This window comes from Sturnira hondurensis, unplaced genomic scaffold (genome assembly GCF_014824575.4).
Source record: "Sturnira hondurensis isolate 20B ecotype Veracruz unplaced genomic scaffold, ASM1482457v3 Scaffold0019910, whole genome shotgun sequence".
Classification (NCBI taxonomy): Eukaryota; Metazoa; Chordata; class Mammalia; order Chiroptera; family Phyllostomidae; genus Sturnira; species Sturnira hondurensis.
In genome coordinates, this window is record NW_028092541.1 from 1,224,718 (window position 1) to 1,296,806 (window position 72,089).

Genomic DNA, 72,089 nt, shown 5'->3' on the forward strand with positions numbered 1-72,089 from the left:
AAATTCTGCAATAGAATCTTTCTTATTTACTTTGGGTACTGAACAAACATCTCCAAATCGTCATACTGTCATTTGAGATAATTGAAATTATAACTAATTGAACTAAATGTGAAAAACTAAGCCAACTACACCCTTGTGAATTTAAAGGGTGCAGAGACAAATTAGGTGTCTCTGCAACAAGTGGCAAAAACCTATTCAAGCTACCTGAAGTAAATATGTCTGCAAACTTTCTGACCTGGGACTTGTTGTATCTGTTCATCAGCTNCAAACATCTCCAAATCGTCATACTGTCATTTGGGATAATTAAAATTATAACTAATTGAACTAAATGTGAAAAACTAAGCCAACTACACCCTTGTGAATTTAAAGGGTGCAGAGACAAATTAGGTGTCTCTGCAACAAGTGGCAAAAACCTATTCAAGCTACCTGAAGTAAATATGTCTGCAAACTTTCTGACCTGGAACTTGTTGTATATTATGTTCATCAGCTATCCCTACATGAACTGGAGAACACTTTTCAAACTTTGCAAACTTTTGTGGGAAAGCTAAAGAATACCAGAAGTCAAATCAGTGTACTTTGCCACATGGTATAGTGAGCATCTCTTTGTTTGGACTGCCCCTGACACTTCTTTCATTGGGGAACATTTAAATTCCTGTTTTTTATTGAAATAGTGCAGCTGTCAGTCATGTCATCCCAAAATTCCCAGATGCAGGCCCTCACACTGATTCACTATCGTGTTCACAGTGATTGATTTCAGAGATGAACATATCATTTAAATGAAGCTGAAACATTCTTTCTTATTTGAAGGGTTAAAAATTGGTTTTTTGCTTCTGAATACCCAGTGCAAGAAGACTGTTAACCAAACACTATCATTGTCCATATTACCCAACACCAGGAGGAAGCTGGTCTGTATTCAGAGATCATGCGGCCAAATAGAAACCCAGGTTGTGAAGGTAAGAAAAGTTCCCGTGATAATATGTGAGCTCTTGATCCACTCCTAATGCCTCATGTCCAGACCTGTTCTTCTCAGTTATTGTGTAATCAGCCTTTTTTATTCCTCTACTTGGAATTAGGTTTCTGTCAAATGATTATTTAGTGCCATGCGGTTGGGTGGGTTTAATCTGCCACTACTAGTTCAATAAATAGTTCAGTTAATAACTCTTTAGAAGGACATCTGACAAAAGTAATACTGATAACAACACACACAAAAACGGGCTTTTGTGGCATGTATAAGTGAAAGTGGATGGATGCATGTGCTTAAACAGATTTATATAAAAACCAGAATCAAAATATGATTATTTAATGTGCATGCATATACTGCTAATAGATTCTTATGACTACTTCATGTGTTCATAAAATATTTATTTCAGTCTTTCTCTTAGTTTTAAATTACTGACTAATATTTCAATTTATCCATTTGGATACCTGAGGAATAACCTTTAATGATTGATAAACATTGAATTAGGTTGGAAGAGATGGTGATAATATTTTCAATGTTTCTTGGCATGTCTGTCTTTCTAAAGCTCATATCCTTAGTTCAGACTTTTTGTTCAAGTTTGGTGTATCATACTTATGTAGACTGACTTGTAAGATACAAACTTTTAACCAGAGTTCATGTTTTACAGGTCATTTATCAATCACCTATGGACTATTACCTTTGAAGTGCTGATTTAGTAGTTCCCCTCATGTTGCAGTATGCAATTTGCCTTGGAGAGTCCATAGAATTGCCACTAACAAAAGCAATTACAAAAGCAATTATAAATTTGTTTCTTCACTATTAATGTGCTGTGTTGATTTAAGAATGGCTGCCTCTATGCATAGGAGAAGGGCATCTTGCAAAACCAGGTTGTGTGGAGGCCGCCTCGCAATGCAGCTTGTCTGTATAGTGTTACATAGGGCATCACTCCGCAGTATTCTTTGAGGGTTGACTCATTCTCACCTTCTACTTTGTTATAAGCAAATCAAATTTTCCATTGTGATGATCTCGGCAATCCATTATCCTACAGAACATGGCAAATCGTTTATTTATATGACTCATTTTGTTCTAGAGTTATTCCACGCCTTTCTTTTCCTGTAGCCCACCCCATATTTCAAACATGCCTGAATTCTTTATTTGAAGAAGGATGAGTAAAACAATTTTGATGTGACCAAAAACTCTGAAGTAGAAACGAGTTATTGTTTTGAAAAATGATTTTATTTTTAATTTATGCAGAAGAATTCCATTTCAGATCTTCAGACTCCAATTCATGTTCTCTTTTTGTTTTGTTTTTAAATGTTTAATACAGTTGAAAATAAGGCAGGTCCACTTTGATTTCACTCTCTTCTTTCTTCATGCCTTGCCTCCCTCTCTCCCCTCTTCCCTCCTTTTTTTTCTCTCTCCCTTTGTTTTTTCTTTCTCCCTTCAATTCTCCCTCTTAGCTCTGGTAAAACAAGACACAGATTCCTCAGGGGTTGAAGGCAAGAAAGGTCAGATATTTTTAAAAGCAGTGAATTTCTAGTAAAAATAAAACAAACCAAAAGTCTGATTTATACCTTTTGCTGACTTCTGTGGTATAAAATATAGCCACCAATGCCAATTTTATACTACCAATCTGATGTCACTGAGCATGGAGTTGGACATAAATGCTAACAACTTATTTTACCTCATTGACAGGAGGCTGCTCTAGCATATCACTGCATATGAGCAAGGAGTGGATGGAGCTGCCTGGCAATTTATAACTACAAAGCCCCTTTGTTTCCTTTAATAGACCACATTCTACTCATTAAGAGGCCATGGAAAATATTTTCTAAAATAAGTACCAAAATCAAAAGGAAAATACAGAAAAGGAGTCTTCTCTCACCACCAATACTGAAGATTTGATTCAACGTGTTGCCATCTTCAAATATGTCTGAAAATTTACCTAAGTAATGGATCCAAAGTGTATTTCCAAAAGTGTATAACAGCTTCCAGACTGACTGTGACTTAAGAATCAATGGAGATAGAAAAAGAATTATTACATTTTTGTAATTATTGTTATTTTCAGAAATGGTAAGATTTGCAAATGCCAAGAGTCAGATAGTTTCACATACAAAAATAAAGAAAGAAAAAAGAAATGGAAAATATTGGGAGGAAGTAAACAAATAAAGTTACCAGAAGTGGAAGCATAGCGTTTAAATAAATTGAAACACCAATTATTTTTTAACTTCACTAATCATGATGGAGAAGATCTCAATTAAATTTCCTAGAGTTTGCCAATACTTCTCAGAGAATGGTCCATGAATCATCTGTATCAGAGTTAACTGTGATGAGGGCAGAAATCCAAGATGGTGACCTAGGTAAACACAGCTCACCTCCTCACACAACCATATCAAAATTACAACTAAACTGCAGAATAACCATTATTATGAACCATCAGAAACTGAGTTGAATAGAAGACCTACAACTATGGAATTAAAGAAGAAATCACACTGAGAGTGGGAGGAGGGGCAGAGACACAGAATGTGCTGGTTGCATACCCATCAATAGCAGATAAAAATCTGGAGTGAGGGGTCCCAGCCCCATACCAGGCTCCCCATCCTAGGGCTCCAGTGCCAGGAAGATAAGTCCCCATATAACTCCTAGCTATAAAAACCAATGGGGATTGAGCTGTGGAAGACAGACACTGCTGGATTCCCAGGCAGTTCCTCTTAAAGGGCCCATGCATAGACTTACTCAGACTCAGTCCCTCTGAGCTCCAGCACCAGGGCAGCAGCTTGAGAGGCACTAGAGGCATACAGGGAGCAAATAAAATGTCTAGTATTAGGGCAAGAGCTGAGGGATAGCTTTCTAACAGACAGAACTGTTGGAGGCCATTTTTTCTGAGCACTTCCCCTAAAAGCTGGCAGTCAGGTGCCATATCTGAGACTCCATCAACCTGGCTCACACTGTTTGACCCCAGCCTGGTGATTCCCTGAGGCTTGACCCCGCCCAACCTACTTCCAGTGGCTTTTCCATACAAATAGCTTGCCTTGGCTCATTCTTCAGGTTTTCCTAAAATCTCTCAATAAGCAGCATCTGGCCTTGGTGACTCCTGTACCTCTTGTTAAGTGGCCCCAGGTCTGGCACTAGCAGCAGCTGGCCTCAGTTCGTAGCTTAGCCTTGCTTGGGAACTTCCAAGCCCAGGAAAAGTAGCAGCTATCTGCAGGTCATCTTGTAGCTTATGTCAGATGTCCTCAGACAGAACACAGAGAGTAGCTGACCTTGGCCTGCACCTCTCAGGAGGCCACAGAGCCAGCATACCTGACGGACAGCTGCAGACCAAGTCAGAGCACTACCACCCAACCACCTCCACAAGAGACACACTCAAGAGGGGAACTCAGTGGTCACCAGAGCCCTGCTGAAGTAAGTCCTGCTCTGTAGGGTGGGCCTCTGCATGGCTGATCCTCCACAGTGGTAAGAGATTGGTGGTCAGTGGTCACAGCCACTCCATGCAGCTGATTGGCCTGGGGTAATCCCTTCCATTGACCTACCAACAGTAACTAAGGCTCTACTACTAGAGAAGGGTGTACACAGCCAACACGGAGGGTGTACCTTGAGTGCCCAGTTTGGGTGATGGGAAGGCTGTGCCACTGGACCCTACAGGACATCTATTATATTAGGCTGCTCCACCAAACCATGCAGTTGTAACAGCTCTAACTAATACATAGAAACAAACACGGGCAGCTGCCAGAAGAGATGACTCAGAGACATGGCCCAAGTGAAAGAACAGAACAAAACTCCAGAAAAAGAACAAAGCAGAATGGAGACAGGGAGTTTACTAAGCGCAGAGTTCAAAACAATGGTTAAAGAATGCTGAATGAATTTATGGGAAGAGCAAATGAATTCAGAGAGAACTTTAACAGCTTAAAAAAAGAAGATGAAAACCATAAAAAAAAGAACCTGTCAGAAATGAAGGATACAGTAACCAAAATGAAGATTAAATTACAGGGAATCAACAGTAAAATAGTTGAAGCTGAGATTCATATCAGTAATTTGGAATATAAAGAAGCAAAAAAACACCCATTCAGAACAGCAAAAAGATTCCAAAAATGACCATAGAGTAAGAAGCCCTGGGACAACTTTAAGTGTATCAAGAGTCACATCATGGAGGTAAAGGAAGGAGAAAAGAGAACAAGAAATTGAAAACCTGTTTGAAAATATGACAGAAAACATCCTTAGCCTGATGGAGGAAATAGACATACAAGCCCAGGAAGCGCAGAGTCCCAAACAAGATGAACCTAAATGGGTTCATACCAATACATGTCATAATTAAAATACCAGAGGTTAAAGATGGAGAGACTCTTAAAAGCAGCAAGGGAAAAAAGGCATTTAATTATCTACAAGAGAGCTCCTATAAGACTGTCAGCTCATTTCCCAAAAGAAACTTTTCAGGCTAGAAGGGAATGGGTAGAACTATCAGAGTGATGAAGAGCAAGTGCCTACAAATAAGATTACTCTGTCAAGCACAGCTATCATTTAGAATCCAAGGACAGATAAAGAGCTTCCCTGACAAGAAAAAGCTAGAGGGGTGTATTATCAGCAAACCAGTCTTCCATGAAATGTTAAAGGGTTTTCTTTAAGATTAAAAATATGAATAATAAAATGGAAATAAATACATATGTACCAGTAATTGAATGTAAAAAACAAAATTAATAAAAAATTGGGAAAACTGTAATGGCATAAATAATAAAATATAATTTAAAGGAAGAATTAACTGTGATGATAGTTTAAAATATAAAATTCTAGACCATGTTCTGCCCCCAAATTCTTTCTGTTTGAGAACTTTAACTCCATCCACACTTTTGATAAACTTTCTAGGTGAATCATAATCATTCTGAACTTTTAAAACCTCTGCAATCATTATAAATTATTGCTGTCAAAAAGCAATACAATGACAGATATATTACCCCCTTATTAAGAAAGCCCTTTTTTAAAAATTTGGTTTAAAACACACATTTAGAAATAATTGCTCTTAGGTTTGCTGTGCTCGATCCAAAGTTCTAAGCCAAGGTCCCTTGGTAGGACAGACTAAACTGCCCTGCCTCTTGCCCTTCTGTTTGCCTAAAGTGTGGTCTTGACCTCTGGAGGTCAAGCAGTGGCCAAAATTATGTGCTAAAGATGGCAGATCAGGAAGTCTGTGTGAATCTTAGTCCTTGATGATTTCCTTAAGCAACTGCATTGACCTCAGTGACCTACTTCCTTGCTTATACAACTTTCAAAAAGTCTTATTTGCTTAAGTCACATACAAACAAAGACCCTTAATTGATACAGATACTAATATAATACTAAAACAACAGAGGCAATCATAAAGAAAGGACTGCCTCTGGAGGAAAGTAAATGAAAATCACTTAATATTTCAGGGAAACCTGAAAGGAGCTGAGTCTGAGGCCCTACATGTTAACTTTAGGTCTGTTCTCTCCTGGGGAGGCCTGTGATCCCCAACTGCCTGTGACTGAGCAGCTAAGCCTGGCTTCCCACTTCCACAGAACTGTCAGCTGAAACAACTTAACTATGTTCATCTTTGCCTTAAACAGCCTCGCTGTAGACACATCAGAAACAATACTGAGCACCTGAAAGTTGTTTTATAGGAACTCCACTTGGGTTCTTACTTTGCATTTGCACGCAACATTTTTTTTTTCTTTTATTAACTAAATCCCATAGGTGAAACTTAATTTATCCGATAATTATCTTTATGCTCCTTATTTTCTAAACTCAGTTTTCACTGAGTTTCCTATCGTCTTTCCAAATCCATTTATTAGTTAAGATACTTGAATCCCAAATTCAAAATTTCTCATTCCAAGGCTACCAGTAAATTGTTGTAAATTAAGTTTGATCATTCTAGTGATCCTTCAGAACTTCCTTCTTTCTCTCTTCCTTTTTGAAGATTCTTCCAATGGATTTAATCTAATTTAATAACTTCAAATACTACATCTTACCAAATCTTTTCATCATGCTTCCTCTCCTTGCTACTTCTGTATTTTCTACTATCTAGTACTCATTACCACTTGATGGTAATACAGGAACCAGGAGCTGAAAAATCCAAATCCTTGTTAACCTAACTACAAGGATACTTAGGAGATATTGCAGGTTCAGTTCCATACCACTGCAATAAAGTAAATATCACAATAAAAAGTTACATAAATATTCTGGTTCCCCAGTGCATGTTATACTGTTGAATTATATTGTACTTATTATATTGTGGTCCATTAAGTATACAATAGCATTACATCTAAAAATTGTACAAACTTTAAAAATACTTTATCACTAAAAATTGCTAACTATTCTCTAAGTCTGCAGCAAATCATAATCTTTTGCTGCTATAGGATCTTTCTTTCGATTTGCAAAAAGTGCAATATCTGCAAGGTGCAATAAAGAGAAGTGCTGTAAGATGTGGTGTGCCTGCCCTGGCTGGTGTAGCTCAGTGGATTGGCTGTGAACCCAAAAGGTCACTGGTTCAATCCCCAGTCAGAGCACATTCCTGGGTTTTTGGCCAGGTCTCCAGTGGGGGGCGGTTGAGAAACAACCACATATTGATGTTTCTCTCCCTTTCTTTCTCCTTCCCTCCCCCTCTCTTTAAAATTAAATAAGTAAACCTTAAAAAAAGATGTGGGGTGCTGGTATTCTTCCTATCTCTGTTTGACCCAACCCATCTACTTTGTCTCTTTCCAATCTCTAAACCTAAGAAACTTAGGTTTCTTTTTAATCTCTGAAACTAAGAAATTTAGTTGCCAAAGCTGTAATCCATAGTCATTCTTGACTCATTATTCTGCTCTTGTCCCTAATTTCATTTTTGTGGCCCAGGATCTTACCAAATATAAAATCAAATAAAAATATTTTTCTCTTAGTGTTAATTTATAAGCACATTATTATCGAAGGATACCAGGCAGATGTGTCAAACAAGTGCTGGTATTGAAACTAGATTTATATAAAAAAGGAGTAAAAATGACATCAAATTATTTAATCCAGTCTGAGATATAGCATCAAAATAATATGAAATAATTAAAAAGTGCTAAGCATTGTGCAATAAAAGTACCTAGGAGATCTTAATTCAGTGAACCCTTGAATAAAGTTAGGAAGATCTATTAAGAACTCCTTAGTGACATTTCCTAGACAAAAGTGGCTTCCTCAAAGGACCTAGTACATTTTGTGTGTGGACATAAATGGCTAAATGTGGTATTATTTCTGGTATATAAATGTCTTTATTATGTAGATGTTTTAGATGAAGCAATGAATCGCTTACAGTTTGCCTCCTTTCTATTAACTTCGCCTACTAATCTGATACGCTTTGTTCACTGGAAACTTATTCTAAACCGTGGTAATCTTTAATGAATTTCTTCTATATGCGGTTTCTATATTGTTGTTACAAAACAGCAACTTTTTATTAAGGGTACAATAATTATGAGACAAGATGTTATACTTCAGTGTAACTTTATAAAATATTATACTTTCAATAAAATTCTTGTTCAAAATTGACAAGAAATAGTAAGTTTAATTTCATAATAATTCTCATAAATTTTTGGATGGAACTGAAAAATTATCAGAAATAATCACTATTAAGTTTGAAAAATAAATAAGGTGGTTAAAAGAAAAATGAATAGTATTCTGGGAATTAAACAAATGTGGCAGAGAGCATGTAATGGGGGTAGAGCAAGGGTCATAAAAAGTCCCCCAAACCTCCACTAACTGGGATTGGGGGATGGGGAAAGCAGAACATGGCCACTGAGAGTTATTTTACATATCTACGCATTATAGTTATGTTAAATAGCTGTGCTGCCAGTGAGATGCATGTGACTTTAACCTGTGCTGTAGTGGTGCTTTCTACACCTGTATGAAAGCTTAGAGGCAGCTTGCACTGCGGCGCAGGGCCATGCCTACTCCTACTAACAATGGCAGCACGTTGCAGGCCAGTTCCCAGGAGGTTACGAACAAGAGGCAACCATACCATACGTTGATATTTCTCTCTCTCCCTCCCTTTCTCTCTAAAGGTAAATAAATAAAAAAATCTTAAAAAATGAAATCATATGATGTATTCTTTTTTGGGACTGGTTTCTTACAGTCAGTATAGATATTTTGGGATTCAACATATTTTGGTGAATCAATTGTGGGTTTTTTATGTGTATGAATATAGTACTTATTGCTTCACCTGCTGAAGAACAATTTGGTGGTTTTCAGATTTTACTATTTATAAGAGTTTTCACTTTACATGCTATAAAANGTGAGAGCAGTCGGACGTGGGGTTATGGAGGAAGCTCTAGGCCAGAGTTTAAACTAGGCATGTCAGCCATTCAGTCTCTTGGCCATGTGGGTTGAAAGGGTACAGAAGGATACCCTACGGGCCTGCCAGGAGAAGGGGCCACCCAGTTTTGGATTAAAAGCTGGAAAACTTGGCGACCCTGCTGCTGATGCTGGGGAAGTGCGGTGCCTGCCAGCCAAGCACGTATTGATGGGAGATGTCTGAGATGCTGAACTGAAACCAGAGGAATGCTGAGCTATGGATTTCTGGGGTTTTTTTTGTTTTTGTTTTTCCTCCTGAGAGAGGCTACCTTTGATTGGTATATTCTAAAAGCTGTCCTGGTATGGTGAAACAGAGGCAGAAGTGTGTGTGTGTGTGTGTGTGCGCGCGCTTGTGTTTTAGAGGAAGTGGGACTTAATGGCAGAACTCCATCTTTATAAATCTATTTAAATAATTTGATACCTCCTGATTGTTGCTAAGTTTTCTTGAAATTACTAGTGTACTCTAAGATTACAATAAATCAAAGTTCCTGTCTCTAGTGAAGAAGAAAAGTGACTTTCTATTATTACTCTCTTGCTCAACCAAAACAGTTATCACGTAGTCCCAGATAATGCATCTATACATATATTATAGGTGGAAAATGTATTTTACACATATCCTGCATGCATGTTGGAAAAGTTCTACAAAGTCAATGGCCATGTTTTATTTTACATTTGTATCATCAGCATCTAGCACAGCATTCATCTAGCATTTATACGTAATTGTGAAATGAATGAATAAGTTAAAATAATTTCAATATTCTTCCTCTCTTGTTTTCCTTTATTGTATAATTAACACATTTCCACAAATTTAATTTCCGAATCCCATCATTTTTCTGTCTTAAATAAAAAATGCATACTATTGATTTTATACTTCAACATGAATGATAGATATAGAGACAAGTTGGAAATTACTTTGTGAGAAAAGATATTTTGCTGCTATCATGATTAATGAGACTATTAAATATTGGCAAAAGTATGTTCCTGATTATTTTCATACAATAGAAGTTTTAGAGACATAAAAGTAAGAAAATAGATAATGATTTCTTGCCTTTTAAAAATACTTCCAAGAGCTGAAGTGATTTTCTAAAATTTAAATTAATAATGTATTAAGATTCTTTTACTAAATCATTCTTAGCCATAATTACCTTTTGAAGAATTGGCAATATACTAAATTAAATGATCAAACATAAAAGGGTATTCTAATGTAGTAAAGGTGGATATTTAGAGATATAACTTATTGAGAATGTGGATAAATTTTTTAATTTAATTTTAATTTTGCAAAGAATGAAAGCGTCACTTGAAATCAGTGAAGTATTTTAGAGAATACCATTATCATACTTCATGTAACAATGATGAACAATAGCTCTCTTATCAGATTGGTAATAAGAAAGTGATCCATTTTTATTAAAAAAGCAATTTATGTAATTTAGCAATTTAAAATTTTAAGTGCTCTTGGAAATAAACATTAGGATAAAATTAATTTTCACCACAACACAATAAATGTACTATACTGAGTGGATAAAATTAAAAATTCTGGTCAAAATGGTAGCATAGGCTCGCCTCCTCACACAACTAATCAAAATTACAACTAAAGTATAGAAGAACCATTACTCAGAACTGTCTGAAATTGAGTGGAATAGAAGTCGGACAACTATGGAATTAAAGAAACTGTATCCATCTAGACTGGTAGGAAAGGCAGAGACGTGAAATGTGCTGGTTCCCCATCCACATGTGGTGGATAAAAATTCAGGAGGGCTATCTCTGGAATGGGGAGTCCAAACCCCACACCAGGCCCCTAGCTCAGGGTTCCAGTGCCAAGAAGGTAAGTCCCACAATTTCTGACTGCAAAAAACCCCAGCAGGGATTGGCTTGATGGAAGAACTTCTGGAGTCCCAAGAAGTTCCCCTTAAAGAACTCATGCATAGACTTACTCAGACTCACTCTTTCTGAGCTCCAGCAGCAGGATAGCAGCTTGAAAGGCACAAGTGGCATAAAGAAAGGAACTAAAGTGTCTGGCCTCAAGGCAAAAGCTGTGGGACACCTTTCACTTAGACAGAAAGGCAGGCAGAGCCACAGAGCTGGCAGGCAGGTGCCATATTTGAGACTCCATCAACCTGGTTAATACTGTTTACCGTTCCCTGGAAACCCCTTGAGGCTCCATCCTACCCCAATTGCAGCTGTTAACAGTGGCTTTGTCGTATAAATGGCTAGTCTTTGCTCATGCTTCAGAACTTCCTAAATCTTTTCAAACAAGCAATAGCTGGCTCCATTAAGCCCTCAGTCCCTGTACCACTTGCTAAGTGGCCCTAGGCAGGGCACTAGAAGCAGCCAGCCTGGATTTGAAGTGTAGCTTTTGCCTGGACATCTCCAAGCTCTGCACAAGCAGCAGTAATCACAGATTGATTTATAGCGCAGGTAGGGTGGCCCAGAGCAAAACACAGGTGGGGCCTAACCTTGGCCTATATCACCTGGGAAACCTCAGGGCCTGTGCACCCAGTGGACAGCTACAGACCACATTGGAGTACCATCACCCAGACTCCACCCAGCTGATCCTCTATGAAGGGTGGAAGTTTGTGGGCAGGTGTCATAACCAATCTTTGCAACTCACTGACCTGGGTAAATCCCTCCATTTACCTGCCAATAGCAACCAAGGTTCAACTATAAGAGGAGGGTGTACTCAGCCCAAAAGAAGATCACACCTTGAGTACCCAGTTTGGGGGATAGCAGAGGCTGTGCCATTTGGACCCTACAGGACACCTACTACATTGGGCCATGATACCAAGATAAGAAGTCAGAGCAGCTCTACCCAATACATAGAAGCAAACATAGGGAGGCTGTCAAAATGAAGAAATAAAGAAACATGGCCCAAATGAAAGAACAGATCAAAACTTCAGAAAAAGAACTAACCAAAGTAAAGATAAGTAATCTATCAGATGCAGAGTTCAAAATATTGGCTATAAGAATGCTCAAGGAACTTAGTGAGAACCTCAGCATCATAAAAAAGAATCAATAAGAAATGAAGAATATACAAATTAAAATAAAAAGCAATTTACAGGGAAACAACAGTTGAGTGGATGAAGTTGAAAATCAAATCAATGATTTGGAATATAAGGAAGCAGAAAACAACCAATCAGTGTATAAAGGACACATGGACAAAGCCAAAGGAGTGTAGGATTGAGGTGGAGATGGCTGGGATAGTGAGAAGTGCTGGCGGGGGCAGGGGAGGAATGGAGACAACTGTACTCAAACAGCAATAAAAAAAGTAAAAAAAAAAGACAAATAATCAGAAAAACAAGAAGAAAAAAGAATCCAAAAAAAGGAGGATAATGTAAGCAGCCTGTGGGAAAACTTCAAACATACCAACACACAAACAGAGGAGCCAGAAAAAGAAGAGAAAGAGGAAGAAATTGGAAATCTGTTTGAAAAAATAATGAAAGAAAACTGCCCTAATTTGTTGGAGGAAACAGATATGCAAGTCCCAGAAGCACAGAGAGTCCCAAACATGATGGACCTAAAGAGGCCCACTCCAAGACATATCATAATTGAAATGCCAAAAGTTAAAGATAAAGAGAGAATTCTAAAAGTAGCAAGAGAATAACAGTCATTTACCTACAAGGGAATTCCCATAAGATTGTTAGTATATTTCTCAAATGAAACTCTGCAGGCTAGAAGGGATTGGCAAGAAATATTCAAAGTCATGAAAAGCAGAGACCTACAGCCAAAATTGCTCTCTCCAGCAAAGCTATCATTTAGAATTGAAGGGCAGATAAAGAAATCCCCAGACAAGAAAAAAACTAAAGGAGTTCATCATCACCAAAACATTATTATATGAAATGTTAAGGAGACTTATATATATATGCTGGACAAATGGATCATTTGTGTCCTGGGTGGGATGAAGCCAGGTGACTAGATCTTCATCACCCTACTCAGAACTGCATGTGATTTTTAAACTCATGAATTTTTTGTTTCTGGAATTTTTTTATTTAATATTTTTTAATGCATTTGACCAAAATCTCAGAAAGTGAAACTGAGGATAGAAGAAGGAGAACTACAGTACACCCCCTAAACCAATAACACAGACAAGATAATGCTCATGTTCATATCAAAGCAAAAGTTTATTTATGCTCCATTATGGTTCTTCCCTCCTATTCCTACCCATAGCATCTCCCTGCCCCATCATCAGGCAACCCATATTCTGCTTTCCATCATTAATGACTAATTTACGTTGTCTATAATTTTGTGTAAATGAAATGAAAGGGAGTCCTGGCTGGTGTAGCTCAGTGGATTGAGCACAGGCCTGTGAACCAGAGGATCGAGGTTTGATTCCTGGTTGGGGCACATGCCTGGGTTGCAGGCCAGTTCCCAGGAGGTCATGAACAAGAGGCAACCATACCATACCTTGATATTTCTCTCTCTCTCTCCCTCCCTTTCTCTCTAAAGGTAAATAAATAAAAAAATCTTAAAAAATGAAATCATATGATGTATTCTTTTTTGGGACTGGTTTCTTACAGTCAGTATAGATATTTTGGGATTCAACATATTTTGGTGTATCAATTGTGGGTTTTTTATGTGTATGAATATAGTACTTATTGCTTCACCTGCTGAAGAACAATTTGGTGGTTTTCAGATTTTACTATTTATAAGAGTTTTCACTTTACATGCTATAAAATCCTTAAAATAGTATAATTCTATTTCTCCACCTCCTAGGCTTTGTCTATTGATTGACATGTGGTAAAAAAACCCACACTACACTGTAGTGAGAGACATGCAGCTGAGTTAAAAAAAAAAAAAAAACTCCTATGTTGCTTTTACCATATTATAACTCAAAAGGAAAAATCTGCGTGTGTGCTTGTGATGTTTCGGTGGTAGCCCCCTACAAACCCTGCATTTAGATCACACCATTTCAGCCATACTTGAGCAATCATTGGTAAGGTAGGTGGAACTGTTTATAATTTTATTGTTTTTGTTTATTTTTCTAAAATGTAAAGTATAACATAGCAGATACAACTAACACTATACCATAGCTTTGATTAAAATGAATGGAGAAGCATCACAGATTTTTTAAAAGATTTTATTTATTTATTTATTTTTAGAGAGAGGGGAAAGGAGGGAGAAAGATGGGGAGTGAAACATCAATGTGTGGTTGCCTCTAGCGCACCCCCTACTGGGGACCTGGCCCACAACCCAGGCTTGTGCCCTGACTGGGGATCAAACCAGTGAAGCTTTGGTTCACAGGCCCACACTCAATCCACTGAGCTACACCAGCCACGGCCTCAAAGATTGTTTAGCTACTCTTAAATTCCCTTTTTCAGCATTGAACAACAGAAAAAATAAAAATGCCCTTTGGCAAAGACTTACAGTATTTGGCAATGACTTCCAAGTTCCACAATGGCACCTTCTGTACAATGAAAATGTTCTAAGAGTTTTGAATGCATTGGTTTCATTTGATCCTTTAAATAAATGATAAAAGTAAGCACTATTACGCCTATATTTGAAGACAAGAAAACTAAGTTCTAAGAGAGAAAATATAAATTGTCATACCTTCTTAATCGGATTCCAAATGGAGATATAGCCCATAACAGTGGACATAAAGAGTCCAAAGTCTTCATTGCCCTACTTTTTAGTTTCATTAGTGAACCCTTTACAGGGGGAAGCCAGGAAACACCATTAAAAGAGTGTTTTTATTATGTTCTGTAATGGCAGTGAGATCTTGTGAACAGCTGCCGACCGACAGCCCTTTACACACATATGGGTTTTATATGGGAAGTAAATTAAATCTCCCAAGAGGAGTCAGGAGCCCTGAGTAAAATTTAAAATGCGGATTTGAAGAGATAATCTACCCTTAGGAAATAATGGTAGCACAAATAAGGCTGGATGGAAAAAGAGCTATTTGCACAGAAAGGAAAAGAGCAGCAGTAAAAACAGCAGGTCATGGAGAGCGTGGTCACCATGAACCCATCCAAAGAAGAAAAAGAACAAAGTGAAGTGATGTATTTAAAGGGTAGAATGGAGGAAGTGAGCAGTGAATTTGAATCATAGGTTAAATGGATATTGATTAACTTGCAAAGGGATTCTATAAGACTTCAGGAATTTACCTAAGAAAACTACAGTTTAAAAAAATTCGTTGTAAACATATAAACTTCCCAGACTAATGAACTATTACCATTGATTTAAACTAAGGTACAAGGGAGGGGACAAAACATATACTTTATTTATAAAAACTGTGTATTTATTCTTACATGTTGAAACATAATCCACCTTCAAAGTGCTCTCCATTTGATACAATATACCTATCAAGACATTTTTCCATTGCGCAGAATAGCTTTTGAACTCCTCGATTTTGATGCCTTTCAGTGCTTCTGCCCTCTTTTGTTTTACCTCTTCCACATCAGTAAAATGTTTCCCTTTGAGGGCTTTTTTTTATCCTGGGGGTGGAAAAAAGCTGTTCAGGGCAAAATCAGTTGAATAGGGAGGGTGGGGCATGGGGTACATGCCATTTTTTATTGAAAATTGATGAGCACTCGGCACAGTGGGGGGCAGGTGTGCTCATAAATCACCTATCATGAAATGGGCACACACATTCAAAGAGTCTTCAAAAAAATTCACTGCAGCTGAACACAGCCTCTCACAACAATGTCAGCTGATACACTAATATGTGTGGGTTCCTAGAATACTGACCTAGTAGGGTAAGCCTGTATTACAAGGGGCCTGCCCTCCAGAAAATAATTCTGTTTTTTTCTTTCTTGGCCGCCCCTCATATAATTAAACAACCTAAGTAAACTCCTATTATTTATGTGCCTAATTAGTTTATTTACTTATTTATTTATTTTCCTTTCCCCCTCAGACACATTGTTCTTATGTTCTCCAGGAGTCTGTTTCAGAAACAAAGATTCTTTTGTAGAAGAGCAACTTCTGAATCCGAGTGAGACCATCCTATAAATCTGGACTGGAATGAGCCCTCCACTGCCCACCAGAGCTCATGAAAGAAAAACTTCATTCTGGCAGCAGGTGCCTACAGAGACAGAAAAACAATTCACAAAGACAAGTTCTAGCATGGATGTACGGGCAAGTATAAATGGGAACACACTGTGCTTTTCAGAGTGCTCTCCAACATCATCTTCCTAATTTTTTTTCACATTTTGTTCATGACAGTGAGAGCTTTGGCTACTCTATGTGACACAGATTCATTATAAATCAAAATTTAAAAGTTTTAAGTAGGTTTTAAAGCTCTCATTCAGAAACTCACTGTTCCACACTGATGGCCCTTGATTAACTTAATTATACACTGCATAGCTTCCTTAAAACTACATTTTTAAGACATTCACTAAAAAAACCTCTTTAAATTTATAAGAATAAAATATAAAAATAATTTAATAATTAATAGCATTACATTACACAGTATTCTATGAACAATTAATTGTATAATTCAAAGAAAACATTTCTGTGGATGAGTTGGAACAATCTAAAAAAATTTTAATCAAATTTATCTGTCCCAACATATTTGTAAAAAGTAGATAAAAATGTCTATCTGGAAACTTGAAATAAGTAGTTATTAATGCAATAATAAATAAACAAAGAGTTCTATAATATATAATAGGTATAAAATGTGATACATATAAATATAATTGAATTTGATTCATTTTTAGAGAGGGGGAGCGAGAGAGAAAGAGACTTGACCCGTTGCCTCTCCACACCTCGACTGGGGGACCCGGCCCACAACCCAGGCGTGTATCCTGCCTGGGAATAGAACCACCAGCCTTTCAGTTCACAGACTAATGCTCAATCCACTGAACCACATCAGTCAGGGCAAATGTAATGGAATTTTAAAAACACACAAAAAGCTATACATTTTTTAAATATGTGTATTTTTATGAAGCAGAATGATAAAATATTAAGAATTAGGTGTTTCTCTGCAGATTTGCTATCAGATAATGGTGCTTTCTTTTGCTGTTCATAGGATATTTTAAATTAAATGTTTATATTATAAAAGTAATACATGCAAAAAGTAATAGAACATAAGAATGTTGAACAAATAAACTCTGATGATACAGCTTCATAGAGGTTATTACTTCTAACACCACCAAAAGAAAAGTTTTTGCTTTTGTTATTCTGATAGCTGTCTATACAACTTTAAATGTTATATGCTTCTTTATTCTTTCAATTTTTATAGATATTGGTTTTCCCATGAAAACTGAAAAATAGATGCACCATCTTCTACTACCTTCTCCACAACAAATTCAGGTTACGATTATTTTTATATTTTGTTTTTATGGTAGTTTTCTTATCATTTTAAATATTATAATTATACCCATATACTATAATAAGTCAATTTTAATCAATATATGTTAAATCTCATATAAAATTAGATGCTGTTAATATGATTTTTTATAATACTCCACTGTCCTTTTAATGTTGCAATTTTCTTTAAAATATTCAAGGTTATTGTTTCAAAACCAGCAACCAACTTTCTTCTTTTCCTGACACCAACTGGATAGTCAGGAATTCAGTTTAATTCTGACCCCAATTACCTGGAGTTCGTGCAGACTCCAAAATGTAAGGGCTCAGTCCCACATACTGCTTTCCACTCAGATGTCAGTCACAGCTCTGGCACCCATACTTCTCTGACTGAAGTACAACCGTAAATCTACTATAAATTTCGGTTCCCACAATTTCCTCCTAAAGTCTGATATTTTCCAGAATGGTTCACAGAGTTCAGAAAGATGCTTTATTCCATTTGCTAGCTTATTATAAAGGGTACAAATAAAAAGCCAGCTAAAGAGGTGTGTGTACAAGGTCTGGAGTGTACCTGAACTTCAAAGCTTCTCTCCCCACGGAGTTGGGGTGCACCACCCTGCCACCGTGTCACTGCGTTCATCTGCTTGGAACCTCTACCAATCTTACTGTTCATATAAGACCTGAAACAATAAATTACATAGGAGAAAGCATAGGTATTAAACTTATGGATCTTCATCTTAGAGAAGATTTTATCAATTTGATACCAAAGGCAAGGAAAGTAAAAGCAAAAATAAATAAATGGGACTATATCAAACTTAAAAGCTTCTGCACAGCAAAAGACACCAACAACAAAACAAAAAGGCAACCAACTAAATGGGAAAGTATATTTATAAACAAGAACTCTGAAAATGAGATAATATGCAAAATATATAAATAACTCAAACGACACAACACCAAACAGCCCAACTAAAAAACTTAGCAGAGGACCTGAAGACTTTTCCCAAGAAAATATACAAATGTTAGCAGATATATCAAAAGATGCTCAACTTCAATAGCTATTAGGGAATTATTATTTTAATATTAGGGAGATGGAAATCAAAAGTACAATGAGATACTACCTCCCACCTGTTGGAAGAGCTATTATCAACAACACTAAAAATAACAAGTGGTTGGAGATGCTATGGATAAAAAGAAACCCTTATTCACTGCTGGTGGGAATGTATAGCCCCTATGGAAAACAGTATGGAGATTACTTTAAAAATTGAGACTACAGTTACCACTTGACCCAGAAAACCCTATTCTGGGTATCTACCTAAAAAACTTGAAAACATTTACTTGCAATGGTATATGCACCCTATATTCACTGCAGGATAATTCATGGTGGCCAAGACATAGAAACAACCCAAGTGTCTTCCATGGATGATTAGATAGAGAAGATGCACATATACACAGTGAAATACCACTCAGCCACAAGAAAAGATGAAGTACCGCCATTTGCAACAACATGGATGGACCTTGAGAATATCATGCTAAGTGATATAAGTCAGACAGAAAAAGTTAAAAACCACATGACTTCACTCACATGTGCAATATAAAACTAAAAGCAGCAGATGAACAAACATGACACACAAACAAAAACTCTAAAGTATGGACAACAGTATGCTAGTTACCAGAGGGAAGGGGGTGAGGGGCACTTATGAGTAAAGGGGGTCAAATATATGATAATGGGAGAAGATTTGACCCTGGGTGGTGGGCACACTATGCAATAGACAGATTATGTATCATAGAAATGGACACTTGAAACCTATATAACCTTATTAACCAATGTCACTCCAATACATTGAATTAAAAATGTATAGAGCTTAATCATCAGCCCCTCTTATCTCTCTTCTTAGAGGTTGGTGGGTGGGGCTGAAAGATTCAGCCCTCTAATCACTTGGTCTTTCTAGTTATCAGAGACACCCTGAAGTTACCTAAGGACCCCACCCTGCTACCTCATTTGCTTAAAGTCAAGGGTGCTTCAATGGGTCTTCTTACAAATAACAAAGGAAATACTCCCATCACTCAAAACATTCCAAGGGCTTTAGGAGCTCCATACCAATAGCTAGGTACAAAAACCAAATATCTTTTATTATATCACAGTAATTAGCAATTATATTGTATTTGGAAGTTTTACTAAAAATGTATGGCTCTGGCCTGGCCAGGTAGGTCTGTTGGTTAGTGTGTCTTCCCAGTATGCCAAGGTTATGGGTTTGATCCCTGCTCAGGGCACACACAGGAGTCAACCAATGAGCACATGAATAAGGGACACAACAAAGGTTTCTCTCTCTTCCTCTGTATCTAAAATCAATAAATAAAAATTAAAAAAATTGAAAATGTATGTCTTCTTTTCATTAAAGAATGAAAAGCACTGAATAACATTTAAAATTTATTTATAAAAATTTTCACTGTTAAACCAATAGTATTAGAGATCAAATTAAGAAAGCATAATCTTTATAAAATTGCCTGCAGCAGTTATAATCTTTTAACATTAAAGTCTACTGTTTTCTTTAACTAAATCAGATTTATTTACAATGTCAGTGTTATACTCAAAGGCTACTTTTTATAATCTGTGCTGTATTTCTTGGATTTCTTTTTGCCTATATCATGAGCTTGAGTCGCAATGTCATATAGTTTGTTTTGGTAGTAAGAAACTGTACATGAATATTTCAAAGTATATTTTCCTTACATTTTATTGATAATTCAATTGTATAAAACTCTGGAGCCATTCATATTTTTCTTCATAAATATTTACATATTTTTCAATTACATACAACTGTCTAGTTATTAATATTTTTTCCAAAAGCACTCTCTCATTCATTTACTCACTCACCCTGAAACGTTTATTGAGTTTCTGCTTTGCATTAGGAACTCTTCTAGATGTTGGAGATTCACCAGTGGCCAAACTGTAAAAAACATTCTGATGTCATAGGCAGTTAGGCAAATGTGAGCAGAGTAAGAATAGGCCAGGTGCAGAAGATCACCAGAGCAGAAAGCCTGGTGTATCTATTAATGCACAAAACTGGGAAAACAAGTATTGTAGGACCTTGCCCCCAGGGTTACCTTTTCTCTGCTAGCACACTGCAGGTCACAGGGTTTAGACCCTCTGACCTTTCCTCTCCTGGTACATTACTAGTCATATGATAGACTCAGAGAATAGCTTCATAGGACCTCCATAATAGCTTTTCATGACCACTCCCTTAAGTATTAAGAGATCGAGACAATGAGGTTCTGACCAACATCTAATAATCTTAGGAACACCACTTCAAGTCTGTTGACCGCAGAGATAGAGTTTTGGTCAATCTGGAGATAACATCTAGGCCTCAGTTGTGTTTCAGCTCCAACCCCAGAAAAGCAGCAATGGCAGGCTAGGCAATGCCATGGCTGACATAAGGAGCAGGTTCAATGACTAATGATCCCTTGCCCTGGTGCTGACCAATCAGTGGAAACCACAACACCCAGGAAGCTGATGCATATTCTATTAAGATCCTCCCCTGAGACCTCCAGATAAAAATCTCTTAAGATGAAGTATCTTTCTCTTTTTCTTTCTATTTCTCCTTCCCTCTCTCCATTCCTCCCTACCCCACATCTCTTCCCCTTCCTCTCTCTTTTTCCCTTCTTTTCCAGCAAGCAAGCCTGGGCCTTCCCATCTCTCCTTCCCCCTGGCACATTCTCTTTGCCTTATTTTTTCTCCAACGATCCAAGGGTCCTTTTGCCCCTATAACTTGCTTCCTTAGCACACAGAGCCCAGCTGGCTCCCTTATTCTATGGCTCACTTCTACTATTGTGGAGTTTCTTTTCAATTTTACCTTTTTGTATTTTTTCCATTAACATTTAGACCTCTTATGCCCACTCAGTCCAGCAATCACCACACTCTTGTCCATGTCTGTGAGTCCTTTTTCTTTTTTTCAGATGTATTTATTTTCAGAGAGAAGGGAAAGGAAGGAGAAAGAGAGGGAGAGAAACATCAATGCCTGGTTGCCTCTTGTGCATCCCTTACTGGGGACCTGGCCTGCAACCCAAGCATGTGCCCTGACTGGGAATCAAACCGATGACCCTTTGGTTGGCAGGCCCACACTCAATCCACTGAGGGCTCCTTTTTCCTTTTTGCTCAATCCCCCACCCCCTAACCTCCCAACTCCAGTAAGCTATCATCAGCTCTCCAATTGTTGCTTGCATTTGTCTTGTCTCTGAATTTTTTCATAGCCAAAACCCAAGGACAGAGGTCTAACATCTGGTTTGTTTCATTCTTAATGATTTTCTCTGGGAAATTTTATTTAAAAATACTGACTTCCAGGTCTTGCAAAGACCAGCTGAATCAGAATATCTGGGGAGTGCAGTCTGAGAACTAGTACTTTGTAAAGGCGTCCTGAATCTTATCCCAGTGTGCCAATGTGATTGAGAACTTCTGTTAGAAGGAGATTTAGCCATATTCTCTATATCTATACCTCAAAACTAGTGTTATGGTTTCCATGGTGTGAGGAAGAGAAGGACAACGACTGTTCAGAATACAGTCCCTTCATGAACACAAATAATTTCATTTCCGCAATTTGTATTTTATTGATATTGAACTTGGAGCTTTCTGGTCTCGTGGGTGAGATCCTTCACTTGATCCTGGTGTTTTCATCTGCAAGTTTCTTTGTTCTAATTTAAGAATTTATCCAGTCCTATTAAAAACCTTTTTGGACATTTTAAAAATTTTGTTTCTCTTAATGGAAACTTTTATTTTCTCCAGTAATTTAATAACTAAAAATTTCATTGAATCAAAATTTTCCATTGATTATTTTTCTACCACAACTAGTTTACTATTGAAGGAGTTCAGAACAGATCTCCCAATGATATGTCATTGATGAAAGCATTCCAGGGGTCCAGGGACTAGAATGCCTGAGACTTACTGTGGGTTTGTGTTTTAGTGCAGAAAAGAATTAAAATACAGCCCTGGTTGGTGGTGTAGATCAGTAGATTGAGCACCAGGCTGGAAACTGAAAGGTCACAAGTTTGATTCCCAGTCAGGGTACATGCTTGGGTTGTGGGCCAGGTACCCGGTTGGAGGTGTGTGAGAGGCAACCAATCTGTGTTTCTTTCATACATTAATATTTTTCTCCCTTTCTTCATGCCCTCATTCCCCTCCCTAAAAATAATAGCCCTGGCTTGTGTGGCTCAGTGGATTGAGTGTCAGCCTTCGAACCAAAGGGTTGCTGGTTCAATTCCCAGTCAGGGCATATGCCTGGGTTGCAGGCCAGGCCCCCAGTAGGGGGCACATGAGAGGCAACAACACACTGATGTTTCTCTCCCTCTTTTTCTTCCTCCCTTCTCCTCTATCTGAAAATAAATAAATAAAATCTTACAAAAAATAAGCCAGCATAGACTTTAAAGTGAAAGAGAGTTTACTAGTGAAGCAGTGAGACACAGAGTGGTTACTCCATAGACAGAGCAGCCCTTTCCTAGTGGGATACTTCTATTCAAGCTCATTTAATCGATGGGTGGGACATTCAGTAAGGGAAAGAAATGTTCAGGATTTTTTCTGGAAATACAGCAGAAACTTCTTGAAATAGGTCTGTGGGTCACCTTGTGTTTTTATATGGACTTTCTGCTTCCAGATCTGGTGGTTCAGATTGTGTCACTTAGTATGCTAATGTATTACAATGAATATGTAATGAGTCTAGGGGTTACCACAACATGAAATTTGTTACCACATTGGACTAAGCCTATCTTCTGTCAGTTCTAAGCTATAAATCTATTGGGGGTTGGTCTTACTATCTCATTGATAGTCCTTGTAGTTCTTATTGGTTATAGTCATTTTGCCACATATCTTACCCCACCACCCTGGCATGTGAATTATTTTGATCTTAAGGCAATCAAGATCCTCCTCAATAGAAATCTTTACCTCTCTTTTAAGATGTTTTAATTGGAGGCCTTGCCCATAATGAGTTATTTCCAGAAATAACTTCTTATGACCTGTCTATATAACAGGACAAGCATCTAAGGACTGAATATCTGCTCTTATCATCATGGAAATGAATTCACTTCCTCTCTGAAGCCTCAGGTGCTTTATTTACCACATTCCTAGATTTGGGGCGACATAAATACTTCATTTTCACTTTCTTTCTCAGAATCTCATATGTATGTGGGTCTCCCATCTATATATGTGTGTAGTTAAATTTGGTTGTTTTCTCTTATTAACCCATTTCATGTTGATTTGATTTATTAGACCAGCCAAAACAACTGAAAAAGGTAGAGTAAAATTTATTCCTCCCTGAAACTATTTACCATGTTCAATAAACATTTAATAAATTGAATTGATCAGTAATCCTCTACCCTATAGTTAAGGATAATTTAGAATGTATAAAAATAATAATAATCAAAGGTCCTCAAAATAAATCTCCCATTCTTTCCTTTGCCCCTCAAGATATTTATGTGAATCACATTCTTTTCAAATGTAATATGTACTCAGGAGGAGAATACCAGAGTTACCTAACTGTTCTAGGGCCTTTAATTAAAAAAAAATCTCGGGGGGGATTTTGACTCTCTGCTGAGTCAAAAAAAGTTCCTGTGAATCCTGAGACTCAGCATGAGATTCCAGGAGTAGAGTATTCCTGCTGCATCATTAAGTCACAGCAATATTTTAGTGTAAGAGGTTAAGTGCTCTGTCTTCCCCTCTCATGAATGCACATTGCTGCCATCTGAAATTTTCCACATCCATGACAAAAAATTTGTTCATATTTTACATTTTACTTTGATATAGTAGAAACTCAAATGATCTATCATCCTAACTGATCTACTGACTGTATCTACTAGCAGCCTTTCAATTTGATATGCTCATTTGAAAATTTGAATCTGTTTTTCATCCATTTTGATGTTCATATGCACTCCCCTGGTTCCAACTTTCAAGGCAATGGGAAAACCTTCCTGTGGAAGGGATGCCTTTGGGGGATAAACAGTTCAAGTCCTTTCTCAATTGAGCATAAAAAATTGGTCACAGACCAGAAATTTGAGATAGTGTGTGCCCTTTCTCTTCTTTTATAAAGAGAGAAAAAAATACTTCAAACATATTTGTTAACATTTTAGTCAATGCTGTGAACATGATGTAGATGACTTAGTGTTATATTTTAAAAATTAAGTTGACATTATTTTGTTATATAAAATGCTAATTTGAAACCATCGTGTATCTCGTAACTAAAAAATTAAGAATACTTTTTAACTTTGATTAAGTGGTTTGACACATATAAACAGGAGAATGTAGACATCATTGTGTTCTACTGCAGGTCTCACTCACTGTAGTTATTGTAAATACTACACCATCACTGCAGGAAGTTTAAGCTCAATTTACTCAAGGACTAACATAAATTAATGTAATAATAGTATTACTAAAGTAAAAATTGAAGACAAAGGATAAACTATGTAAATGTAGTTCATACATAATACTAATATTAGCTATCATTTTCTCTTAAGCTAGGTAGCATCATTCCTTTACAAATCACTTTGATATATATCATTACTATTTAATATATTATAATTTTTGTACTGGCTCAGAACATGCCCTTTGCAAGAAGGTATTAAGTAAGAAATAAATCTGGAATATTTACAGGCAAAAGAATCTTAACTGAAAAAGAAATCTGCTCCTTTCTCTAAGTGTTAGTTCTCTTTTAAGTATTTTTAGTATGGCAAGCACACCATCTGTGCTCAATTACTTGTTATTTTGTAAAGCCAACATCTGCTAACAAGAAATATGTTTGTGTACATTAAAAACTTATTGTCCAGCCCTGTCTGGTGTAGCTCCATGGATTGAGCGTGGGCCTGCGAACCACACGATCGTGGTTTGATTCCCAGTCAGGGAACATGCCTGGGTTGCAGGCCAGTTCCCAGTTCCAGCAGGGAATGCATGAGAGGCAACCACACATTGATGATTCTCTCTCTCTCTCTCTCCTTCCCTTCCCCTCTAAGATAAATAAATAAAATCTTTATGTTTCTCTCTCTCTCTCCTTCCCTTCCCCTCTAAGATAAATAAATAAAATCTTTGTTTCTCTCTCTCTCTCCTTCCCTTCCCCTCTAAGATAAATAAAATCTTTAAAAAATCTTTAAAAAATATTTTATTTATTTATCTTTAGAGTTATGTATCCATAACTCAATAAAATTACTTATTTGAATGCTAGAGACCAGCTCACATAATATTTTCTCTGATGAATTGACCTTATTTCTCTTCTGCTATCAAGTAAATGCTGAATCTCACTGTGAGAACCAAATCAAATATTATCTCAACTAAGAATAATTTCCCAGCATTACACACCTATATCAATTAATCCTGTTTCTACTATTCCTACACACTAGGTAGTTACATTTTTCTTCATTTTATTTGAAAGTAATTTCAATTTCTTTCAATAGTATAAATGCACATAGTTGAGAAATAGTTGAGAAATCAAATAACACTGAAAGATTTTTAATGAAAACTAAAATCACACTCTTCCATTCTCATACAACCTATACCTTTCTCCCAGAGATGACTATTTTCAAATGTTTCATTTATTTTTTCTAGGTATTTAGATAAAATAATATTTAAAAATGTATTTGTAAAGTTCCTAAACCTATTAAATTTAGACATAACCTATTTATTTTCTGTTTTGTAGGTGATGGTTTAATCCTATTATATCAAGTACTTTTCACCATTACCCATTAATCCAACTTAGTCATTTCATAAGTATGCCTTAAATTAACACACAGTGCTTATTTTATTTTGATATATAAATATGGCTTATTATCAATCCAAAAATGTATTTATTTATTTTTATCTTCATGTAAAATAATAATTTTTCTGGCATTATATTTAATTTTTTCATTTGTTTAGTTTTCTTCGTATTTGCTACTATTTTTCTATTTTATTTTATTTTATTATTTTTTTCAATTTTTTTATTTAATTATTTTTCAAGTACAGTTTTCAGTCTATTACTCCCATCCCATCCCACCCCCCATCCTCCCCCCTCCCTCCCATTTCCACCCTTCTCAGTTGTTGTCCATGTATCCTTTATATTCTTTAGATTGTTCCATCTGAATGGCTACATATTGTGACTGATGTTTAGCAATGATGGAGTTGTTTTTCTTTTTCTTTTTCTTCTCTCTCCTGTAGTTATGGAACAATGGTTCTGGAAGGATCATCTATCTCCCAGAAACTTAAATTATTCTTTTTGGGGTTACTTCCTATTGTGTTGAAAAGCATATTTAAATTGCTTCTTAAGAATCTCAAAATGAGAGAACTCTATCACTTCAGGGAAAAATGTTACAGACTTGAAAATGGACAAAAAGTTTACTGAGGGTCCCTTCAGTGGAGTTCTGCCCATTACCCAGAAAATATTTCAGGGTAATATTCTACAGGGATTGCCTGCCTGTAGGTGTGTGATTCTTTGATAGTTTTCCCATTGGCCAAAGTATTTTACTATTGTGTAGGGATATAAGCAGAAAACTGGTAGTCATTCAAATGAACTTCTTTGTAATAAGGCAAATAAATTTTGTCTATCAGGTAGAATTATAATTGATTTAACCTTGCAGAAAATGTGATCTCAAACATTGCCTCATATTTCTATAGGCATTAACAATTTTCATAATTGTGATTTAATTTTTTCCTTACTATTAATTATATATTCAAATTTCATTTGAACTTCTTTTAATTGGGTGAAATAAAAATATCTGACTTATTTTATATATTCATAAAAGTCATGTTTTTACCTTTAAAAAGTCAACATATATTAAAAAATGTCTGTTTTAGTATCCCACTAAACTGGTAACAAGACTGGGTAGAAAATTATAGGTTGCAAACCATTTTCTTTCAGCATTTTGAAGGCATCATTTCACTGACTTCCAGTGGATGGGAAACCTTGTGTATTTCCAATTCACACACTTTGCATAGCTTTCAGAGCCTTCTCTTCTCCAGGATAGAATTTCAGAGTCTTCTGAGTACTCAGTTTATCCTTTCAACCTGGAAATTCAGGTTTTTGTGGACAACAGTTCATTGCTGTTGTTACTGTTGTTTACTTAAGGCAATATTCAGTAGTGGTTATATCTGCAAGCAATAACATTAGAATATTATTGTTTAATAATTTCTGTGAGTATATTCTTAATTTGCAAGAATTATTTTTAATTCAATTTTTCTTCTCATGGCTTAGTTCTTTTATGACAGAAATACACTATCTACAGTTATGACTACTATGGCAATTGCCCCCCCCACCCCCCCAAAAAAAAGAAAGGAAAAGAAAAGAAAGGTACAAATTACAAACAGCAACAAGAGAGCTTGTAATTTGTAGGATGTATAAAAATGCTCATTTTGATTACAGTATCTGGGAAGAGAAGTGGTAAGGAATGATAAAAAGGTAAGATGTAGTCAAATATTGGAAGAGTTCTTCCATCTTATGTTACTATCTTCTAAGGGTTCTCAGATGAGTTATCTCCTATTGTGTCCTTAACATAAACAAATTTCTCCTCACCATCTGCTTTTCCTTCCTTAAACCTAAGGATGAAGCATATTCTTCTGCTTCCCCATTCTCAGATTTCTTCCTGGTGTACTTGTCCTACTCTCCATAAAAATATTTTCTATTTATAAACAAACTATCACCACTCCCTGCCCCCACCCACCTAGGAACCAACACCCAGTAAACTGTACAGCAAAACATGGGAATAGTGCACTGGATTTTCATAAATATCACTTTAACAAATATATAGAATCCAAAAAAGTTTCATTTTGCAACCAATTTAGAAAACTATTGTTCTAATAGATAACAGTTTTTTTTTCTGGCCTTGTAATGTCTATACACCAGTGTTAAGAACCCAACATTTAAGAATTGTCAAGGTATTTAGAAATCATCCTGCTTAAGCTCTTTTTTATTATTACAGTTATATTCTATCTGTGCAATTTAGTAACTAATTATATAGCATTTTCATTTTTTCTAGGTTTAATTATTCATCAGTCTTATACCTTCAATTCTTTAATGACAATTATAACTTTCATTAATTTATTTCTCAAAGTCCTTTGCAGAATATTAGCTGAGTACATTCATTTAAAATAGTATTTATTGATTAGTAAGTGATTACAATCCATGTGATATCAATAAAGAACGATTGACTATTTTTATTTCTTTAAGGGCAATGAAAGTTTATTCTGGACTCCAACATCTGGAAATGTGGGATATTTCTGTTGGTGAAGAAAGAGCTTCCTGACTTTAAGATGAGAAAAAGCTGTAAGTCATTCAGTTTCAAGCAAGGTCTTATTTTTGAAACAGAACGGGAAAAGGGTGAGTATATAGGTGAGGGTAATGGTAGAAGTAGCATTTAATGTGGTTGTGTCTGGGAGAGAGATACCTTTATAAGCATCATTTGCAGCAGAGTCAGCATGAGAACATGAAGAAACCTTGGAAAAAAGAGAGGGAATTGTTCCAAGCACTTGTCATCTTGAGAATCCCCAGAAAAATGTTCAAAATTGTTTGGGGAGGATGAGTAATTTTTTTACTCATAAATATTCAATCCATTGCAAAATCATTTTGCCAAGTTTGCTTCATATTAGGCTTAAAGTGTGATTATGTAGAGTTCATATCAACTTTTGAATAGTCTTCATATCAAGTAACAAATCTTTAACATTTATTAAAGCCTGTTGCATGTATAGTATTAAAGTATAAAAGTACATATTCACTCATTGTGAACGTTATTTTTGATGTATTTTCCAAATGTTTTCTAAACTATCAGTGGAAATATTCAATTTCTGTATATTCATCTGATGTCTAAGATTTACTCAACATCATTATGAATTCATAGAGTTTTTTGTTGTTTTATCCACTCTAACAAAATATTTCCCACAAATATTTATATCTTTTAATCCTTAGTTTTTAACAGTTGCTTTTTGCTATTTGTTTAGTTTTATTTTTACAATCAGGAATGAATCTTAACTTTGGTCAAATAATTTTCCGGTCTATGGTGACCTGAAATGTCTCAATGTTTCAATGTGATGTTTCAATGTTTTAGACTATTTCTGAATGTAAAAAGAAGAATCCTTGGTTGGTCATTTTATGGGTTGAATTTTCCTCCCTGAAAACACGTTGAAGTTCTAACTCCAGGATTTCAGGTTAAGACCTCATTTAGAAATAAGGTTTTTGAAGATGTAATTAGTTTAGATGAAGCCATTTGGGATAGGATACTAACTTAATAAAATGTTACAGGTGTCAATATAATAGAAGAAGATGAGGAGGAGAGAAAGGAGAATAACACCATTTGAGCAAGAGGCAGAGATTGGAGTTACTTGACTGCAAATCAAGGAATGCAGCAAATACCAGTACCACCCCAACCAAGAGAATGCACAAGTATGCCCCCCCTACAGCCTTGAGAGAGCATGGACGCCTTGGTGTCAGACCTCTGGGCTCCAGAGCAGTGAGACGATAAACTGAACCTGCTCAAAGCCACTCATCCTGTCATATTTTGTTAAAGGAACTCTGGGAAACTCATACTCACCATTTTTAGGTTAACTTCAAAATGTTTGCATTATAAAAGATGTGATGGCATACTTTTTCTTCTCTCACTTCTAGAATGTCAAAACAGCTTTCTATAAAGCAAAAAGTCTAAATATTACTAAAACCCATTTCTAATATTATGTATAATGATTTGATCACTTATGAACTCATATTCCAATGTAAGCATATGTAATTGCGTAATCTTGAGGGTTTCAAACATTCTAGTACAGGTCTTCCATGCATTTGATTTTTCAACTCTTTTCCTCATTTCCCTGTAGTTTTCTACCCCAGGACAGAAGAAGTGAAGCCCCCCTGAACCCCAGGGTCCCTGTTTAGCAACACAAGGAAAGCAATAAAAAATATGAGCAGATATCAAATAGTGGAAGATGTTGTGTTACTTTTGAGACATTCCAATGATAAATTTATTCAGAATCTAGTAATAAAACTCATATATGCACACAAATAATATGTCTGTTTATGGTCAGAAATATATGAATGACACAAACTACCACACAATTTAAAACAGAAAGATTCAGTAATCCCTTCTGGTAATAATCAAAAACACCTTTCTGAAAATAATGAAATTTTATCTCTAACTTATCAAATAGGTGGAATTTTCTAAGTAAAGGTAGGAAAATATATTTCAGGTGAGTAAACATTTGGCAGAAGGATGTTTTGAAACATGTCAAAGGAAAGATAAAAACAGTTTGGGAGGAAACACGGGTGTGATGTTTAATTGAGTGTGTCAACTTGGCCACAGTGCCAGGTAGTTGGTCAAAAATTATTCTGGATGTTTTGATGCAGGTGTTTTTATTTATTTTTTTCCTTTATATTGAATTTATTAGGGTGACACTCGTTCACAAAGTTATAGTTTTCAAGTGCACGATCCTACAAAACATCATCTATACACTGGGGTGTGTGTTCAACACCCTGCGTTAGGTCCCTGTTCATCACCATTCATTCCCCCTATGCAAAGGTATTTACAGACGAAGCTGACATTTAAGTCAACAGACTTTGAGTAAAGAAGATCCCCTCTATAATGTGGGTGGGGCTCGTCAAATCAGCTGAACACCTGAATAGAACAAAAGTCTGACTTTCAGAAGACTGAAAAATAAGAAATAAAAAGAAAAATGTTCTTCTTATTTTGCTGCATGGCACAGTCTGTGCTATCTCTATGTCTCTCTCTCTCTCTCTCTCTCTCTCTCTCTGTCTCTATCCAGCTATCACTCATCAAATTACACTCTCAAGGTATCAAGTTTTAATTTTATCATCTCTTTTATTTTGTAGAACAACCCAAACATCCAATGGTTTTTGAATGGGAATAGTGACAATCTCTAATTTAAACTTTGAGGCCTAATTCAGTTTATGTTGCTAACATAACTACTGTTATTTGACTTTAGTGTGTCATTTAACTTTGACTTCTCTTCTGATAAAATGGAATCAGAAGAGACAAGCAGCAGAAAGATCATTTAGAAATCCAAGAGGTCAGTCCAGGCAAAGTCTAACCCAAGTGGTGGCAAAAGAAATGGAAAAGGTGAGAAAAATGTTCTGAAGTCAGAGTAAAGGACTCTGTGACAAATTGATTATGAGAGAAAAGAGAAAGGAAGATCAAGAGTTAAGAATGTTTCATACCCAAGTAACTGTATGTCTTTATAAATGTTATTTCTTTTAACATGTAAGCTCTTTTTAATTTTTTTTAATTACTGCATTTTGAATTTTCTTTTTTAAATATTTTATTTATTTGTCTTTAGAGGGGAAGGGCAGGAGGGAGGAAGAGAAACATCAATGTATGGTTGCTTCTCATGCATCCCCTGCTGGGAGCTGGCCCCTGCCGGGAATTGGCCTGCAACCCAGGCATGTGCCCTGACTGGGAATTGAACTGTGATTGCCTGGTTCACAGGCCCGTGCTCAATCCACTGAGCTACACCAGCCAGGGTCTTTTTTAAAGATTTTATTTATTTTTAGAGAGAGGGGAAGGAAGGAAGAAAGAGAGGGGCAGAAACATCAGTGTGAGGTTGCCTCTCATGTGCTCCCTACTGGGGACCTGGCCCACAACCAAGACACATGCCCTGACTGGGAATCAAACCAGCGACCCTTTGGTTTGCAGGCTGGCACTCAGTCCACTGAACCACAGCAGCCAGGGTGGAAGCTCTTTCTTTCCAATACCCCTTTTTGCTCACAAACTAACAAACTTAAAGGACCACCATTCAGTGGTTTTTTAATCTAAAGTAATCCAAATTGAGGTAAGAGCCATCTTCTAATCCTTCAGTTTCCTATTACATGTATATGCAGTTTTTTAAAACACTATTTATCTAATTTTTAGAGAGGGGGAATGGAGGGAGAAAGTAAGGGATGGAAACTTTGATGCATGAGAGAGTGACATCCATCAGTTCCCTTTTGCAAGCCTCTAATAGGGGACCTCACCTGCAACTCAGGCATGTGCTTTGACTGGAATCGAACTGGCAACCTTTTGATCTGCAGGATGACTCCCAACCCACTGAGACACACCAATCAGGGCATATATGAAGTTTTTTTAAACATACATTCCATACTGTAAGGAAGATTCATTGTTTACCATTACATGTCTGGTTGTCATATTTTCCCATTAAGGCAAGGTTCAAAGTTCATCTGGTTATTGTATCCTCCATAACATCTGGGCTCCAGGAATAAAATAATAGAATAAAATAAAATAGATTAACATGTGAAAATTATTGAATGTATGAGATTATGATTATATTATTAATACAAAATATGTAGTTTTGTAGAAAAAAGCCAATTTGTTAGAAATGCTAATTTGGGTTTTATTTTGTGGTTTGACATGGTGGCAAGATATGTGGTACCAATGTCTGGTCATGACGTGGAACTTAAAAAATCCACATTCACACAGCAATAAAAAGTCTGGAATTTCAGGTGGATATAGTTACAGGAAATACTATCTTAAGAATAATTTATATTGAAATAATGGTTGAAATAAAAGGGGACAATATGATCACTATAGATAAATAAGGAGAGAAGGATAGATGGTCAAAGATGTAGCTCATTTATTTATTTATTTATCTCATTGTTTTTCAAGCACAATTGTCTCCATTTGCACCCCACCATGGTCTCCACCCCACCCATCCCTGCCTCCCACCCTCAAACTTACCCCCTTAAGCTTTGTCCATGTGTCCTTTATACATCTTCCTTGATAGACCTGATATTTTGCCCCATTATTCCATCCCTCTCATCACTGTTAGTTTGTTCTTCATTTCAATGTCTGTGGTTATATTTTGCTTGCTTGTTTGTTTTTACAATAACCATATGCTGGAAGCAACCTAAATGTCCACCAGTAAATGAATGGATAAAAAAAACTGTGGTACATTTACACAATGCAATACTAGGCAACATAAAGAAAGAAGGAGCTCCTACCCTTCTCAACAGCATGGATAGAACTGGAGAGCATTATGCTCCTTGAAATAAGCCAGGCAGTGAAAGACAAATACCGTATGATCTCATCTATAAGTGGAACCTGATCAACAAAACAAACAATCAAAGATATAGTCTCGATCAGTACCAACACTGAGAGATTCAAAAATACAAATGGGTTAGCTATGGTAAGGACATTGCAAGAAAGTGAAAAATCAGAATTAAATAGCACCAAGGAATTTGAGGAAAAAATGGTATTTCAAAGACTCTGAGAGCAGTTTCAAATGTTACTATGACAGATTTAATTTTAAAAAAACACTCTGGAATTATAATTTAGAGGTCAGTGGTAACCTTTAAAAAATTCCTTTTTTTCATTAGAGTGACAACATTGTACTTTCTCTTTTAGTGAATTTTTAAAAATAACATTACTTTTTATTAGAAAAGTAACCTAATCACATAACAAAAATATGGAATTCAGGAAAATGGAAAAGTATTCCTGATTCCTATTTTCACAAATGTATGCTGTTGAATTTTCAACATCAGCAGAATAATTAAAAGCCCTTGATATATTCAAAGTCCATTTAAAGGACCTTTACTCTCCTTCTTTATTAAAATTTAATAAACTTATTTAACATATAATTTCTGTTAATAATTATTTACTAATTATAAGTTTACTGTTTTGCAAACAATTGAGTCAATATTCACTCTAGGAGATGTAGTACTATGATACGTAATTTCATTTTCTTCCTGGAAACTGAAGAAGGCTATATTCATGTGACTGAGCTTCAGCTGATAGAATGTGAATAGAATTAGTGTACAGCATCCCTAGACATAGTTACCTAAATGGTTCACACCATCTTTACTCTCTCTCTTCACTCCTGTGCCAACCAGGTACAGCGGATCCGAATCTAAACCAGTGGAGGACTTGAAAACCCTATGGAAGTCATTAGAATACAGACCCTGTCCCTGAATAACTGTGCCAAACAAAGCCCTAGTCATCACAAGAGTGAGTTAAAAACTGAGCTTTGACATTGGAAACTTCAATTGTTATTATAAAATTTAGGCTAAACAGCCTAATAAATTTACTGTGAAAAGGTTGGAAATTCATATTTTCAATGTGTGGATATAAAGGTGACAGATAGTGAAGTGATAAGTAAATAGATGGATATACGGAGTATGTTATATTGTAGTGTGTGTGTGTGTATATATATATATATATATATATATATATATATATATATATATAAATGTGGTAGGTACCCTAGAATAATAGCTTTTTCCCCAAACTGTTATTTAACATAGAATTTCCCAAATATAAAGGGATTGCCTGTGTTGGAAATTATTTTATGAAAAAATGTATGGTTAAGAAAAACTTTGCTTATAATCTTGTCTTTTTCAGAAGAAGTACAGATCAGCCTTAGTGAAATTCAAGATTTCCATCATATTCTCTGTTGTTATTTCTGCTTTGACATCCTTAGAAGAGTGCCTTCACCCTGCTGGTTGTCAGTCCCAAGCTTTTTAGAGAGATACCTTTTTTCAGCATAGTGAGTACAAAACTGCTCCAAACATTAGGTTTCTCATGATTCAGGTTGCCCTGATCCAGGCTGTTTTTTTTCTGGATGTTAACTGTGTTAACTATTTTAACCCTGTTTAACAATCATTCTTCGAGTTGTTGATGAATAATATGCAAAATAAATCTAAAGCAAGATATTATGGGTAACATTGTACACTATTATTTGAAGATAATTTTACATTCATATTTCAACAGATGCTTTTACTGACTTAAACTAAAAGATACTTAAATTATTATGAGTCAAGTTCAAATGTTAAATTCAGAGGCTGAGGTATTTTGAGGAACATTCCTCTCAGATCCTGCATCAATCACTTCCTACTTTATAGAGTACAAATCTTGTGTTGGTGTCAATTAGCTATTGCCTCAGTGTGTAACTTGTACAACAGAATGTTGAATTAGAAACACTGAGTTATAAGAGATCCCAAATGCCAGGTTATGTCAGAACAAGAAGCACACTTACAAAGGGAAGGGCAGGGATTTGCTTTCATGGCTCTTAATCTTTCATCCACATAAAAAATATATCAACAAAAGGTTCAATAAGTGAGAACTGGCATACAATCTATGAGGAAGAATTCTTTGGAGATATCTGTGCTGTGACAGCTGTAACCTTCCACTGAGGGACTGTTAGTAGAAGTGCTTAATCTTTAAATCAAGTCAAGAAAGCAGAATTTGAATATTAAAGTGTTTGATACAGTTATCTTATAATTAGGAAGATACAGTGAACTTCTACTTAGCTCATGCCTGGAAAAATTCAGAAAGCAGAAATGGACTGTAGCATCACAGTAGGGCTTACTCACACAGTGGTTGAGGGAAATAATGCATAAGTGTTTTCCTATGACCAAATATGAGCTAAGTGAGGGAGCTGTTCTATAATTATTTAAAACTCTGCCCAAGATGACCATTTGGAGGGTAATGGAACTCTTACAGTAACACTCTGTGGTGATATGGGGCAACCATCAGGAAGAAAAGTCATCACTACACACACAAAAATGCACTAAAATACTCCCAGTGAGAGAGTAACAAAGGAGTGGAGAAAGGGATTCCCTTTCCAGACAACGATTCGTTGTCTGGAACAGCTGTTGAGTCACTTACACACAGTATTTAGGGCTGAAGAAGCAGCAGTGAAAGTTTTGTGGTTGTCTAATTTACAGATACATTTTCTAGGCATGGGAAAAACAACAAAAGTATAGGAATGAATTAATCATTTCTAAGATAATAAAAGAAGAATATACTCCAAAAGTAAGAGGTAGAAAAAAATACATTTGGAAAAAGAAAGAGTTAACAAAGAGTTATAGTTCCATGGGATGAATTTGTTTAGAACAGTTATCAGACTCTGAGAACACTAAACCTTGTCACATACACTGTAAGTATAGTAAGAACTTTTATTCTTTTATTCTCGTGTTTTGCTGCTGCTCTTTTCTTGATTTAGCTTCCAAAATGTCAGATATTAAATGAAGTCAGATAGAAGATGAAGGATTAAAGCTGAAATTAAGGAAAAGTTTAAAAAGTATCTTGTCTTTCTTCCCGGTTTTCATTAGGAGACCCTCTTCTGGGTAAGAGAGAGTTAACATTACAGCAAGTTTCAAATTTTCATTGTGACATAGGACTAAGCACTTTAGTTACTGAGTCAAAGTCATGTTATGAGTTAAAGTAAGAGTAACTTATTTTATGTAAGTAATGAAAATAACTTTTCATTATTTAAGATTAAACTGAAAATCATGGAAATATACTCCCTTTTACCCAGGAAGGGAAAGAAAAACACAAACCTCCCTGGTAGGTACAAAGGAACTGTGAGATTTTAAAATATACCCCCTTTTTTCCCACAGAACTAGAACAGATATTTCAAAAATTTATATGGAACTACAAGAACCTGCATACCAACAGTGATCCTCAGAAAGAAAAACAAAGTTGAAGTAATAATGCTACCTACTATTGAACTATACTATAAGAACACAGTAATCAAAACTGCATGGTGCTGGCATGAAAACAGACACATAGATCAAGCGAACAGAATAGAGTGCCCAGAAACAAACCCACACCTTTACAGTTAATTAATATTTAACAAAAGAAACAAGCACATACAATGGGCTAAAGATAGTTTATTCAATAAATGCTTTGGGAAAATTGGATAGATACATGCAGAAAAATGAAACTAGATCACTATCTTACACCACACACAAGAATAAATTCAAAATATATCAAAGACTTAAATGTTAAATCCCAAACCATAAAAATCCTAGAAGAAAACACAGGCAGCAAAATTTTGGACACTTTTCATAGAAATGTTTTATTGGATATATCTCCTTGAGCAAAGGAAACAAACAAAAAATAATAAACAAATGAGACTACACCAAATTAAAGTTTTTGCACAACAAAGGAAATGATCAACAACATAAAAAGACAATCCACAGAATGGGAGAACATATTTGCCAATTATATTAAATTTTGAATATTAACCCCTTATCAGATGCATCTTTATAAAGAACTTATAAAACTCAACACCAAAAAAATCAAATTTTAAAATGAGCAAAGGGCCTGAATAGACACTACTCCAAAGAGGATGTACAGATGGCTAATAGACATATGAAAAGATGCTCAGTGTCACTAATCATCAGAGAGATGCAAATTAAAGCCACTATGAGATATCCCATGCCTATCAGAATGGCTACCATCAATAAATTAACAAACAAGTGTGGACAAAGATGTAAAGAAATGAAATTTTTTGCACTGTCTGTGGCAATACAGATTGGTGCAGCCACTGTGGAAAACAGTGTGGAGATACCTCAAAATATTAAAAATGGAACTGCTTTTGATCCAGTGATCCTACTTCTGGGAATATCTTCAAAGAAACCCAAAACACTAATTTGAAAGAACATCAACACCCCTACGTTCATCACAATGATATTTACTACAGTCACCAAGATATGGAAGCAGCCCAAGTGTCTGTCAGAAGATCAGTGGATAAAACAACTATGGGACATTTACACAATGAAATACTACTCGGCTGTAAAAAAAAAGAAATATTTACCATTTACAACAACATGGATGGACATGGAAAACATATGCTAAGGGATAGAAGCCAGTCGGGAAAAGACAAATGCCATATAATTTCACTGATATGTGGAATCCAGCAAGCTGAAGTAACAAGCAAAATGGAGACTGACTCAAAGACAGAGAGCATGTTGACAGCTACGTGGTAAGGATAGTGCTAGGGGGGTGGAGAGATCAAGGAAAAAGGATTCATGGGCATTGAGAGCAGCATGGTGATTGTGGGAGGGAGGGAGGGTGTGTAAGACAACTAAATGGTAGTGGAAAAAGTGAAATAAAGATTAAATTTTAAAAATATAATGTTTTCAAATACCATATTCTTTGTTTTTTAATAGAAAGCTATATTATTGTTCTACTGAAATTTGAAGCTTCATTGTAATAGCTCACCTAATATAAGTATTAATTTAAAACATTTGTGTTGGTTTTTTATAAGTTCTTACCAAATTGATGAAAGAGACCAATGGAAGTAAAAATATTTGAAAGATGTCGGATTAGTTGAAGTTTTGTAGAAGGTTCAAAATTTTAGTGAACCTATTAGAAATACATTTTCAGAAGTATAGGAGTGGGGGCAGAAGTTCTGGTCACACAGTCAAATCTGTTTAGTTCCATTCGTGTAAAAGAAGTTAGAGATTAATGTGAGAGAGGACGTACACGACGGCTCCTCCTGCTGTAAAAGGAACCGGGAGAAGGGTGTTTGTCAGTAGCAACTGTGTTATTATGTAATGTATTTCCATCCAAATACTAATTTTCAAGCATTTTTCAACATTACAATGCATTGTTCTACTTCATATTTTTACTAAAATTATATAGCTGTCACAAAGTCATGGTCTGTGAACTATAGTCATATGTGCTAAGAGAACATTATCATTTTCCTGTCATTAGCAATTATATGATGATTGTTACATTTTTACAAGTAACATTCATTTATTTCAAGACTTTCAAAATCTGCCCTGGCCAAGGGATGCACTTAGTTGGAGCATCATCCCGTGCACCCAGAGGGTGTGGGTTCAGTCTCAGGGCAGGACACCAGCCTGGGTTGTGGGCGCATTCCCTGGCGGAGGCACGCACAGGAAGCAGCAGATGGGATCTCTCTCCCTTTCTTTCTCTTCCTTCCTCTCTCTCTAAAACCAATGAGCATATCCTTGGGCGAAAATGTTTTAATATATATAGGGTTACTGAGAAGACTTACATGATACTAATAACTCAAAGGTCAGAATATTTGATTTTTATATTCATACTAAAGCATTTACTACTATATATGGATTAATGCACAAGTATATATGTGCCAACAAACATATATCTACATACATACATTATATATAAATATATATAAATAGAGAGAGTATATCTTTGGCTAAAAACTCTCTTTAATTCTATATATTATGTATGTGTAATCTATATGTCTACTAAATATTTGGGCCTGGACTTTCTACTTAATCCTCAAACTTAGTTTATTCAAAGCTAAACACCTCATTATTCTCTGGTTATTTTTACCCCCATAATTTCCCAATATAAAAAGTCATACACATCCCACAACCTTCAGTTATCTCAAACCCTATCTTGCTCTTCCCTGATATCCAGTCACACTAATGTCTGTATATCTCTTATAGCCATCTCTTCTTCATTGCAGTATAATTACTCTTACAGATTACTGAAAAGGGCACCTAACAGTTTTCCCTGCTCTTATTTTTTTTCATGTCACCTGAGTCAGACTAGGCCACCAAAGGTTGGCTAATATTTTATACTGGTAGAATAAGAATGTGACTAGTCTTAAATTATATTGACCAGTAAGAGTTAAGATACAACCAAATGCTTGTATCTTATAACCACTTCCAGTGTTTGAATAGTTTCCTGTTAAAACAGGAACAAATTTCAGTGGCCAGTGCATGAAGAGAAATATATCAGGTTGAAAATTAGGATGAGTAGCTGGAATGGGTAATTAAAGGCATAACATGACAGAAATAAGTGAATACATTTAAGAACACAGAGGTTCCTTTAGACAAAGCCAAAGGGAAGTAGAATAGAGGGTGGGAGGTGGCAGTGGGTGGGGCGGGGGAAAGTGGGGGTGGGAAAATGAAGATAACTGTACTTGAACAATAAAAAAGAATTTAATTACATGAGAAGTTATAGTGACCCAAGGTTCTATACATCTACAAAATATTGTTTAAGGAAATGCATGAAAAGAGCAAGAGGTGAGAGAAAAAACAATGCTGATTACTTTATGAAATATGAAAAACAAGTGTCTAAACTGTTAAGCTGAAATAACACATACATTTAATGTGATATCTCTTTCTTTTACTTCTAAATGCTACTTTCACATCCTTTTTTATAGTAAAAGGTATACATGATTATCCTAAAACACGGCTGTTTCATTCTAGTAACAATTTTATAAGAACTATATTCTTTTACATTTTAGATGTTACAAACTGAGGCCTCAGACTACACAAACTGGAATAACTTGGGTTTTGTATCATGGTTCCGTACAAAAATTCTGAGACACTGAAGCATTGGGATGAATCAGTGGTTCTCAGCCAGAGTGACTGTGCTCTCCAGAGAACAATGGCAAAGTCCAGGAATGTTCTGGTTATCACAACTGGGAGAAGGTGGGAGGGTGGGTGGTTCCTACTGACGTCTAGCAGGAAGAGGCCAAAAAGGTTGTTAAATATCCTACAATGCACAGGACAGTCCTCCACAACAAAGAATTATCTGACCCAGAACATAATTAGTGCTAAAGCTGAGAAGCCCTGAAACAATTGTAATATTTGCCTGATACTGCAGTGTTAAATACAGAGTAACAGAAAGTACTACAGGCTTTATAACTTGAGGGATGAAGAATAGAAAGAAGTTACAAAAGAAATATATTACTGAATTAGTAATAACAAAACAAAGTAAAAGTGAAATTCAATGAAAGTTTACCAATGCCTTATCTGTGGTAAAAGTGTCACTGTACAAATGAACAGATCGGGCAGAAAAAATTATATCTTATCAAGATAGAAAATGTGATGTTAATCATTTTCTTTTTTTATTGTTGTTCAAGTGCAGTTTTCTGACTTTTCCCCTGCCCTCCCCATCTCCCTCCCCCATTTCCACTGCCCTTTATAATTGTTCCTGTAAACCCTTCATCCTTTTCCCTCATTATCCCCTCCCCTCTCCTCTCTGATCACTGATGTTAACTATTTTCAAAAGAGCATTTACAAATAAAATACAATTTAGGTTGGTGGTTTACTCTGTAAAGTGTAAGTATCGTATTTCCTTAATATATAGATACTCTCATTTGTAAGATGCATCACACATTTTCTTGAAGCTCATTGTAAAATAAAAAGCATCAAATTAAATATAACATCTAAAAAGACAACTGCCATAATAAAAACAAACTTAAAAAATAAAATTATAAACAATAAAAAGACAAATACAGTAGAGTATTTGTTTCCATGAAACTACAGACTTTTTTAATACTTGGAAGTCACAGAATTTAAATCGCGTCCTTACACAGTCTAAAGGGCCTGCAATTGCACTGGCCGACACACACCACACAGGTGACTGCAGCTTTGACAGTCCGTGCTCGCGATCCGCAAAAGACTTGCAGTGTGACCTGGTTGTCATTTTACAGGTTTTTAAAGAATTCCAGAATTTTGTGTGCATTTTCTCTTTATGCTCCCCCCATTTTTTTCTCTCAATGCTGGAAGTTGAACTGTTTCTCTTGAAAAAAAATCATCGGGAAGGTTCTGACAGATGCCTCTTTAACGCTTGAGTGTTACCTTTTTGTGACACACTGATACATCTTCAGTTTTTTCTTTTTCTTAAATCTTTAATCTTTCCAAGGTTTGTGAAATCTCTGATGATCTGAAGAGTCTTGGCTCTTTTTATTCCTCAAACTGACTTGCTTCAAACATAATTTAAATTACATTTTGGCATTATTGCAATTCAGCCGAGGACAATTGGATGAATATATCTTTTCAGTACTGTTCTCTTCCAATTCATCTGTCCACACACATACCCAATGGCCAGTACAAAAATGAGACAATCACTATTGTCTTCTTAGCTGTGGAGAGGCAGGTGTCATTGTATGCTCATTTTAGTTTCAAGTTTCTTAAAATTTTTCAATAGTGGGTTTAGAAATTAAATAAGATTCCCTATCTTCAAGTAAAATAAAATTATTTTAAAAGAAAATTTTGTAGATGGCAATAATTTTGTACATATTCTTAGAAATAATTGCATGGTTTAAATCAAAGATATAATATATATTCAGCATTTATTTATTTTATAATAAAATCACATGTATTTATACTGTAAGAGAAGCATACCTCATTTACAAAATAAAATAAACCATCAAAAGTTATACAATCTTGCCCTGGCTGGTGTAGCTCAGTGGATTGAGTGCGGGCCTGTGAACCACACAATCACGGTTCAATTCCCAGTCAGGGCACATGTCTGGGTTGCAGGCCTGTTCCCGGCAGGGCACTCACAAGAGGCAACCATACATTGATATTTCTCTCCTTCCCTTCCCCTCTAAAGATAAATAAATAAAATCTTTAAAAAAAGAATTAAAAAAAAGTTATACAATCTTGGTTCAAATGCTGTGATAATAAAGTTAAAAATTAAAACCTGTTAAAATAATTATCTTGGCTCACACAGTTTGGGGAAAATTTAGATTAGTCTTGGGACCATGTTAAATTGACACAAGACTTTCTTATCTCCAAAATGTTTTCTCTGCTCTTTTTTGTAATATTGTTAGAAGTAATCTGATTTTTTTACAAAAATTTTCTTATGAGTCCTTCTTTTTTATTGCTGAACTTCAACTACTTTTCTTGGTTACTATTAGTAACACTGACAGTTACTAGAACACAACCTGATAATTACATATTTTCAAGAGATACTGACAAATTAAGAGTGAATAATCATTTAAAGTAATGAAAATTATACATTTATAAGGTTACTAATGGTTATAATTTTGTTATACGTGTTATTGACATTTAAATTATAGAAAAGACATGTTACACTATTACTGTGTCATAAAACATATTCATAAATGTTTTTAAAATGAATGTATACATGCTTAGGAATATATAAATATTTAATACTTTTGTGTTATGTAACCTTAAGAGTATACTATAAATAACTGTGACCTTGTAAAAATCATACTCTAATTCTAGGTGTAATAAATTTGAAAAATTAAATTTATGTAACTATCTCAAAAGAAAAAGGGTCTGCCTTATTTGTGTTGTACTTTTATCTTAAATAAAATTATCACTACACGTTTTCTATTAGTCACAATTTACTATTTTACACTACTTATTTTAGTATCTTTTTGTAGTTCCTTATAGGCAGAACACACAAAAGTAAGAATTATTTGAAGACTAAAAACATAATATAGTTAGGAAACACCAACTGTTGAAGAGGTACTTTTGCACTAAATTAATAATTTGATGATGGATGATTTGAGTCATCTTTTGCGCATGTATGAGTTTCTAATGCATGTAGTACTGTTTATAGCAGACCCACCTAAAGTAGTGTGACTTGGAGAGAGGTAGCCTATTTATATCTGTGGTAAACCAATAAGGAGACCATGCTAATGAATAACCCCTATTTTCTTTCATCATTAATTATAGGGAAGAAGGCTGAATTATCAAACATTATTTATCTCTTGATAACGAGGCTAATAAACTTTCTGGTGATACCTCTTCTGGCCCATGTCAAGAATGACTTGACCCCAAAGTAAATCTGTATGCGAGGTGTCATCCAGGGATGAGAGATGTAATGCCAAATATTGTAATCTACATTTTCGTCTAAGACTCAGACCATTTAAGTTATTTTAGAGATATTTAATACATTTCTGGCTAGTGGTAGATTAAATCTTGTGAAAAATTATCTTTTATTCTCGCTCCTACTTCCAAGGACTCAGCTACGTGACCTGATTTGTTCAACAGAATTTTGGTAGAAGTGATAGAAGCAACATTTTTAAATGTTTGCATCATTGATATCCCTCTCTATCACAATGAGAAAAATATGCCCAGCATACCAGCTATTACAGAAGGAAGACAAGCACAACCAAGCTCAATGTACTTAGCCTCTCTCCAGAGGGATAAATGCGAACAGCTGAGATCAGCACAGCAGTCCAATAGAGCCCAGACACACCTGTTTACCTTCAGTTGACACTCCAGGTGTCCATGTCTCTGTTTCTATTTTGTTCAACAGTTTATTATGTGCATTAGATTCCATACACAACTGAGGTCATAAGGTATTTGTCTTTTCTAAACTGGCTTATTTCACTTAGGATAATAATTTCCAGATCCATTCTTTTGGGATGTTTTATATGGAGTAACTCTATGGTATATGAGAAAGAACATGTATTTAGAACTAAACAAAATTTTTAATTTAAAGCTGTTGAATTATTTTGCCTATGTGGTTTTTTGAATATCAGTGTTCTTATCCATAAAATAAAAATAGCAGTTCCTTCACAAATTTTTATAAAGATTAATGACCTGAGAATCTTCAATGGATGGTAGTGGGAGTGATTATTATTATTGTTGCTGCCATGGAAGAGAAAATGTAGTCTTTTCTGGGTCTATAAAATAGAAATCGGGAAGGAAATAACTACAGCAATAACCATGCTGTGGATGCAAATTATGTATTTGTTTTTTTCAAGGTTTTATTTATGTATTTAATTTATTTTTAAAATTCTTGTTCAAGTAAAGTTTTCTGTCTTATATTCCCAAACCCTGCCTTCCCCCCGCCCCATGCTCCCCACCTCCCTCCCATTTCCACCCCCCACCTTAGTTATTGTCCATGTGACCTTTATACTTGTTCCTGTGAGTCCTTCCCCTTTTCCCCTATGATTCTCTCCCCTCTCCCCTCTGGACCCTGTCAGCCTGTTCCGTATTTGAGTGTCATTGGTCATATTTTGCTTGTTTGTTTTGTTGTTTTGATTCCTGTTAAAGGTGATATCATATGGTATTTGTCTTTCACCGCCTGGCTTATTTCACTCAGCATAATGCTTTCCAGTTCCATCCATGGAGCATAGAGAGCATGGAGTTCCTTCTTCCTTTCTGCAGCATAGCATTCCATTGTGTAAATGTACCATAGTTTTTTGATCCAGTCATTTACCGATGGGCATCTAGGTTGCTTCCAACTCTTGGTTATCGTAAATTGTGCTGCTATGAACATCAGGGTGCATAGGTTCTTTTGGATTGGTGTTTCAGGGTTCTTAGGATATACTCCTAATAGTGGAATTGCTGGGTCAAAAGGCACGTTCATTTTTAGTTTTCTTAGAATATTCCATACTGTTTTCCATAGTGGTTGTACCAGTCTGCAATCCCACACACAGTGAACTAGAGTCCCCTTTCCCCACAACCTCTCCAGCACTTGTTGTTTGTTTCTTTGTTTATGATAGCCATTCTGACTGGTGTTAAGTGGTATCTCATTGTGGTTTTAATTTGCATCTCTCTGATAGCTAGTGATATCCAGCATGTTTTCATGTGTCTCTGGATCCTCTGTATGTCCTCCTTGGAGAAATGTCTGTTCAAGTCCTTTGCCTATTTTTTAATTGGGTTGCTCATCTTCTTTGAGTGGAGTCGAGTGAGTTCTTTGTATATTGTGGAGATTAAACCTTTGTCTGAGGTATCATTGGCAAATATGTTTTCCCAAGCTGTTGCTTCTCTTTTTGTTTTGACACTGTTTTCCTTAGCCATGCAGAAGCTTTTAATTTTGATGAGATCCCATTTGTTTATTCTTTCCTTTATGTCCCTTGCTACAGGGGACGCATCAGTAAAAATATTGCTGCGTGGAATATCTGAGATTTTCCTGCCTATGTTTTCCTCTAGGGCTTTAATGGTATCATGGTTTATATTTAAGTCTTTTATCCACCTTGAATTAATTTTGGTTTATGGTGTAAGTGGGTGCTTGAGTCTCATTTTTTTGCAGGTAGGTGTCCAGTTCTCCCAACACCATTTGTTGAAGAGGCTGTCTTTACTCCATTTTATGTTATTGCCCCCTTTGTCAAATATTAATTGACTGTAAAGATTTAGGTTTATTTCCTGGCTCTCTGTTCTATTCCATTGGTCCATGTGCCTGTTTTTGTGCCAGTACCAGGATTTTTTTTTATTACAGTGGCCTTGTAATACAGTTTGATATCAGGTATTGTGATCCCTCCTACTTTGTTCTTCTTTCTCAAAATTGCAGCTGCTGTTAGTGGTCTTTTATGGTTCCATATAAATTTTTGAAGTGTTTGTTCTATGTCTGTGAAATATGCCATTGGTACATCTTAGATAGGTATTCCATTAACTCTGTAAATTGCTTTGGGTAGTATGGACATTTTGATGATGTTAATTCTTCCAATCCATGAACACAGTATATGTTTCCATTTGTTTGTGTCTTCCTTGATTTCTTTCTTCAGTGTTGTATAGTTTTCTGCATACAGGTCTTTAACCTCCTTGGTTAGGTTTATTCCCAGATATTTTATTTTTCTTTTTGCTATATCGAATGGGATTTTTTTTCTTGATTTCTGCCTCTGCTGTTTTATTGTTGGTATACAAAAATGCCTTTGATTTCTGGACATTGACTTTGTATCCCGCTGCTTTGCCAAATTCATGTATTAGTTCAAGCAGTTTATTGGTAGAGGCTATAGGATTTTCCATGTATACTATCATGTCATCTGCAAACAATGACAGTTTTGTTTCCTCTTTTCTAATTTGAATACCTTTTATTTCCTTTTCTTGTCTGATCACTGTGACTAGAACTTCTAATACTATATTGAATAGAACTGGTGAAAGTGGGCAACCTTGTCTTGTTCCTGATCTCAGTGGAAAAGCTTTTAGTTTTTGCCCATTGAGTATGATGTTGGCTGTAGGTCTTTCATATATGGCCTTTATTATATTGAGGAATGCTCCCTCTATTACCATTTTTCTGAGTACCTTTATCATAAATGGGTGTTGTACCTTATCAAAAGCTTTTTCCATGTTTATTGATATGATCACGTGGTTTTTGTCTTTGCTTTTGTTTATGTGATGTATTACATTTATTGATTTATGAATATTGAACCATCCTTGCATCCCTGGGATGAATCCCAATTGGTTGTGGTGTATGATCTTTTTGATGTATTGTTAGATGTGATTTGCCAATATTTTATTGAGGATTTTAGCATCTATTTTCATCAGAGATATTGGCCTGTAGTTTTTCTTCCTTTGTTGTGTCTCTATCTGGCTTTGGAATTAAGGTGATGCTGGCTTCATAAAAGGAGTTGGTGAGTTTTCCCTCCTTTTGGATTTTTTGGAATAGTCTGTGAAGAATAGAGGTTAGCTCTTCCTTAAAAGGTTGTGGAATTCTCCTGTGAAACCATTTGGTCCAGGGCTTTTGTATGATTGGAGTTTTTTGATTACTGCTTCAATTTCATTTGCTGTTTTTGGCCTGTTCAGGTTTTCTGCTTCTTCTTCATTGAGTTTTGGAAGATTATATTTTTCTAGAAATTTGTCCATTTCACCTAGGTTTTCAAATTTCTTGGCATATAGTTCTGCATAGTAATTTCTTACAATCCCTTCTATTTCTGTGGTATCAGTTGTAATCTCTCCTCTTTCGTTTCTGATTATGTTTATTTGGGTCCTCTCTCTTCTTTTCTTGATGAGCCTACTTAAAGGTTTGTCTGTTTTGTTTATGTTTTCAAAAAACCCACTCCTAGATTCATTGATCCTTAGAATTGGGCTTTTAGTATCTATGTTGTTTAATTCTGCTCTGATCTTGGTTATTTCCTTCCTTGTACTTGCTCTGGGCTGTCTTTGTTGTTGTTCCTCGAGTCTTGGAGGCATCGGGTTAGGTTGTTTGTTTGAAATGTTTCTATCTTCTTTAGGTTAGCCTGTATTGCTATGAACTTCCCTCTCAGGACTGCCTTGGCCGTGTCCCATAAGTTTTGGGTTGTTGTGAGTTCATTTTCATTTGTTTCCAGAAGCTTTTTGATTTCGTCCCTAATTTCAATCTAGACCCATTTGTTGTTTAATAGCATACCATTCAGTCTCCATGATTTGGTGTGTTTTGGGTTTTTTTCTGTGGGGTTGGTTTCCAATTTCAGTCCCTTGTAATCAGAGGAAATGCTTGGTATGATTTCAATATTCCTGAATTTGTTGAGACTCATTTTGTGTCCTATCATGTGGTCTATCTTTGAAAATGTTCCATGTGCATTTGAAAAGAATGTGTATTTAGCTTCTTTGGGATGGAGGGCTCTATATATATCAATTAGGTCCATTTCATCTAGCGTGTTGTTTAATGCTCCAATATCTTTGTTGATATTTTGTTTGGAAGATCTGTCCATTTTTGACAGTGGGGTGTTAAAATCCCCTACTATAATTGTGTTGCTGTCAATATCTTTCTTGAGGTCCTCCAGAATTTTCTTTATATATTTTGGTGCTCCTATGTTGGGTGCATATATATTTATGACGTTAATGTCTTCTTGGTGGATTCTTCCCTTGAGTATTATGAAGTGACCTTCTGGGTCTCTCTTTATGGACTTTTTTTGAAGTCTGTTTTGTCTGATATGAGAATTGCTACCCTGGCTTTTTTTTTCTTGTCCATTTGCTTGGAAAATTTGTTTCCATCCATTCACTTTTAGTCTGTGGTGGTCTTTTGACCTGAGGTGGGTCTCTTGTAGGGAGCATATGTGTGTGTCGTGCTTTCTTATTTGTTCAGCTATTCTTTGTCTTTTAATTGGTGCATTTAATCCATTTACATTTAAGGTTATTATTGAAAGGTACTTATTCATTGCCATTTATGTACCTGTGTTCCTCTCCATCTCTCTCTTTTCCTTCCTTTCCTTAAAGCCCTTTTAGTAATTCTTGTAGAGCTGGTTTGGTGGAAGCGTATTCTTTTAGACTTCTTTTGTCTTGGAAACTCTTTATTTGGCCTTCTATCTTGATTGAGAGCCTTGCTGGGTAAAGCAGCCTTGGTTGTAGGCCTCTGTTTCTCATTACTTGAAATATTTCTTGCCATTCTCTTTTTGCTTGGAATGTTTCCGTTGATAAGTCAGTAGCCAACCTTATTGGGACCCCCTTGTATGTTACTTCCTTTTTCTCCCTTGCTGCCTTTAGAATTCTCTCTTTGTCTTGGAGTTTTGCCATTTTAATGATGATGTTTCTTGCAGTAGGCCTCTTTGGGTTCCACCTGCTTGGGACTCTCTGTGATTCCTGGATTCGAGTGATTTTATCTCTCCTCAACTTAGGAAAATTTTCCATTATTACTCTTTCAAGTAGGTTTTCTATCTTTTGTTCTTCTTCCTCTCCTTCTGGTATTCCTATTATTCGGATATTATTACGTTTCATGTTGTCTTGCATTTCTCTTAAACTCTCCTCATTTTTTCTGATTCTCTTTTCTATTACTTGGTCCGTCTGGGAGATTCTTTCTACCCTGTCTTCGGTGTCACTTATGCGGTCTTCTGCCTCATCAATCCTACTCTTTATACCTTCTACTGTGTTCTTCAAGACCAGTTGAGTTCACCGAGATGCGAGAAAGGCCACACTAATAGCCCCTCAGGCTGCTGCAGCTAGTGAGACCAGAAGAAAAGGTTTGACCAGCTGGAAACCAACAAGAGGAGTAGGTGGAAGCGGAGAACACCAAGATACCTGCAGGAGACTGCACCACTGAATTTCACAGGCATCCTACCACAGAAGTTCACACCATAAACCCAGGGAACCAGAACAGATCACTTTAAGAAGCTGAGACGAACAAGAAGAGCAACACAAACAATGGGAAGACAAAGAAACAATCCCCAAATGAAAGAAAAGGAGGAAGCCTCAGAAAGAATGTTAGATGAACTAGAGGCAAGTCAACGATCAGATATTGAATTCAAAGCACTGGTTAACAGGAAATTCAAAGAGCTTACAATGAGCTACAAGAAACTACAGGGGAGCTACAATGAACTCTCTGCAAACTATACCAACATGAAAAAGGAAATAGAAAGCATCAGCAAAGGCCAAGAGGAAATGAAGAATACAATTGCTGAACTGAAGAACACAGTAGATGGCTGCCTGCCACTTTAAAAGCCAATACTCAAGAGACAGGTGCTGATGTAAAGAACAGTGTTTTATTTTCAGGTGCCAGCAACCTGGGAGATGAGGGACTCATGTCTCAAAGTCCATCTCAACATCTCAGTACAGACAGAGGTTTTTATAAGACAAGAGAGGGGAAGCACAGCAAAGAGATTAAGGCAGGGCTTGAAAAGCTCTCTACATGCAGATGAGCCCAGTCCATTCCAATAAGGCAAGTGATGGCCTGGTGTGCGTCATCCTGGTTTAGTCATCCTAGCTTCATATTATCCTGGCTCCATAGTTGAAGGTCAGCAAATCCCCTAGAGCTGGGGTGCCTGAAGGTCAGAGTCTATAGTTAGTTTTTTGAAGTTAGTTCCCAGAATTCTTATGAAAGCATAAGTTTATCTATAAGCTACATATTAGTCAGACTCAGCATTTATAGAAACAGTGGCAAAAGAACCATGGAGTGGGTTACAATTCCCCACTGTTACATTCACAAAGGGAAGGGGACGGGTTAGCACCCTTCTTGCTATTCATGAGAGAAGTTCATGAGAGAAAACATTATGAGTGTTCAATTTTTGTGACTTTTGTGTCCAATACAGAATATATTAAATAATAAGTTTAAACATGTCAATGTTGAATAATTTAACTGGACATAAAGGAACAAATCTATATTTTATTGTGATTGCCAAAAGAATAGTTTTCTTGAACAATTTCTATATGATTTTGTGCAATTTAATGCAGTCAAAATGCTTTCTGGTAATCTTTTAATTTTTTCTGCATTAATACTTACTTTAATCTGGATTTGTAAAAATAAGAAACTTGCAGTCTGTAAATCAATCAGAATATTCATATTCAAAGGCCAGAGCATCGCAGTTGACACTCTGTTTCTGGCTTGCTAGTGTCTATTCAGAGTAACTGATCCCCGTAAACTCCGAAGTGTAATGATCATCCCACCACTTCCCTTCTCTGCTCCTTCAGAGACACAGTGCACAGAAAACCCACAGGGTTCATAGGTATAGAAATAATAGTAAAATAGCACTTTCTGCCTCAACACCATGTCTAATGAATGCTAATAAAAAGAATGTTAAAATACATAAAGATCATCTAATTTTAATCAAAACTTTAAAATATTAGAATATGTACTAAGAACAAGGAATTTTGCTTGAGATTGTAGCTTCTTTGGGGGCCATAACAATGTGATAGAAAAAGACTCTTCAATTTGTTATTTAGTGCATTGGTTTGATTTGTAAATAAAAGCTGAGTCAGGAACCTCAAGTCAAGTCTGATTTTCCCAGAATAATCAGGTAGCATTCATTGTCTGAAAAGTAATGCCCATATAAAACATCCACAAAACTGAAAAGGAAGTAACTTTTTTCTGTTAACTTTTTAAGTGCATGCTCAGACAAATGTCGTAGGTTATCAATATAAGACCTTGTGGGTTTGTTAGAAATCCTGGGAAAGAAAAAAATTGAAAACGAAGGTATTTCTTATCTCAAGATTTCTGTAAAAGAGACAAAAATTCTGATTCTTTAAAGGTACATAACACCAAGTAAATATTGCCACTCTGAACTCATGCAATCAAATTTTAAGTGGATTGTTTTTGTCCCTCAGATACATAATAGCTCACAGTTAAAATTTACTATGTGCCAAGGTGTTGCATTTAATTCATGATCCTCAGTTGGTGAATTTTAGTATCTCCATTTTCAGATGTAGAAACTGAGGTCAGAGAAGTTAAATGTCCTGTTCCTGATCAGTTAGTGACATAAGGCCCGAGTTCCTAAGCAGGGCTGTCTGACTGATCACACATATATTTGTGTGTGTGTATTTTTATTACCTGACAGTATCTTAAAATGTTTTTAACTTTGATGGCTTATCATGCCATCTTCAGCAGCTGTCCAGAATTCAACCACTCTTCTCGGTCCTCGACCTCCCACTTCACCTCTGGGCAGAGTAAAAACACTCAGACTCATTCTGTGCAGACCAGGATCAAATCCTCCTCTCAAGTTTCTTCTGTGCCACCTCAAATAACCTGCCATCTGCAAGCACTTACGCATTCTCAGTTTTCTTATCCCCAGCTACTCTGACACTCACCTGTGAAGGCTGGCTCTGAAGTCAGCAATGACTTCTTTGTCCCTAGGGCCAATATCTTTTCTCATTTGTCACGGTCTGCTTTCATTTGGGTTCTTTCAGAAAGAGATCTTGTGGTAGATTTGAGTTTAAGGGTACAAGAGCTTTATTTCTTTCATAAATGATTCCAGGAAACACTATTAAGGTGATGATAAAAAAGAAGACAGTATATAAAGCTTTGTTACAGGCAAGTTTCTCCTGAGAACAACTGAAAGTTAACATTGGGAAACTGGCACAGCCAATGTAGAGATGCACCTCGGAGTTATCCTGCTCAAGGAGACAGGGGGCTAAGTCACAGCAATGGGTTTGGGGATACCGGGGGTGTGGGAATATTTTCTAACAGTGTTTGCTTGTGGCGTGAGCAAGGAGGTTCTGCTGACCAGAGAAAACTCTCAGTTAGAGTACTGCAGTTACTAGGAATTGAAATTTGGGCAGCCATGGATTAATCTGATGGGCATCTGGTGATATGGGTACAATACTGACAATGTATGTCATGTGCTATTTAAAAATATTTATTTACAGTGTTTGCATTTTCTTTTTAGGGTTACAAAGTAGCTTAGGCAAGAGAAATGGCCTACCTGCTTAAATATTGTACCAATATGAGGAGTCAGACCTTAAGTAGAGATTCCTATTTGGTCATGATGTTCTTTGTGAAAGAGATTAATAATAAGAGAATAGAAGATCTGATGAGTGTAACTAACCTGCTGCTCATTCTCACCATGAGCACACAGTATCTCCTACAGGCATGGATACCTCGTCTTCTTCAGTGGCTGTCAGAACTGATGCTGTCCTAGACTGTTTTCAGTCATGAAACATTTACTGAGCATATATGGTAGACCAGATATGATGCCAAAATATAGGAAAAGACAGTTATACATACTTCATTTGCCTTCTTTAAAAACCTCAGCATTGCCCATGTGCCCTGTAGCCTTTAAATAATCACCAAAAATTAGGCAAGCTATTGAGAAAGATAAATAAAGCCACTGATCTGCCATTGTCATGAAAACAAGGATCTAATCTGACTTTGAAAACAGAACCACATCCTCGGCATGCAGCATAGTTTCTGGTATATAGTAGGTGCTCAATAACTTTAATTTATTTTCTACCTCCTCATTTAGTTCATCCCAATTCAGGCCACTAAGTCTGTGTCATCCATCCAACCATCCATCCGTCCACCCACCTCATCCATCCATCCATCCACCCATCCAACCATTTACATAGTTAGTATGTACTGCTTCTCATTATCCTGGCACTTTGCACCTCATCCACGTCAATTAACGTTCAATCACAGACCCAAACGACTAAGATGTGTATGTTACTTTTTTAAAAATTTGTTATGGACATTCGAGTTATGCAGCTATGAAAAGTTAAGCAGACCCCGTAAAGCTGTTGTTTTCAAGTCTGATGTTGAACATTGAAGTCCATAGGGCCTATACGGAGGAGGAGAATATAGATGTAAAGTGAAGCAAAGCTTGGGCAAGCCATAATGCACACACGGGAGCCGATGGTAATGAACTGGAACACGCTAGGTGTTGCTGCCTTTGATCTCAGTAAAATGGATATCCCCCAGAAACATGAGTCATCACCACAGAGCTAAACACACAACCATGATTAGAATGTGAGAAACTGGAGGGGGCCCGTGCAAAGGAGGAGCAGCTGCAGACCTACCCATTTAGGCAAGCCAGAACTACTACTTCCCTTGTACCCTCCAAAGTGTACTCAGCAGTCTTTCTTACGCTTTATCCAGAAACACAGAAAGACGGAAATTCTGGATAATGGAGTTTGGCCAAGTTGACACTTCACAGAGGTGCCATAGCATCCTTATGAATCTCAGAATTCTAGTAAATGTGTGTTATCTCCGTTGTGAGGTGAAGAAATGGAGACTGGAGAGTTTATGATCTCATATCAATGGGCACAGCTGATATTTAATTGCAAGGTTTCCTTCTCACTTCAGCCTTGCAGGAAAAAATCAAAGCAGATGCTAATAGGGAGCAGAGTGCATGGGCCCACGTGCTGTTTTAGGAGACAGAAAAGCACAATGGTACACGTGGGGTATGAGCTGATCTCTGTTGGGACATAGTTGTAGCTAAAGGGGCTGGTAAGGACATTGGATGCACTTCTGGTAAGACTCAAAAGCCTTTAAACAGGGGTTCCAATCTGCAGGCCTGCTTTTGAAGAATAACAGCCAATGGACTATAGGAATCAAGATAACTAGAGCCATATCCTGGCTTGTGTGGCTCAGTGGGTTGAGTGCTGGCCTGCAAACTGAAAGGTCACTGGTTAGATTCCCAGTCACAGCACATGCCTGAGCTGTGGGCCATATCTCCAGATTGGGGTGTGCCAGAGGCAAGCAATCAATGTTTCTCTCACACCTTGATGTTTCTCTCCCTCTCTTTCTCCCTCCCTTCCCCCTTTCTAAAATGAAATAAAATCTTAAAAGGAAAAAATATAGACACAGCCACAACATAACTGTGGGAGGTATAATTAATCCAGTATATAATGTAACTGTGAGCACTAGGATTATGCAACACAGTGATCCTGAAGTCAGCAGGCCATATGCTAGACAGTTTAGCTATGCATATTCTGCAAAGAAAAGCACCACTTCAAACAACATGTATCAATTTAATGAATAGGCAAATACTCTAATGGGGCTACCTTCTGGTATACAAAGTACTCAGCTGTTCATGAGTCCTGCCTACCCAAAATTGCACACACATGAACATTCTCCATGAGAAAGAATTCGAGAATCGAGATGTCACCTAAGTTTGTTCACATTCTTTGGCTACCGCTGCTGCTAGTACTGTTACACCGCGTTTTGGCAGGCTGTCTAGAAGTGGGGTTCTTCATGGCAATTAAACACTTCCAGTAAGTCTCACCTCATCGAACTTTAAAAGCTAAGTTTCTTAATGACATATTACTATACCACAGAGCTGCATTATTGGGAACTGTCCACCTTACATTTTAAGTAAGAAAACAAAGAAGGTATCTGTTTTGTGAGGAAAAAATATTTATGGAAATGATGAACAAATTTCAAAAGAGCAGGGTCATTTATAACAATAGACATCAGAAGGTTTGGCACATGAGTAGACAGAGCCTGATAATATCCAGAAAGGCCAGCATTGTGACAGGGGAGTCAGTCGTAGTGATTCTGCATTATTAAACATTTCCTGCAACAAGTATGCAGCCCATTTATAGTCATGAGCTTGGAAAAGACATCTCCTCTATGTCATCATGGCTATGCTGCAAGAGCAGAGTGGGAGGAGCTGGGGAGGACTCCTCATTTCCATCAATATACTCCTGCCAAGCATGGAATGGGTAACGCATTCCATTAAAAAAGGGATAATTTATTGCACCCATCTCGCATGCACTGCAATTTGGAATAACTCATTCTACTGATTTATAAAATGCTTTTCAAGAAGTTGACTCATGATCCTTACTTGAAATTCTTCTTTATCATTTTTTCTTGACCCTGTTGGACACAGGAATACCAGGAAATTGGTCTAAGCTCTCAGGGTGAAACATTCTTATATTGGGGTCAAGAAAAGAAAACTAGTTATCTCCCCATTCTTCAGAAAGTCTACCCTCAAGCCAGTACAATTAATGCTCCTTGGAATGTCCTTTATTTTATCTAAGGGAAAAATATCATATGTTCAAAGCAGACTGTCTTATTGTAACTTATAATGATTAAAGGGGAGAAGAGTCATTAAATACACTAGATATAAAACAATTTTAACTTTATTTTGCCTTCCAAAGTTGGCCTACATTTGAAAATATTAAAAAATGTGAGGAGAGCTCAACATAAGCAGTCTTCAGAAGAAGAGCAGAGCTGTGTTAAACATTTGCTAATGAAACTTTTAAGTGCCAGGCATGAGTTTGTTAACAAAACTTCCAAGAACTTAACTTTTCACACCATTGGATTATTGATAATTAAATCAGATGGCTGCTGAGGAGATTATCCAGTGTAGCCTCCTCTTTTCACATATACAGTAATTAATAATTTAGGCCAAGTAACTTAGCCAAGGACACCCAGAGATGAGAGAACCCCAGTCATGGTCTTTTCAATTCACTTTGCTGAGTTCCTCTGTGCTAAGAGCCAGAAAAAGTTAGAGGTCTTTATGACTGCTGGTGTCCTAAGCAGTTCTTCTTAAAGAACACACACATGGACTTACTCAGTCTCTTATACTTTCTCTGAGCTCCAGTACCAGCCTATCAACTTGAAAGGCACAAGTGGTATAAAGGAAGGAACTGAAGTACCTGGCATCAAGGCAAGAGTTGGGGGATAGTTTTCTCCCAGACAGAAAGGTGGGCAGAGGTTATTGTTCCTTTTCTGAGCCACCCCCCGCAACAGAGCCCCAGAGCCAGCAGGCAGGTGCCATATCTTAGACTATATTACCTTGATTCACACTGTTTGACCCATTCTGGAGATCCCTGAGAGTCCATCCCACCCTACTTGCATGTCCACCCAAGCTGTTTATAGTGACATTTTCATATGAGTGATTGGTCTTGGCTCATGCTTCACAACTTCCTAAACTCTCTCAAACAAGCAACACCAGCCTCAGTGAGAGTCTAGTACCCATACCTTTTGCTAATTGGCCCCAGACCTGACACTAGCAGCAGCCAGCCTAGGCTCACAGTTTGGCTTTGTCTGGAATCTCCAAACCCAGCAAAAGTAGTAGCCATCTTGGATTGCTTTATAGCTCATGAAGGGTGGCTATGGGCAGAACACAGGTGGAGGCTGACCTTGATCTGAACCACCCAGGAAGCTCTAGAGCTTGTGTGCCCAGTGGACAGACAGACCACTTTTGAGTACCACTACTCTGCCTCTGCACAGCTGATTATCCACAGAGGGCAGAGGATGGTGGTCAGTGGTCATAGCCAGTCCTTGCAGTTGACTAGTCTAAGTAAATCCCTACCATTGACCTTCCAACAGCAATAAGTCTCAACTACAAGAGGAGGGTATACTCAGCCCACACAAAGGGTGTGCCTCTAGTACTCAGTTTGGAGGATAGCGGAGGTTGTGCCACTGGGCCCTATAGGACACCTACTACATTGGGCCATGATACCAAGAAAGGGAGTCATAGCAGCTCTATCTAATACATAGAAGAGAGGCTGTCAAAATGAAGAGACAAAGAAACATGACCCAAATGAAAGGATATATTTAAAAAAACTAAACAAATAAAGATAAGCAATATATTAGATGCAGAGTTCAGAACATTGGTTATAAGGGTGCTCAAGGAACTTAGTGTGGACTTCATCAGTATAAAAAAGACCCAATCAGAAATGAAGAATACACTAATTGAATTAAAGAACAATTTACAGGGGAACAGTAGAGTAGATGAAGCTGAAAATAAACTCAATAATTTGGAAGATAAGAATGCAAAATACAACCACTTAGAACAACAAAAAGAAAATAGAATGTTGAAAAATGATGGTAGTATAAGCAGCCTCTGGGACAACTTCAAGCCTTCCAACATCTGCATCATAGTGGTGCTGGAAGGAAAAGAGAAAGAGAAAAAAAATAGTGAAAGAAAATGTCCCTAATTTAGGAAGGAGACATGCAAGTCCAAGAAGGACAAAAAGTCCCAAATAAGATGAACTCAAAAAGGCCCACTTTAAGACACATCATAATTAAAACACCACAGGTTAACAACAAGGAGAGAATCTTAAAAGCAACAAGAGAAAAGAAGTTAGTTACCTACAGGGGCATTCCCATAAGAATGTCAGCATATTTCTCAAATAAAACTTTGTAGGCTAGAAGGGATTGGCAAGAAATATTCAAAGTCATGAAAGGCAAGGACCTACCACCAAGATTGCTCTACCCAGCAAAGACATAATTTAGAATTGAAGCGTAAATAAAGAGCTTCCCAGACTAGAAAAAAAATGAAAGAGCTTCATCATCACCAACTGAGTATTATATACAATGTTATAGGGACTTATTTAAGAAAAATATAAAAATTATAAACAGTAAATGGCAATAAATACTTAGCTATCAACAAGTGAAATTAAAAAAAACAAACTAAGCAAACAAGATCGGAGACAGAATCATGGATATGGAGAGCATTTTGACAGTTGCAAGATGGGAGGAGGGGTGAAGAGGATGGGAAGGGGGTAAAGAAGTGAGGGAAGTAAGAAATATAGATCAGTAGTTACAGAATAGCCACAGGAATGTAAAGTACAGTATAGGAAATGGAATAGCCAAAGAGTTACACACATGATCCATGGACTGCCTGAGGGAGTGATGATGCTAGGCAAAGGGATAAAGGGAGAAAACTTGGGACAACAGGAATAGCATAATTGATGAAATAGAGTTAAATAATAAAAATAAAAATAATTAAAAATTAAAATTATGAAAAAATAGGGCAAGGAATTGAGGAAAAGGGGATATACTAAGAAAAACTATTTCACAGATGAATTTTGACTCTACAATTATTTTAGGGGGATGAGTTCCTTTAAACCAGTATTAAAAGTCATAATATAGAGAAAACTTTTCAGCTTCATCAAATTCACTTCCATGCCTCTATGACTTATCTTTTTTGTGTGATAAATGTGCTCTATGGTATACTATTTCTTATAAAAGGACAAAGAAATGCAACAACATTACAGAGCAAAGCCAGGAAAAACTTCAATCTTGGACTTGAAAGTGAGCTTTTGAAAAAATGCTTCTTGAGGGAGTCTGGCCAGGAGCCACTGTGGCTTTCTTTCTTTTCAATTCCATGGACTTTTCCCCAGAGATGAAAGGAGGCTATGCTTTAGACAAAACTACAATGGAGCACACTTCTAAGTGAGAACTTAAACCTTCATTTCATTCAACTACTATGACTTTCATCCCCCAAGATAAATTCTAGATATCATTGGCTTAAATAGTCAAGACAAAAAGAGAACTGTGTCCATTGCAAACTTGTCAAATGAAATTTTGTGTTCAAAATCTTCATTCATATAGATGCCCTTCATGTCAACTATCATTTGAGTATTTGCTTGAGGTGAAAATTAACAGCTAAAGCTTCACCTTCTCAATTCAATCTCAGCATATTCCTTCTCCGGGAAGCAAGTATAATTTATTTTTTATTATTGCCTCTGGATATAGCTGTGTAGTGAAAGTTCAAATGTGCTTTCCACATTTTAGCTATATGTAATACATTAAAAAGAGGCTGTGAAATTTTAAGTGAATATAATTAACTACAAACATTTTAAATGTTTTAATTATTGTTTTAGTTAGTCTATGAAATTAATATCCCCAATCAAGAGTGTATATACAATGATCCTCCATATCTAAAATTCAGCAGCAAATGAATGCCAAGGAGATGGTAAATAAAAAGCAAAAACTTCACAAAACATGCAATGATAAGAATTTGTCTACCATCTAATGTCTCTATGTTTATAGGCTAATTGTTAAAGCAAAAAGAGCCAAAGAGAGAGGAAACTTTACCTTCTTAATACTTAATTAAGTTCCTATCTATAAGGTGAATGCTTTTAGAAGCTGTGTTTTCTACTCAAGCCAGGATAATTTGTGTTTTCTTAGAGTTTGTGGAGACAGAGCCCTAACTAGCCTGGGTTAGAGAGTGGGGAGGATTAGGATAGCCTGACAATGATGTCCATTACATATAACTGACAATCAGGGCTCATTCGACATACCTGGAAGTCTGAGGAAGTGTAATTTATATTGTACTGTGATGATTTGCCTCACCCAAATGATTTTCTCCATTACCTTCTACCTATCCTAAAGTACCCATCCATGGTGTTGTTCTTTGCCTTTGGTGACTAACATGGCTGTCCATCAGATTAACCTGAAGAGCTTATTTAAGAAATTGATTTCCAGACTCTGTCCTATGCCTACAGAATCAGAATCTCTCGAGCTAGGGAAAAGCAAATCAGTATTTTTAACAACTTTTTCAGATGTATGTGATACAGTCAGTCTAGTTGATCCAGTATTTGGACACTATTGGTATAGAAAACATACTGAAAACGTAGGGAAAAAAGAAAATAGGACAGAGAGGACACCTAACCTCCTCATAGGAACAGAGATGATTTTATGAGGTAAGCTAGTTGTCACCTTGGAAAATTCACAGAATATTTCTATTCCAGGAATCGCAGACTCACATACTTTTAGCGCAGGCTGATAACATAAATATGTGAGGCCAACTGAGTAGAACATGCATGGCTTCCTTGGTATGTTTTTCATTTGAACAAAAAATAATCCCAGATCCCTCTTAACTCTTTTATAAGAAAAGCAATGGTGCAAGAATCAGAATAAAGGGCCGTAGCTGCATAGTCCAGAGTAATAAGGAAGAGTGGGAACTTCGGCATCTGAAGAGTTTCTGCCACATACAAAGTGGACAGGTGATAACCAACCTCCACCAATTTTCATGGAGGCAAAGCCTGTATGAAAGGAACCAATGTTAACAAGAACAAAGAGAAGGGTAAAGAAAGGCTGGACAGCAGTGAGGAAGTATTCGCTTTAAGGTCATCTAAACTCATATGGAAGAGGGGCTTATCCTAGTGTTATCTCCATAGGTAAGACAAGACACATGTTCTACTGTTATATTGAGCTTTTGATGAAATAAACTGGGATTTGGAACCAGGCAGATCTGAGATGGAATCACAGCAATAGAACTACTTAACCCCGTCTGAGCCTGAATGTTCTTTCTCGCCTTTCAAATGGGCGGGAATATCCGAATTATGTGGTTGTTTTGAGGGTTTTATGTGAAAATATATATGACAACAGAAAGCACATGTGCCAACACACTGTAGACACTTGATAAATGACAATGTTCTTACCAAACTTCCCACAGTGGGGTCACAGCACACTCCCGTTTTACCCTCTTTCCATCCAGGAAGATTATAAAGCAGCAGGTGCTTTACTTCAACCATCTGAGCCACTTAAAAAGATGAGCCAAAGCAGGCGATGCGTCCTTAGATTTTTGCAATCTCTCTGAGATTTCACCCAAGGCATGTACCTGAGATTTAACTAGCAGTCAGGCATTAGAAGATGTTCTGTGGGTATTTTTATCTGTTTGTTTTATTTAAAATGTGATGATATAATTTTGTGATAATAAGAATTCATCACCTTATGTTTCTTTTGGCATAAGCTGGAATTCATCTGCTCTATCTCACTGGGCCATCTCATGCACACACGCTCAGAAGATGTGACACCGTTAATTATCACCAGGTCTCTAGGATTTATTTTGCCTTTGTATTTCTTCCCAGGGTACTTTAGAGTTTTTCACAACTTTGTTCTTTATGTTTGTTTCTGTTGTCTTTTGTTTTTTGTTTGTTTTTGTCATTGTTATTTCAGTTATTGATATTGTTACTTTGTTTAATCAATCCATCATCCAAATATCCAGTTCCTTTTGGATTTTACGTCATGGATTGTTGACTTTTACATTCTGAGTTTCAACAGGATCCTAGAATCAAGGGTAATTTGGATGTCTGAGATGGGAAAAGTTTGAGCAAGTGATATTTAACTATCCTCCCCTCTGCACCATCATAGTTCCAGGGGTTATTCCAAACTCTACTTCTCAATATATAGGGTTATAAATTCTTTTATTAAGATTTTATTTATTTATCTTTAGAGCGAAAGGGAAGGAGAGAGGGAAAGAAATATCAATGTATGGTTGCCTCTCGTACGTCCCCTGCTGAAAACTGGCCTGCAACCCAGGCATGTGCCCTGACTGGGAATTGAACCATGATCCCTTAGTTCACAGGCCTATACTCAATCCACTGAGCTATACCAGCCAGGGCTAGGGTTATAAATTCTTGACTCCAACTATGGTAATTGCATGTAAGATCAAATTAGAATAACATTCAGCTCTAATACGCCTTCATTAGCAATTTACCTACCCCCCCCACACACACACAGACTTAACAGAATACTGCAGATGGTGTAGCAGGTCTGTACCAGTCATGGTTCACACAGGGACACAGAAGCACTGTGCTTGCTCTGGAATAAGGAATTTAATAGAATTAGAACTTACACAATTAAAAGAATAGCTAGGAAAAGAATAGCTCGGAAGGAGCATTGCAGATCTAGAGGTAAAAATCACCAACCAGTCCTCTTGAAGTCCTGGTGCAAGTAAACACTTCGGGGTTTGGGAGAAATCTAAGAAGCTGAAGTTTATGAGAGCTATGATGTTTGTACAGCTACTAGTGTTGTGGGTCCCCTGTCAAGTATCTGGTGGAAATGTTTGGACAATAAACCTAGCAGTTGGATGCAGAACAGGGGAGAATGAAGACAAACTGGACATCTCCATGAATATTTGTCCAACTTCCTAATCTCCCACAAGCTCCTGTTTTGGCCAACGGTAACCTGGAACCATTCAGGAAAGATTTTTGGAAATGCAGTACCCAAATTAAATATTACAAATAAGTCCACAACCTGTCAACATGTCATCCATATATTCCACTTTTAATTATATGTAATATTCAAATAAAGACAATAACAGAATTGTGCTTCTATATGATATGATACAACTACCCCTAATAAAACCAAGAATACATAGTCCTCTCCAAAAGAAGATACCCTGAGTTCTTTGTCTCTACCCATCTTTGGAGGATGCTCATTCTTCATCCATCTGTGTCTCACTCCTTCTTTGATCTATACCTTAACAAAATTAATACATTCATGTTGGATAATGTGGAAACTGAAAAAGGGAAAAAGAAAGAAAACACATGTTCTTTTATACATACACACATATTCATGTAAAAGTAAAGAAGAAATACTTATTACTCTTGGAGTCTTTATTTCTGTAATTTTCCAGACTATCATAACAAGGTCCGTGCCATTAGTAGTCCTGCCTCTATCACGTTGTCATGGTGATTCCATCCATGTTAACATGGGGTAGTACTAAGAAGCATCCAGACCACCCTCCTTCTTTCCAAACATACTTCTTCCCTGCCCTCATTTTATAGAAGCAGCCCCCTTTCTCCTTGCTAGGATCCATCACCCGCTGTAATGCAATGATGCAATTCTTTGCCTGTTGTTCCACTGGGATGCGAATTTCAAAATGACCAGGCAATAGTCTCAACTTCCAGTTTAGTGAAACTTTTTCCTCTGATAAAAACAGTCTTCCTTTGTTCATAAGGACTCTCAATCAGCAGATACAGATCTCAGGCATCCTCTCATGTGGGACGTGAGGAGCAACGGTCTGCGTCCAGAATTCCGCCTATTAGACCACATACACGTGATTTCAACAGGCAGACAAATGCATGGGGAAATGACATGAAGCTGTATATAGAGAACCCTAAAGGTTCTACAAAAAAACTACTAGAACTATTAAATGATTTCAGCGAAGTAGCAGGAGACAAAATTAATATCCAGAAATCAGTTGCGTTTATGTGCACCAATAATGTACAATCAGAAAGGAAAACTAAGAAAACAATACCATTTATAATTGCATCATGGAGCAGGATGCTTTGTGTAAATGGAGAACAGCAGAAGGGAACTTAAAGCAGGCCACATTCAATGAAATAATATCAAGATATTAGATTATGTCAACATGGAAAAGTGGGAGAATCTGGTATTTCTTCCAAAAGTGTGTCACTGTTAAAAGGGATAGAATTTTGAAATTTTTACTGAAGAGAAATGGACTGTAGAACCTCATGGGCTGTTAGGAAAACTAACAGTAGGAGAAATGAGAGTTTTATTTACAGTGCAGGAAGAGACTCCATATGGAGATGTTCTTCCCTTAGATGTTCTTCCCTTAGATGTTCTTCCCTTAGAGGCAGCAAGACAGAAAAAAATCAGCCTGTGTATCCATAAAGGCACACAAGGTTTATCCTAAAACTCTGTACCAAGATACTTGATAAATACAACTGTCATCAATAACAGAAGTTTACTATAATATGCCAAAGGTACTTGGTGGGGGAGGGACAGGACATATGGTTTGGAGAAATTTTGCAAAATTCTGAGAAGCCCTGGGAATGAGAGTCCCAGGGAAGATATTGTGTGTGTGTGTGTGGATATAGATGTAGATATAGATATATAGATATATAGGTATATATCTTCAATCCTCACCCAAGGACATTTTTTCTTTGATTTTAGAAAGAAAGGAAGAGAGAGAAACATTGATGCAGGAGAGAAGCAATTGGTTGCCTCACGTATGCACCTGACCAGGGATGGGAGATTGAACTCACAACCTAGATATGTGCCCTGACCAGGAATTGAACCTGCAACCTTTCAGTTATGGCTCCAACCAACGGAGCCACACCCATCAGGGTCTGCCTTCTTATTTTTGCATGCTATGCCCCTGCCGTATTCTCACCTTTAATGACTTGCCAAACTCTCAACTCTGGATAGTGAATGTCCACACATGCAGGGACCAAATGTTACTAGTATCTGTAAACCCAACACTAAAATTACTGCCTGGAATCCGTTAAATTCCCAATATGTTTCCTGATAGAAATTCACCTGGAAGAATGATCTTGACTAAAAAGTCATCTCCTTGATTATTCAATCATTTATGTATCAAGTGATTCCTGTAATCCAGACTGTTCTAGGCACCAATTCACAAAGATGAATAAGAGATGATCCACAAAGCTTAAAGGCTAGTGGACTAGGGTTATATAAAAGTAGATGAATTGCTGTTTAGGTTATGGCCAGTTTCAAATAAAAATCCAAGCAGAAACTATCTAATCCATCTCTTTGTTAATAATTCAGCCAATGTATATTGGTCATCACATATACCAGGACCCTAAACAGACAAAGAAGACATGGCACATGTACTACAGAAGTTTATCACAGTTACAGCCAAGTGCAACATACAATAGGTATTAATATATGTATTTATAAGGATCAGTGAGGATCCAGAGTAAGAACCAGGCTACAGGAGTCAAAAAGAGACCTCAAGTGAAAAAATACAGATTTGTAAATAAAAAGCATATGATTTTCAACAAGAGTGTTTAGCCTTTTTTAAGTTATAGAATTCTTAAGTGCAACTGTAGGAAGAAAGAAACGGAGAAAGTAGTGCTGCTTCTTGTTGAAGTATGTGGGAGTTTGGAGGAGTGAGAATCCCAGAGGCCCCCACTCAGCCTCACTGTAGGGCTCTGAGTGCCTCTAAGACCCCTGAGCCATATCTGTCCCTTACAGTCTTAAAAACACGGCTCTCCTTAAATGAAGAGGAGGAGACATGCTTCCCGGTTTTTCTCCAAGACTTGTGGCTGATTTGCTGGATTATGGAGCGAGCATTACTTAGCCAACCTGAACTTTGGTGTCCTCAAGAGGAAAATGAGGATGCAGACAAAACCAGGAATCCTGGGAGGCTAACTAGATTTTTTGAGCTTCCAAGAAAAGAAAGAAGAGGGTAGGTATGGGGAGGCTACCCATGGCTTTATTAACAGCTTGGCTTTGACAATCCCAAAGGAGAGGCAGTCTTAGGTGACACAGTTGCTGCATTCCAGTGCTTCCCTGGAATAGAGAGAATTTATTTAGTCATTTTTGGCCTCTGATACAGCATTTTCAGATAAGAAGGATGATTTAAGAGTCAAGAACACAGTGATTTATTTGAGGGTGGGAAGAAGAATGGAAAAAATGCCTTTGAAAAAATCAGCTCTTCCCCAGGGGATGTATACTCAGTCCCTTCCCAAGGTGAGGAAGGCAATTTAGTTGTTCATAACTTTATAGACTTGACAAGGCAAACCAGCTTTGCCAAAGACAACTCCTTTGTGCCTGAGGCATTTGGTGTCACTGGGAGTACACTCAGCAGCGTGACTCCTCTTTCTCCAGACCTTTCTCTTTCTGCTTTAGTGACATGCTGCCCCACATAATCTCTTTACTTCATATGTTTTCCATCCAGAAATAACATGCCCCTCACTCCTCACTTGAGAGTTAAGGTATTGTTTATGTTGTGTAACTTATTTAAAATCACTATAAAAATTAATAACTAAAATTATGCAGTGTCCTCTGGACACAATATGTTCTGTTTTAGATCAAACTGTATTTTCCTAGAAGTTTTTATATTTTACTTTTATTTTAATCATGTTTTAAATTTTTCAATTACAGTTGACATAGATTATTCTATTAGTTTTGGGTGTATGCTCTAGTGATTAGACATTATGTAACTCACTAAGTGATCACCAATAAATCTCACATCCATCTGACCCTACATATAGTTATTCGAATACTATTCAATATATTCCTCATGTGCATTCTTTATTTTACTGTATTCTTCATTTGTGACTGGTCCTTTTTTATGCTGTTCAAATTCTCATTAAGTCCACCCTGGTTAGTGTAGCTCAGTGGATTGAGCACTAGCCTACGAACCAGAGGATCGTGGTTCGATTCCCAGTCAGGGCACATACCCGGGTTGCAGTCCGGTTGCCTGCAGGCCAGTTGCCTGCAGGCCAGTTCCCAGCAGGGGACACATGAAAGGCAACCATACATTGATGTTTCTCTCCCTCTCCCCTTCCTCTCTAAAGATAAGTAAATAAATAAAATCTTTAAAAAAATTCTCATTAAGTCCTGGGTATCCTTATAATCAGTGTTTTGAACTCTGCATCTAGTAGATTGCTTTTCTCCATTTGTTCAGTTCTCTTTCTGGAGTTTTGTTATGTATCTTTGGGCTGTGCGTCTTTGGGCTGTGTTTCTTTGTCTCCTCACTTTGGCAGCCTCCCTGTCTTTATTTCTATGTAATGGGTAGAGCTGCTATGTCTCCCAGGCTTGATAGAGCAGCCTAATACAGTAAGTGTTCTGTAAGGTCCAGTGGCATAGCCTCCCTGATCACCCAAGCTGAGCATTTGAGGTGCACCCTCCTTGCGGGCTGTGCACACCCTCCTGCTGTAGTTGAGCCTTAATTACTGATGGCATGGCAATGCAAAGGATTTACCACCCAGGCCAATCAGCAGTGAGGACGGCCCATGCTCTCCAACCACTGACTTCTAACCACCACAGAGGATGAACTATGCCGTGGTCCACACCACGGAGCAGAACTTACTTCAGCAAGGCTCTGGTGCCCACCGAGTTCATCCCTTGAGTGTTTCTTGTCCTTTACAAGGTTGGTGATGGTGCTTCAACTTGGTCTGAAGCTGTCCACCAGGTGTGCAGGCCAAGTTCAACCACTGCCTGTGTTCTGCCTGGGCCATGTGGCATTAGCTACAGAAAAATCTGTAAATGACTGCCATTTATACTGTGTTTAGAGATACTAAGATGAGGCCAACCTGTGAATCAAAGCTGGTTGCTGCTAGTGCTGGGTCTGTGGGTCACTAAGTAGGAGGTATAGGGCAAACTGATGCCAGAAACTTTTTTGAGAAATTTTAGAAAAATCTAAAGCATGAGATGGATGAAATATATTAAAAAGTAATAAAACAAATCTAACAAAAATCTTTAAAAATGAAAAAATAATTTAAATAATTAATGAATCTAAGTGAAAAGCATCTAAGATTTCATTGTATTATTATTGCAACTCTTCTGTAAGTTTTAATTTGTTCAAAATGATAAGTTCATTAAAAAAACATGTAGCAGCCCTGGCTGGTGTAGCTCAGTGGATTGAATGCGGGCTTGCGAACCAGACGATCGCAGTTCGATTCCCAGTCAGGGCACATGCCTGGGTTGCAGGTCAGTTCCTGGCAGGGGCCAGTTCCCAGCAGGGGATGCACGAGAAGCAACCATACATTGATGTTTCTCTTCCTCTCTCCGTCCCTTCCCCTCTAAAGATAAATAAATAAATATTTTAAAAAAACATGTAGCAGAGACATGTATATCATAGAGTTGAATTACCCTTGTAGTTTAAATATAAATTTAGGGCAGACAAAAATAAAAGCAAAGTGTACATGGCTCTCTCTCTCTCTCTCTCTTTCTCTCTCTCTCCTCAAAGTATTTTAAATGATTTATATAAACACATAAAAAAGGTAATATTAACACATTTGAAGATCATGGATATTGGTTGAAATTACTGACTTAGGAGTAAGACTGTCAGCATTCAAATTGTGGCTCTATCATTACTGGTTAAAGGACCTTGGGTAAATTCCTTAACTACTCCATGTCTCAATTTCTTCCTCTGTAAAACTTGGGTAATAAACTGGTAGAACTGTTGTAAGGATTAAATGGAATGATCTTCACTAAGTGCTTAGAAGATACCTGTCACATGGTAAGCATTCATAAAGTGCTTTTACTTTAAAATATAAAATAAACTAGATAATTGTTATTTAAAAAAGATAAATAAAAGCTGAAAATCAATTCCAAGGTAGAAAATAAGACAGGAACACAAACTGCTATGGCAATGTCTGTCATATTCATATGATGAAACCCCAACCCTTGAAGCGATGGTGTTAGGAGACAGGGCCTTTGGGAGCGGACTTGGCCTTGAGGGTCCTAATCAATGGGATTAGTGCCCTTATGGAAGAGGTCCCACAGAGCTTTCTTATCCCTTCTGCTCTGTGAGTTCACAGCAAAAACACAACTGTCTTAGAAGCTGGTTCTCATTAGATACTTAATCTACCAGTACTCTGACCTTGGACTTTCCAGCCTCCAGAGGAATCAATACTTGTTGTTAATAAGTCATGCAGTTTATGGTATATTTTTAGCAGCCCATATAGGCTAAGCCACAGACAAATTGAAACCAGCAAAGCCAGTACTCGTGCTGTCGCCTACCAGACTGAATAAGTAGAGACAGGGATTGGATCTTTATGAGTGCTTTATTCAGATGGCCTGTGATCTGAGAAGATGGTGGGTTTGTACCCTAACAGACCATCTTACATTTCCTTTCCAGCCAGCCTTTTTTATGGGAAGAAGAAACATGTAGATAATGGGTTTGGAATTCAGAGAAAAGATTCATCAGGTGAAAAGCTGGAGCATTCTTTTATCTATTGACCGGTGATTCTTTACCTATGTCCTGGGCGGTGGACAGCTCACCCTGGAGCACAATGGCTCAGATTGCAACTTGATTGCTCGCAGTCCTCCTGAGGCACAACAGTGGAACTGCTTATGGTCTCCTGGAGTCAAGATGGCCATACCTTCAGTTCCTGAAACAATAGCTTTATGCATGCATTAATTACTGAACTTATTGCCTATTACCTAAAATTTAAAATTTCCAACTCTTGAGTCCCCCATCAAAACTGTGGTTAACATAGATATTAGAGGTATACTTCAAATTTAGATCTTGGCATCCTGACCACCAGAGTTAAGTAGAGGATGTAGAAAAATACATAGCATTAATTATCAGAAAAAATGTGAATAAGTTTTCTCCAGAGAAACAGAACCAGCAAAATATTTACATACAGAGACGAGGAAATTTATGATTATAAATGGAATCACGTGATTATGGAGACTGAGAAGTCCCTAGGTCTGCAGTTCAAGAGCCGGAGAACCAGAAGGACCAGTGGTGTAAGTTTCTGTCTGAGTACCAAGGCAAGAGAAGGCTGATAGCTCACCTTGAAGACCATCAGGCACAGAGCAAATTCCCTCTTGCTTGGCCTTTCACAGGTTAAGCAAGGCCCACCCACACTGGGGAGGGCAATCTGCTTTACTGTCAATCAACTCAAATGTTAATCTCACCCAGAAACTCCCTCACAGACACACCCAGAATAATGTTTAACAAGACATCTGGGCACTCAATGGCCCAGTCAAACTGACACATAAAATTAACCATGACAAGGTGATTCCTAACTACTCGTCAAGGGAGCTGAAACTTTTCCTAGCACTTAATAATAACAATTAATTTAGGAAGCATGGAATATTTTAGAGAAAATGTCCTAAGCAAGGTTTTGTTAATAGCTATCTTATGGATTTGATTTGGCTTTTTAAAAACTACTGTTTTTATTAAAAACTAAGAAAACGCCATTAAAAGAAAACTCAGTAAGATACAATTATGAAAGCAGCTCAGGTAAACAAGCTCACCGGTGTATTGTTCTCAGTATAACTGGGCCCAACAATAGAAGTTGTAGCATCTAGAGCAGCACTTTTCCTCCAGTGTGCTGTATAAATTTTTAAAACATGCAATATCTGACTATTTAGTCAGGGGCACTGACTTCTTTTACTTGAGCTTATCAAAGTTGAAAAAAAATGAAAACAGCCAATACAAGAGCCATCTAGTGTGAATGCCCTGTCTGGAACCATAAATACATAGGTCAAGTGACAGAGTCGCATCTTATTGGTCATGTTGAATAATAACGCTGCATCTGATTGGTTAATTATTGGTAGAAAAAATCCTTATGTATAGGTATGGGCATACTGTTTTTTAAAAAGTCATTTTGGAACAAAAAGAATAAATAATTACTACTATTACTTTTTTGGTAAATTAATAAAACTTATACCTATTTTTTGTCAGATGAGCAAAAAATATATATTTTAGTGTGTGGCAGAATTTTAGTACCATAGTTTGCCATATGTAATGCACACCCACATTTGTAGCCCAAACTTTCAGAAAAATAATCTTTTGTTTAAATTTTTTAATTCACTTTTTTACTTATATATAAAATGGATTATTGTATTTCAGGGTATTGTTTTGCATACAGATACCATTATTGTTTTCTATAGTTACACTAGTAATGCATAAGCATAAATAAAAGAATTTAAAACATTTATATAAGTATGAGATTAGTACTACCCATGTATAATGTGCATTCTTATTTTTCCTCAAAATTTTCATTTAAAAAAGTGCACATTATACATGGCAAATTAAGGTAATTCATTTATGTGTGCCATAAGAAGAAAAAGCCTGAAAATCACCAGTCTGGAGGAACAGGTGAGTAGCAGGGCCTTTGAATGGTGCCTCATAAATCTGGCCTCTCTTCTCAGGACGCTGTTAACGATTCAATGACAGACAGAGACTCCGCTCTGTCCAAGGCCGGAGGAGACATCGTGCTGCTGCTGGGTAGTGAGCGGGACCTTGTGGTTAGGAGCAGGCCCGGGACCTGCATGACCCGAAGAGTGAGTATCGCCCTAAGTTTTGTGCCCTGTGCACCTCTTTTGACTTAGCCTAGTCCCCATTCTGTGTAAGAAAACCAAATAGTTCAAGGACAAAAACATCAGTTAGTGCCACCACATTTTACACATGTGACAGTTGTTAGGAGGGGACATCAAATGCCCCTCCTCTCTCTCCGCCAAAAAACAAACAAAATACAAAACACAAATGAGGCTGATCAAGAATATCACCTTCTATTTAATTATTACAATACAGTAACAATTCGCTTCCAGGTCAAAGATCAGGCACTCAGCTCATCCTTACTCCTGTGGACAGCAACTCAGAAGGCCTGGCATCCTGCTTGTGAAGAGGTTGCATCCCCATAAACGATGTGGGTGTTTGTGTACGTGCTGCACTTACAATAACACTTTGTAAGTGTCAATACTTTTAATGCTGAGATCACAAGTTGGTGGGTTCATTTTCAAAAGTAACCTTTAAGTCTAAAAAGAAGAAACCTCACCAGCCTATATCCTCACTATTCACATCCAAAGCCCTGAAACAGAGGCACTTTGCAGCGGCCCTAACTACCATCCTGGCTCATGTAGGTCATTCGGAGGCAGCAGCAGCTGACGATCTGAGCTCCCTGAGGAGCTGCTGATGCTTAGAGTCCAGCGGAGGAAGTGCAGGCTGCTCGGGCCTGTCTCCGCCTTCACAGGGCTTGCCTCCAAGACCCGCGGCTCTCCAGACACGCTGAAGCAACACTCCGGTGGGAAGCAAACTCTGGTTTGTGGGTTTGTGGTCCTAATGGAAAAAAGGAAAATCAAGCATCCTTGCAGAAAGTAATTAGGTTTTCACAACTTTGGAAGAAAAAGAACTTTTATGAAAATAGAGTAGTTTGAGCCCTCAGCGTGCTCTGGAGTGGGATGTGGTAAAGGTGGTTTCTTTAATACGTTATATGCATTTCAGATTGCATTAGGCAGGATTTTAATGGTACTAAGAAATGTGTAACCATCTACCATCCTCACGTTTGCCCTGGGTGGCAGGAAGGAACTCTGACTTTAGAGTTGCATT